At 39.1% G+C, this 72,089-nt stretch overlaps 2 protein-coding genes and 1 long non-coding RNA gene across 7 annotated transcripts; 1 reads left to right on the top strand and 2 right to left on the bottom strand.

Annotated features, from left to right (window-relative positions):
- Positions 1 to 2,609: 2,609 nt before the first annotated feature.
- tspan2a (tetraspanin 2a) lies at positions 2,610 to 21,136 on the bottom strand. The gene is made up of 8 exons (XM_034685734.1): positions 20,900 to 21,136; positions 17,482 to 17,584; positions 6,158 to 6,255; positions 5,262 to 5,336; positions 5,059 to 5,151; positions 4,043 to 4,117; positions 3,786 to 3,869; positions 2,610 to 3,669 (listed from the first exon to the last, which is right to left on the bottom strand). The coding sequence occupies exons 1-8, from the start codon at positions 20,969 to 20,971 to the stop codon at positions 3,604 to 3,606; spliced, it is 666 nt and encodes a 221-aa protein (XP_034541625.1). The 5' UTR covers positions 20,972 to 21,136; the 3' UTR covers positions 2,610 to 3,603.
- Positions 21,137 to 27,766: 6,630 nt separating this feature from the next.
- Positions 27,767 to 44,097, bottom strand: ngfb (nerve growth factor b (beta polypeptide)). 5 transcript variants are annotated; one of them, XM_034689757.1, is made up of 3 exons: positions 43,935 to 44,097; positions 37,837 to 37,984; positions 27,767 to 31,056 (listed from the first exon to the last, which is right to left on the bottom strand). In XM_034689757.1, exon 3 carries the CDS (start codon positions 31,043 to 31,045, stop codon positions 30,437 to 30,439), a length of 609 nt encoding a protein of 202 aa, XP_034545648.1. In that variant the 5' UTR covers positions 31,046 to 31,056; positions 37,837 to 37,984; positions 43,935 to 44,097; the 3' UTR covers positions 27,767 to 30,436. The 5 variants fall into 5 exon arrangements, with proteins under 5 accessions (XP_034545648.1, XP_034545657.1, XP_034545667.1 ...); XM_034689766.1 differs by having other exon boundaries at positions 37,837 to 37,987; XM_034689776.1 differs by having other exon boundaries at positions 43,802 to 44,097.
- On the top strand, positions 43,614 to 54,962 carry LOC117817229. Its single transcript, XR_004632106.1, has 2 exons — positions 43,614 to 44,077; positions 54,421 to 54,962. It is a non-coding gene; the product is annotated as an uncharacterized LOC117817229 (long non-coding RNA).
- Positions 54,963 to 72,089: the final 17,127 nt, after the last annotated feature.

The following is a 72,089-nucleotide window of genomic DNA, read 5'->3' on the forward strand; positions in this document are numbered from 1 at the left end:
TATGGTCTTAACCGAAATAAACCCTTTAATCATTCAATTGTAGCCTCAATTTAAGGGGTGGGCTAAGCAGCTAAAAATAGGAATGTGTTATAGTCTGTTGGTTCTGTTTTTAATTGGGAAGGATTATTATATCTAATCAGCTTCCCTCACTGCTCTTTTGTCTGTAACTTGCAGAGTCTTACTGTCCAGCCGGACACAGAATCACAACTGATCTTGTCTTAACCGAAATGAACCCTTTAATCATCAATTCATCTCAGAACTTCACAGAAGGTAGAGATAGTAAACATCACCCAAGTATGAACTATTAAACATGATTAGTTGTAATTGTATTCTAATTACATCTCTGAAAAAGGTTGTTCAAAAAGATAAATATGGCTCCCTTGTGATCTGTGTAGATTAATCACAAAATAGTTGAGGTACTCAGAACTTTAGAGTCAACGTGGTTATGACAGTAAAGATATTATCCTGGGATGAACACTAAGAAATCTGAGATAAAAATATATAGAAAGAGTTACTAAGCTTAAAGGTTAATTCTTGGCTTTGAAACCGCAGCTTAACTAAAACATCAACACAAGATCTGCTCTGTTTGCAGAGCCTTCAACCACATCCTGTAACCTTCTTGAGCCATAAAGAGGATCCTTCTGTCTGAGCTGGTTGGGGCCTCTCACACAGGATTTTGTCAGGGTGGTGTAACATTGTTTCAGGAACCTTAAACCTGACCTCTGCTGTCTAAATGGTTTTCATGTCACTGCATTGACTGGGTAGATTTTTGGCACTGTGCTGCTGGACTTCACTGGTTTCTGACAACAAACCACACCTCTGAGATAACTCTGACAGGTTTTTATAATAGTTGACTGTAATTTAGGTCAAACTTTTGGTACTGAGGCCTAGAAAGGGAGACAGATTTTCTAGTATAGTCCTAAACTGGTTCAGGACCTATCAACTCAGTAGCTGTGTTTTTGCTACTGAGAAGGTAACTATGACATGTGGGGCACCACAGGGTTTAATTCTTAGGCCACTATTATTCAGTCTTTTATATGCTTTTATTTTAGAAATATGACATGGGTAGATTAGGGAACCAGGAAGAGAAAGCAGGGGATGATGCAGCAAAAGGGCCACAGGTTTGAATCCAACCTGGAGCGCCTGTTTCAAGGATTATAGCCTCTGATTTAGGGGCGTGCAATTTAACTACTAGGCCAAACCAACACCCCAATCATAAGTGGTTAAATGAGAACCTAGTAAACTTTTCAAATTAATCACATTTTGCCACCATGGTCCAGTTTCTCACAAAGCAGATTTGAGAGGTAATAGGTGTGGAATTTGACTAGCGTTTAGCAGAATAGACTGGGTCGAAATGGAAGATAATATTAAAGTATGTTTAAATTTGTTCATTTCATAAATATGTTTTGCTTTTTTTGACTTAGAATCAGGCTTGGACATCTACATGGGAGTTGCTCCCTTTCCTTGGAGGCCGCCATGTTTCTACAGTGGCACAGAACGGACAAACTATACGTGGTGCAAGTTTTTTGTATAAGGCCGAATATTTAAGACGACGACGAAGAAGAGGGAGGATGTTGTTGTTCTACCCGAATGACTTTGTATCGACAGACTTTTTTAATCATGAAAACTTGACAAAAAAGAGGATTTAACTTATTGTGCATGTCAGGGCCTTCTTTTCCCCGACGGCCTGCTTCAATTACAGACAGGAGGAGTTAGCAATATCGCAGAGTATTCCCATTTCTACACGCTGTGCCTTCAAAGAAACATGGTGTTATAAACAACTCCTTAATTTTACATTAAAATTAGTTTCTTTCTCTCTTTTTTTAATCCCAAAGCCCCCTCAATCTTTTAAGGTAGTTAGCCAATAGTTCCCAGGTCAGATCCAAAAGAGGTGAAGCTGGTTTAAGCTTCTGATTATACATGTATTTTATTTTATTTGTTTGATTTGATTGTAACTTTTTTATTTAATTATTCTGAAACTTCTGTTTTTATTTTATTGATTTGATTGTCATGATTTTATTTTGTATTTTATACCTTTCCTTTCCACTTTTACCTATTCCTGTTGTTTTCAGTCTTTCTGTTCTTTTGCAAAGCACTTTAGGCTGCATGCTTGAATTTATGAAAGGTGCCATAAAAATAAAATGAGTGTAGTTCTCTGCTGAACACAGACACAACTTCCTCAATCTGCTCTGACTTTAGTCACTCTGTGAATCAGACATAAACTCTGTGGTTTGGGGTTATGCTTGGTAATTTAGGTCATCTGCATTGTTTCCTTTGCTGCAACCTTCAGAGTAAAATCCTAAAGTAACATTTTCAGTTAATTCACTGTATTTTTTTAACAACGGATGTAATTAGGGTTTTTAAATGTCATTCTGATGTTTCTGTTTGCACTCCAAAGTACCTGTTTGAAATGTGCTGTGTAAATAAGCTGCCCGCCTTGCCCGGAATGACAGCCATTTCAAGTTGATGAGTGTACACGTAGCCCTTATATTGTAGGGCATCTCAGCGACCACAACATTTGCATTCACACTCTACTTCTACCTCTGACACAGGAAGTATGCGTATGATTCAGACACTTATGAGAAGTGAAACAACAAAAATAGGCACACTTGAGAATAAAAGCACCAAACGTTTGTTTTTATTAAGGTTAACAGTTTGACATTAACTATATTATTCTATAATTCACATCTTATTGGCACACCAACAAAATTTACATCCAAAATAATTCACACGAAAAACGCAGGCTAGCTCACTGTTACAGTTCACACATGCTCTCCAGAAGAGCTCGAGACGTCGTGTTACTCGTGACCTTTTCGATGAGTTTGGAGATTCACAGAGAGGCAGTTTATCATCAGACCTTTTCTAACCCTTATCACGCCTACACTTCCTTTGTGTTGTGCTTTAAAGTAGAAATACTCGAGAGTGGTGGCTGGGAGCGAGCAGTCTTTATGTACATATTGAAATCACCAGGAAAATGCAGATAGCACATCAGCTGGAGGCTTATCTGTGTGAATAAATATACAGTAGGCACATAATGGAAACGCACTCTGCAAAGGTAGACTAGTCCTCCAAACATGTAAGCACACAATATGGCGTAAGGCCTATAAATTACATAAAAAGGGAGTGATAAATAACGTTAAGAGCAGGTGCGTAACATAGGTGTCCATATTTACAGCAATACTCCTTGATCACAACATTCCTGTGTCAAAAAAGGCTTCGTGATCGGTGTTGTGTTGGAGTTAGAGTGCAGGAAACAGAGAGGTGTTAAAATGGAGGGATGTAACAGATCTGTATCAAAAAGCAGAGCGGGTGTTACGAACAAGAAAAAAGAGAGAACATTTTCAGCGCTGGTGGAGTCGAGGAGAACAAAACAATCCAGCGTATCGTGTTGGATTTGGACGGATGAAATAATTTGTGGTGTTAAAGGAAATCCCCCCACCAGCTCACTTTGTGACCGTGAGGAATGAAAGTGAAATGTAACTTTGGTGCTTCCCTTCTCTTGCAGATGGGTTGATTATGAAGGGATCGGTGAGGGTGTAGTGGGTTGCCTGGCTTGGGGGAGCGGTTGGTAGAGGACGGGGGTCAACTCATCAACTCACTCTACTATATGACCTCCCTGTTGTTCCTGATGGCACAACAAAGAACCATGCTGAACACCATCCCTATTATCTGAAATGAGACACATTACAGAACCGGTTAGAACATGTATGGCTCTTTGTGACGTAGCGGTTTCATCACAATGAGGAAAAGGTTGAAATCAAATTGAAAGTTGTGTAAATTCTCACCATTACTCCTGCGATTCCAATCCCAATGTATCCGATAACGTACAGCTTGTCATTGAAGAAGTTTTGTATCGCAGTGAGGCAGTTCTAAAACAGCAACAACACATTCATTCTGTTAGCTCTAAGACGTTTCATGATCCTGCTGAGAATCTTTAACAAGAACAAGTTTCATGTAGATGCAGCAACATCTTTAACTCTCTAGACAGCACCACACTGCACCCATGTGGGTACAGCATGTTATAGCAGGTGTGAGGGTTTACCTGAGTGTCCTCAAGAGCGGTCTCTGCACAGAGCACTGTAGATGTTTCTGACACTGATCCTCCACAGCAGTTCAGCTGGAGATGTAAAGAATAAAATAACAGAGGATTAAAAGAGAAACACATGGATGATTTTAATTAGGATTGCAACTGAGTATTAGAGCCAAAATATAAAAGGAAAAAGGGAGATTTTGAGGATAAAGTCACAATTTTCTGAGAATAAATTTTCTACATTTATGATGAATAAAGTCATGGTTTTAGTCTATGGAACATGAGGCATCTTGTGAAGTTAGTATAGATTTCATAATGACTGAGTACCAAATCCTTTAGCACATCAGCAGCACACTGTCATAAGAACCAGGATTCTGAATAGTAAGAGCAGAGATGGCAGGGTAACAGGCAGCCTGTGCACACTTCTGCAACCACTGTTTGTCCTCAGCAATTGAGTTTAGCGTTCCTCATTTCAGTGCAGGCTGCTGGCTGCCCCCCTGATATCCATCTATGTGTTATTTTACATATAAACTAATCATAGCCTGTAATCACGACTTCTTTCTCATACAACTATAAGTTTATTCTTATAAAATTACAACTCTAAAGGTACAGTTTTATCCCTGAAAATGTACAAATGTATTCTAGTAAATTAGCAACTTTTTTTCATGTAAATTTATGATTTTGTTCTCGTATGATTTTAACTTTATCTCAAAATCAATTTTTTTTCCATCCAATCCAATCCACTTTATTTATACAGCACATTTAAAGAAAAACAATTAAGTTTACCAAAGAGTTGCCAATGAACTAAAATTATTTAAAACACAGAAAAAATAAGATACTGTAAAACAATAAAATTCATATATTATAATAAAACAAATGGCACTTTAAAAATAACGAAAAACAATGTAAAAAGTATGAAAGTAAAAGCAAATAAATGAACATAAAAACAGAGACCAGACAACTCTGATGCTGGGTTAAAAGCTTTTTATCCTAATGAAGCTCTAACCCTCCATCGCCAGTAAACTCACAGTTTTATGGTACATGAGAGCGATTGCGGTGGCATTGGCATTAGAGACATCAGAGATGGAGCTGCTGTAAAACTTTTGGACCTCTTCAACGATCTGTAATGTATACAAGACGACAGAAAATCAGTCACTTATCAGGATTTTGTGGTGAATCAGATGGAAATCTTGCAATCTGACAGAAAGAAGTTGTCACTTCAGTGCTGTACCTGTTCCTGGTTTATGAATCCAAACACACCGGCTGCAATCTCTGCTCCAAAGATGACCAGAAGGCAGGCGAAGAACTAAGGATCAGAAAGAAGGTTCTAAACATGAGAAGTTATCTTTCACATTAGTGGAGTTGTCTTCACTGACTAGGGAAGCACAGGTTTATTGATTATATCTTATAACCAAGATTCAAAGTGAATGCGTGACTGGAAGTTTCCTGAATGGATGTTTAAACCTACATCAGACAGAGTACAGGAACCTTTATCTCTGGTCCCGAGACCTTTTCTCACCGCCTGTTCCAGAGGTCAGAACTCAACTAGTGAAAAAGGCGTTTAAGTTGCTGCCCCGTTAACTTGAAAGGAGTCAAAAAGACCTGAAACTTGCTGAGCTATATTGGGTTGCACCAGCTTTGTGTAAGTTCAAACAAAGCCTAGTGTGAACCAAACTTCTTATTTATTATTTAAGGGGTTGCAGCAGCTGAGATAGTTACAACAGGGGCAGAAATAACAGCTTCAATTTTACACTCAGCTCTGAGAAGGTGTAAAGACTGCTAAACACCCGTCATCCTGGTGCTTTAAATAGTGGGATTATTTCGAGGTGAGGAAGAGCAGGGGGTTTCATTAGCTGTATTTCACCAGCAACACATTCTCCATATAGGTTACATCTCTTAGAAATGTATGATGACTTTCATTTGTACTCCTAGTGTCCTTTCCCACATGCCAAGACATTTCTATCAGCTCAATAATGCATCACTATTCCATTAACATGTATTGTAGTTGATGATTTCACCACTCAATGTCACTGTTATTTAACCCCAGCTGTAGATCATTTATCACCTTCTCATAATGCTTTATCATATTTGACCTTTTTGTCACCTGCAGTAAAGGAAAGTACTCACTGATGCTAGGAGACACTGAGACTCTCGTACGGCTCCAAAACATCCGAAGAACCCAACGATCATCATCAGCCCTCCTGCACCAAGGAGGATGTACACCGCTGAGGAGAGAGGAGGGGGACAGAGTCATAATGTGGACTTTTTAAGGAAAAATAAACAATCATGTAATGCTCTTCATAAAGGGGCCTACACCGACAAAAGAGAGCTCAAGTCTCTTTACAGTAATGTCACATGACTGTAGTTCACAGCTCCACCAGAGGGGGCAGCGTAGTCCCACTGGTTTCATGTTTCTTCTCATGTCCCTTGTTATGAAAAGGTCTCTTGTTGAGTTCGACTACAAGCAGAAAAGTGTAGGTGGAAACTCCTCGAGTGGACTGAAGCCTCTGAATCACTTCCCACAATCCTCTCTGATTATCAGCTTCCTCCTTCAGTGCAGATATTTGTGAATTCTAAAGCTTTGGGCTGAGATGAAAGGAGCCCGGACGGCACAAAGAGAATCTCTGACTAACTATTGGCACTTCTTCTTATTTGGATTAAAATAGTCCTCCTGTGTGTCTTTGCCTCCGCTCGGTGTGTCATGAGAACAAATGAGCTGAGCGGTCTGCGCAGGGCCAAACATCCACTAAAAGAGAATTTCCACCGTCACCTGCCATCTGACGAGTGATACAGAAATATCTGCTGCTGTGCCGTCAGACTACAGAGCAGCTTCTGTCCCTAGGCTGTAAGACTCCTCAACTCAACCTGTGAAAAAATAGTAGTTCTTGTGTAACAGGGAGGTGAGACAACCTGTATGTTATCAATCTTCAACATGTCAGATTAGAGCGCGGTTATAAAATGCTCCCTGGGGTTTTGGTCAGCAGACAGTTCTGCAGGAATATGTCTTCAAGATGAGTCACCTTAAACAAGTAGAAATGACTTCGACAATGCAAGATGGGGGATTGCAAGATTATTTTGTTATCTGAATGTTTGGGGTGTCAAGCTGTCAGACAATATCTCTGATGTTTCATTTTACTGCTGTTAGGTCAAAAAAGTTCAACCAAACTCTGAGTGTAAAAGGTTTTAAAAAGTTGCTTTCTTCTTGTTTTTTCTTGCCGTTACAAAAATCTTCCAGTCCTATCATTCTTTATGTCTCATAATTACAATCAGACATCCAAATGAAAGCTAATGAGGATACTGTGGCTCAGGGTATTTGCGTTTGATGGATTAGCATTATATAATCAGCTAAGTTTCCTCATGTGACTCAAAGCTTTGTTCAAATAAGGTTGAACACAAACAGACACCTGTAACAAAATGACGACACTACCTGGCCAGACTACAACACGTGACTTGAGCAAACAAGAGATGACGTGCTTCAGAAACCATTACAGGCCTCTGAAACTGTCATGATGACACACTGAGTTTCTTAAACATACACAGGCGGTTTAGAGCTGCTTATGAAACAGACACAAATTGATAGCGATTAGGGGTGTAACGGTACAATAAAAATAATTGGTTCGGTACATTTTCGGTACAGTAACACCTTAGGGGCCACGTCCACTAATGCTGGTTTGAACTGTATAATAAATGGACGTGGTATCCGTGACGTTGCCCATCTGTTTCTGAAGCGCTGGTTTGAAGCCAATCGTCGGTGGGTGCCACGTTGGAAATGCTGAAGTCAACCTAACTTTGTTCAAGCTACTGTGAGGTAAAGAGGGGGGCTTTGAGTGTCCTTGCCAACAGCTACAGGGCCTGTCAACCAAGTCGACCATGTCCTTATTTGGGCAAAACTTGTAAGTTCAATATCTTCGAAAATTCAAGTTATAAATATATTCACCGCCTGTACGCTGTGTGCTGATAGAGAAATTAGCTATTCAGACCTAAACCGTTTTTTGAACCAGGCTGTAAACATGTTTATTAATGCTGCAAAGATCGTCTTTTTTGAATTGGTGTGTATGTGGTTTCCTGTGTTTCTGTAGCCAGCCTCAAGTGGACGCTCAATGAACTGCAGTTTATAACCATCTGCATGACTTTCATATTTTGAGACCGGAGTTTGCCGCTTGATTCAAACCCAATGTGATCCGTCAGCTGATTATTGTCACAGCACTCTCAGCTGAAAACAGTTACACTTTTGGAACACCGCCGCGCTCATCAATGTCACTTCTTAATCACTGGGCAATCAGAATCAAGAAGGGGCAGGGCTTCTGATATCAACTTTGTCAACAATAATGGCGGAGGCCAGTACGTAGGAGAAAAATTATCACACTAGTTTTTTTCAAGTTACAATTTCCAAGTTTTGAGCTGCTACTAATGCTATGACACAATTTCGATCAATATTCTTTACAGCTTCTTGTTAAAATGTCATTGAATGAAAGCAAGTATGAAGCACAATGAGCATTTTAAAACAGACCAAAAGGTCACTACTTGGGGGAATGGAAGTGCTGCTGGATGACTTTCATAACCTAGCAACAGTAAACGCTGGTGGAGAGCGCTCTGAAATTGAGGTTGTGGGCTCTCCAAGCATAAAAAAACACTGTCTTCGTGGACACGGCCCCTAAAGTAACAGAACTCAACAAATACATTTGATTTTTCTTTATTTTGAACTTAAAGAAGCACATTGTCTAAAGTGCAGCATTGACAGTTCGGGCATGTTGTGGGCCTACTATATTAAAATAAAGGAATAAACAGAGTAAAGCAGGGTATGAAATAAACACAGCCAAGCACCAAATATGGGCAGATGTTCAGCTTGGTGGTTACATTTCAGAGGTCTATCCGCCTCATAATTAAAAGTAACTATGCTGAGTTTTTACTGTGTTTGGTGTAGCTGCTGCTCCTCTCTCTTTTCTTACTCTGCTGCTGTGCACCTTTACAGCTCTATCACTGATGCCTCCATATGATCCACTGAAGCAAACAAACAATCAAACAACACCGATCATTTCAGGGAAGTTATTTTTAAAGCCACATCCGCTGTCGCCGAGGGGATGTCAGGTACAGCAAACAACAAAATACTGAAGAAACAGCCTTTGTTGATATTTTTCACTGCAAAGACTTGCAGTGAGTGATGACATGGACTGTTACAGTCAGCAGGAGAGGATTGTTCTTCAGAAAACAATAATTTGGGAAGTTTAGGAACAAATCAGCAAAGAAATAAGAGGTACTGTTTTGACCACAGGGGGGCGCTAAATCAAGACAAATCACTATTCCTAAAAAGTTTCCAGTCCCCACTCCCAAACTGATGGTGCCAGTGACTGGTGACACCCACTGTCCTTCGGATCTTGACTTTTAAAATGTTTGAAGTGTAGTTTTTGGCTGTTTTCACTGTCACATGCATTGAGCTACAACCTGAATTATCCAGTGAAATCTGCTCAAGCTTTTACTTGCTGTGTGGGCATAATCCTTATCTTTATTTGCAGATGACTATTTTGAGGTTTTCTTAAGTTTGACACTATAACTGTTTAAGATGCCTTTCGTTTATCGCCATGCTATATGTAAGCTTATGAAAGTACATAAAGATAACAATGAATAAATACGTGGATTCGGGATTGATAACAAGTTAAAAAACAAAATAATATATTTCATTCAAGGTTAAAAACATAAATAAATTCATACATACAGTAATGCTCTAACAGATTTGATTCATATAAAAGTAATATGTTCGTGTTTACATTGTGTCAAAGCAAGTCTAAGGCAAGCATAGGACTGATCATGTCCTATGTGTTCGGCTACATCAGTGAAGCTGTGGACAAGCAGACGTCTTCAGTTCATAATGTTTAGCTGTCTGTCAGGATGTATACTGCATATCCATCGAGGACAGAACAGCGTGCAAGCACTGATAGACCAGATGGTCCACACAAAATGAACCCACCTGTGTGCACATGTTGCTGTGTTTCCTGTGCTGCTGTGGATTAACTGTTATTACTGAGGCTTTCGTTAATCCGTCATAATCACCTCTGATTACACATTTTTTATTTGCATGGTTTAAATGAAAGATTATCTTCTATTTTGTAGACATATTTACAATATTGGATATAATATGCAATTTCTATAGTTCAAAGAAATATATTTTTAGTAGGCATACCGTGAACGCCCCCATCAGTGATCAACCCCAACTTTTGGAACCTGCGAAAGGGACGTGTTAACGCATGTTACTTACTGGATGTTAGCATATTAATGAATACACCTGTCCACAAATTCACCATGGTAATCTGTAATCTTCATTCTCAACCCTGGTTATCTCGTGTTGCAAACTCGGTAACCGGCAAGGGAAGGCATTGATCTAAAAAGTATTGGCTGCTGGCCCCTGGTGGCAAATGAAGGTATTGCAGGTGTGCAGCAGGTCATCACAGATAGTGAAGTTTTATTTTTACGTTCAACAGTTCAGTATTTATACTAACTTTGTTGTTTACAGATAATTTCATGTTTGTGAGTACATCACATTAATTTGCACTGTATTCTCTTAAGCGAAAAAAATAAAATACAATATTGGGAAATGCTACATCTTGGTCTCAAACGTTGACAAGATTTGTGTAAGTAGAGGTTTTAAAGGGCCCCAGTATTATTTTTAAAGGGCCCCAGTATTATTTTGGATCTTAAATTTGGTTACACTTTAGAGTTTGAGGCTACCTACTCTACAGTTCATCATGTGTTTGTACTATTAAACAATATATAAGACTCATCTCATGAGTAGTCGTGATTTGGAAGGTTTCAGATCTCTCTCTCTCTCTCTCTCTCTCTCTCTCTCTCTCTCTCTCTCTCTCTACATTACTTCAATGGCCTCATGAATTTTCATGTTGCTGAATCTAAAATAACAAACAGCCTGCCAACACTTTCACTTTTCATGCAGCTGATACTCCTCCAGCTTCAGCTCTTGTTAAAAGTAAACATGAGTATCACATGATGTCATTCTTCTGAGCTCAATATGCTGTTTTTTCACAAACTGATCGTTCAGACTCTGAAGCAGGCTTCATGTTCCTGCAGGGTAAGACTGTAAAACACACGCCATCTGTCCGGTGAAAAAAAGAAAGAAGAGAAATCAAATTTTCAGGGGCCTCGCTTAATTACTGCAGAACGAGACTACATCCCAACCATCCTGGCTCCCTGTTCCCTTCGATGTCATCACCTCCCCCCTCAGCTCCCTGCCGTCACTACTACAGAGCTTCACTGTAACCGAACACCGCGCCCGTCCCAGAGGTCGATGCTAAGGGTCTAATCAGTGACACAGACAGCAACCAGTGCAGCAATTTAATTAATCCACATGGGGAGGAGTGCAAGCTGTTGTTTTGCTGCTGCTGCTGCACAAAGCGGAGGTAAAGATGAGCTCCTGGAAGGGAGGGATGCAATGCTTCAAAGCAGTGTCTGGGTTAGAAATGGAAAATAAAGCAGGAGTGAAAAGCTTTGAGTGTTTATTTAAAGAGTCCACACAGAGATGAAATGATCTGGTGATGTTTTCCATCTCTTAATCATGAACTTTACAGTTTTACTAAAGCACATTAAGCTTCGATCAAGCAGACACCGAGCTGCAAACTACACTTCCTCCTTAATAATGCCGGTAGCAGAAACTACATCTGTTACTGCCTCTTAACTTTCTCCATCGGTCTCTTTTACATGCACATAAAAGCTGTTAACACGACGGCACACAGAGCAACAAAGGTGACAGGATGGAAAGTGATTCATCCGTAGGGAATGCTGCCACTTCTCCTTGTTATGGTTTCATTCGGTTCAGTCCCTCTGCAGCTCGACGTGCATGTAGTCAGCTCCATCGCTCCGCTCAGGAGGCTCTGGATCCTGTTTGTTTTGTTGCTAAGGCCCCTCTGTAAGACTGTCATCGATCCTCTGCAGGATCCCTCACATATTGAGATGAATAGATAACGTTGCGTTCACTAATCTACTGCAGGCTGGTGTTGCCTAACAACAAGAGCTGCTGCAGGGCCGGGCATCACTTGCAGGCAGTGTTTGACTCTTTTTCTTATGCATCAGTGAAAACTAGCTGAAGTACTCGCTGCGGGTTGTCCTATCTTATACAGGGCTTTAATATCACCACCTATTAAGAGGTTTTCAGTGTCTGTTTCTGAGCAGGATTATAGAATTGCTACTGGCATGATGTGAAGCCTGGTGGAAGGATGGACCCTGAGCCAAAGTAAGAACAAATCAAATTGTGGAATGGGGTTGCTGGTTTTGCTTTGTTAGAGCAGGCGTCCCATGTGCAAAGGCTACAGTCCTTGTTTCACTGGGCCCAGCATCAAAACCTGGTCATGACAGTATTTAATGTCTTCTCCCACTCTCATTCTAACCGTCCAATCAAAGCAGGAAAAAGTCCAAAAAATGAATCTTAAAAAAGATTGGTCTGACTTGCGAACAAGAAGTTGCAAATGATCACTGGATCCAACTCAGTCCAACTGTGAAACTTTGCATTTGGATTCTGGCTTGAAGATTAGGCAAGAGATTTTGGACTGGTTTTCAACTGAGTCAAAAATAAGCAATAATAATGGATCTTACCAACAAACAAGTAAAAGCTACTTTGTTGTTTTTAATAATCAGATGTCATGTTTCTGATTTTATTTTAGTCAAAGCTTTAATAATCTACTTTTTCTGACATGTTTTTGGCAAATTTGTGAAAAGTGTGAAAAAAATCAGTTTAGAAGAACAGAAGAAATGCCCGGCTGAAATGATACATCAGCTGAGAAATCACATTTGTCTGACTTGCACCAGCATGGCATTCACACATAGGTTGTGTACATTGGGATGGTATCTTTAGTCTATATCTTTATCAAAAAGAACCGTATTTGCTGCTTAAAGCTGCTGTGAGGAGTTTTTAACTGATTGTGAAACAGACTGCAATTGAAACTTTCTATACTGTCATTTTTAATCCATGAAACTGCTCAGGGTTTAGGTGTCAGACCTGATGACTGACATTAAAAAATCACGAAGAAGTCCACCTGCTTAACCACAATGTCTCCCTCCCACTAGACATCCGTAACATCAACTCTCTTTCAATTTTCAAATCACATCTCAAAACACATCTTTTTAAACTGTCAGGTTCACTCTGATTACACCTCTTCACTGCACTTTATCACATCCTATTCATTTTAATTTTAATTTATTAATTACACTGTATCTTCCCTTGTCGGTTTTATCAGACAAATGTTTCTATTGTTCTTTTTTAAACTCTGCCCTGTATGGTGACCTTGAGTTCTAATAAAGGCACCTTTAAAGAAAATGCATTATTATTACTTAATGTTTTGTCAGTTCACCTTTGCCCAAAGTCAACACAAACCAAAAGTTCCTTACATCAGCTTTAACTGAAATAAAATGTAATTTAAATGATCAAATATAAATATGTAGTTTGGTTAAATGAAGCACAGTAAGATATTTGTGTCTATATACTGGTTAAATGTTAGCATTTGCATGTCAAATAACCTTAACTGCAGAAATGTTATCTCACCTCCAGTCATTTGAATAAAGAGACAGCTGTGATAACATGAAGTGTGTTCTACCTCACTGACATCGTACCTAAAACAGGACTTAATGGAGAAAGATGGCCTTGAGTATTACTGTAGACATAATGTGGGATCATTTTGAAACACTTTGAATTGGAGTTTTAAAGCCAAATACGGATACACGCATCCATTTTCATGCCACTATGAGTAATTGAATGTTGAAGGTTATGTTTGTTTCTGTGTTTACTTGAATATATTTTAACACATTTTCACTTGTAATGTAATGGTCTCAGTGAGTCTTCTTGCTGCTATTCATTGCTGGATAAATAAACGTGCTCCTTGTATTTGCTGAAATGTCTTTAAGTTTTGGTTCTTCTCAATAAGATAATAAGTCTTCAAACTTTGCTTCTTTTACGAGAATCCCCAGCGTGGTTTAGTGTCATGGCTGCTACTAAAGGATTCACCTGCCCCACCCAACCTGCTGCTGCTGGTGTGCTGAGGGAAGGAGGAGGGATGGAGGGAGGAAGGAGGGAGGGAGGGAGGGAGGGAGGGAGGGAGGGAGGGAGGGAGGGGGAGTCAGTTCCATGGAAGCTGAGCAGAGAGCTGATGAAGTGAAGTCACCATTTTAGGTCATGGTCTAAACGGGAGCAACAAGAATAGGCTTCTTTCTTATCATCTGCTCCTACACAGAGCGTGAGAGAGAGAGAGAAAGAGAGACACAGGCAAAGAGAGAGAGAAAGAGAGAGGGGATCTATTGTGTGGAGTCCTGCTGCAAACTGAAGCCTGTTTGTCCTCTCTACTGTACGTTTGAAATCACCTGCTGTGTGTAAAATTCAGATCCCTGCAGAGTACGTCTTCATTCATCTAAAATCTGGATAACATGAGGAACCTCACAACTTCTTCCTGTGCATCATAACCATCACACCACACAGTCTCCACGGGATGGAGCAGCGGATTGGTCGATAAGTTGGCACATTACGAGCATGTCATGATAACTTTCAGGCTTCAACATGTCGGCTGTGTGGAAGTATTCTGACAGGAAAATATGTATCTGTAATGCTTGTGAACTTCAGGTGATGTGAGGAGAAGAAAACATCATGCCTTTAAAGCCACTGTGAGGAGTTTTACACTGGTTATGAAATAGACTGAAATTAATACTGATCCCTTTATATGAACCACAAAACTAAAAGAGGCCATCAGCTTGAAGACTGAGTATTCTTATATTGTTATTTTTAATGTCAGTAAACACCGGGGCAGGGTAGGTGTCAGACGAAGTCAGTAATGGCACACAATTTTAAGAAATGTTCCATGACGAAGGTTTATCATGAGTGATACGATTAATTGTTATAAGACACCTGGATAAGATGTTTAGTCAGAAAACTACTTTCATAGGTAAAGGACAAATCAGCAAAGGGATAAAAGGTAACACTTTGTCTACGGGGGGGCAAAATCAGCACAAAATAAATGTAATGTAATATGCATAGGGAGATCTCGCATGTCATTAGGGCTGCCAAGATTAGTCGACTAGTCGTCGATGATCAAAATCGTCGACGACTTATTTAATAATCGACGTCATCGTTTACTTTTTGAAGCTTTGTTTTTCTCTCGAAACTGCCGCTGTACCCTCTGCTGTCTTGTCTGCCTTTCTGTCCTTGACGCATATGCGCAGTAGTGGTAACTGGGGTCAGCCGTGAAGTCACCGGAAAAGTTATGCCCAAACAGTATCATGGCTTTCCGGCTAAGGAGCTCGAAAGTTTGGGAGCATTTTTCCAAAATAAAAGAGAAGAATGTGCAATGCAAAGAACCATGGTAGTCCATGGTAAAGTCCATGGTAGTACGACGGCGATCTGAAAAGGAAGCACGTCGTGGCTGACTCAATTTCTGACGAAGAGGGACAGCCGCCTCGGTAAGCTAATGGGCTAGTTAGCTGCTAGCATTAACGTCAACAGTGAGCTATTTACTTAACAGCGATGTCGTGTTTGAATAGGAAATGTGATGACGCTAATATTTTATAACGCTACGTTACAGTGCTAAAAAAAAATACGTTCCTCTTCAATGGACAACTTTGTTACCATTGTGCCTCCATTTTATTTTGCATTATCACATAAAAAAATGTCAGAAATGCTGCTACAAGCTGCAAAGTTCATTAAAAACTGAATTATCAAAATAATCGTTTTTGGCAGCCCTACATGTCACACTAGTAGCTGTTTACATCCCCCCTCTGTCAACCCGACTACGGCGTCCAATGTTCTCAACGCTGCCATAGCCAGACTCCACACTGACCACCAGAGTGCACTCTTCCTGATATTAATGCTGTTCGTAATGTGAGAGGTTTATTACATTTAATCTTTAGTATATTTCTTTGTTTTTTCTCTTATTTTATTCTATTATTCCATCATTATTGATGGATTTACGTTCTTCAGTTTTCTTTCTCCTTGTTTAAACACACTATTTGTTTGTTTTTTCTTCCAAAAATGCATTTTAATCCCCAGAAAAATTTCAGCATTTCTCATAATGTCACATTTTATAGCTATAACATCAATCTGTAAACTTGTGGTTTAAGGGACGCTATATTGCAAAGTTTCAGGAGCAGGACCAACCCTAAATTCAAACCTATCCCTCTCCTCCTTTCATTCTCAGATTCCACATCCCGCCCTTCCAGTTCTTTTCTTTTTATTTATTTCTTTCCTTCTATACATTAGGGCTCTTAAGGGGGGTTCCTCGTGCCCGGGAGCTACAGCGGATCACCTAATATGCTTCCCTCTCTCTCAGCATCAGCAGCTTTTCTACATCAAATTCAGAATCACTATTCCAACTAAATCAATAAGTCATTGTCAAGTTACTTCCTGTTGATGGAGAAACATCTTTCAATTCCTGAACAGAAACATGATTTGTGCTGCTTCAGGGCCGTGTTTGAATGTTGTATTTAGGATTTTTGTTCTGTTTGTTTTCAGCCTGAATTTATACATTGACTTATTATGAAAGGATTTATAGACTATAACCTCTCTATAAAACATAAACCAATAAAAAATGAACAATGTGTCCCCATACAACAATTATAAATGTATATCAGACCTCAAGACTCTCTCAAATACAAATAATTAAGGAACAAAAATACCAAAGCATAAGTGTTTTAAAGTTATTTTAAAAAAGAAATGTTCATTAAGGCTCTGCTTCATGTGCATCAGCTGATCCATCAGTAAATATCTAGGCATGTGAAAGTTGATTTTGATTTTTGAGGACATGATCATTTCTCTCTACAACCCATGAACCAAAGTGTTCCCACTGATGCCGCTTTTCAATGACGTCCTCTTTTACTTTCCTTTATCCTGTGACTCATCACTTCCAGATTTATACCTAATCTTACAGGTGAGGATCAAAGCGGTCTCAAACCCATTTGTACTTCATGTTTTGCGGAGGAAGTAGTAATGAAACATTACCGTGCTCTCAGAGTAAAATGAACCGTGAAGCGTTCATTACCGCTCAGTAACACCTGCGGCCTCTGAGAGCTGCTTCACTTAAACTGCTGTTTGGAAATCCCCCAGGAAGCTAACGAGGGTCTGTTAAACGGTTAACACAGAGAGTGCAACATAAAACTGATTTCATGATGAGGCAGGAGCACTGGTACCACATGGTGTTCGCCTTTCTGTTATTACACATAAATTAGATTTGTTTTATGGAAATGTGTCTAATCTGCGGAAAATAACGCATCCTTCAAAACCTCCAATCTGATGCTCGTTGAATCAAGACGCCAATCTTGTTTTCTCTAACTTCTGAAAAGGAAATTAATCTAACACTTAGCATTTTAGTTCTTAACTAGAATTCTATTTTCAACATTTTCCATCCACTGCATGGTCTGTGGATGCAGACTGTGTTGTGATTGGAGGATCAGAGGATGCAGAGACAGGGACGTACCGATGAAGAAGGTGTCCGGTGCTCCATCACCTGTCAGGAGCTCCACCGTCTCCGGGTCAAACCTGAGCCAGAGTCCCACAGCCAGAACCAGCAGGCCTGACAGCTGAGGAGGCAAACCAGATCATCAATATTTACAGTATAATTACACTTCATCAATCAATCGATCTTTATTTACATAGTGCCAAATCACAACAAATGTAATAGTAAGACGCTTTCCAAACAGAGCAGGTCTAGACCGTAGACCCAACATCAAGACAGGATTAGATCCAGTCCCCTCTTACAACCAGGATTCAGTCAGATCTCATCTTAATCCACCATGAGCAGAGCACTTTGCAGCATTTAGCAAATTATAGCGGCAAGAACAAACTTCCTTTAACAGGCAGAAACCTCGAGCAGAACCAGACTCATGTTAGGCAGCTATCTGCTGAGACCGTGTTGGAAAGAGGGATAGGGGTAGATAGAGAGAGAGAGGTAGATAGAGAGGTAGATAGAGAGGTAGATAGAGAGGTAGATAGAGAGGTAGATAGAGAGAGAGAGAGAGAGAGAGAGAGAGAGAGAGAGAGAGAGAGAGAGGGGATAGTGGTTTTAAATCTTTCTGAAACTTGGATGCTGTTTGAGGACTTCACTGATAAGTTCTCAGAGTTTTTGAGAGTTTTCCCAGAGATCTTTCTCTTCTTCTGTTGATTAAGATTCAGCGTGTAGAACCCGTTTCTCTCCGGACAGCAGAGTGTCTCTTAATGCTCACTGTCTGTTTATTCTCACAGAGTTACTGCCAAAAATGTTAATGCTCCACCTCTTGAGCCACTGAAGGTTTCAGACTTGTTTAGACTTTCAAACGGAGAGCTGGATCAGAAGACTGAAGCCAGAAGAACATGCACTACTCTGAAAAGGTTGCCTGTTGTTGAAGTATGCACTCTGGACTGTAATGTTTGATATCAGCTGTGATGTGTTGAAGAGTTTGTAAAACAGTGAGAGGACATCAGGGCTCCCAGGGTGAGCTTTACCAAGAATAAACGGATCGATGACGATAATGGATGAATCAGGTGTCATCCTGAGAAAGGGAATCCTTCTGACCTTCTGGAAACACCTCAATGGCTTTATTTGGTTTAAATTGACAATTTTAGATTCAGATTAAACTCAGATGGCAGCTTTGATACTAAATATGTGCAGGTGTATTATAGGATTATGGTGTCAAAGGTTTTTAACAACAAGAGTTCAGTTTTACACAATAAACTCTTATTTTAAAGGTTTGAAAGCTCAATAAAAAACAACTTTCTCCTTGTTTGCATGCATAAATGATTTGTTATCCTATCATAAATTTGCAGGTGAAGAAAAGTTAAACCAACTTTTTTCTTTTTACAGTAAAATCTATCTAAACTGAGAAAGAAAGATGTAAAGAAAAGTCTTTAAAGTTGAGTAATTTCTTCTCATAAAAGCGAGTGTCACAGAAACATCCGCACACTTTGTATCAGCAGCTTTTGTTTCCACACTCGATAAGAATATCATATCTGAACAGCAGCATCAGCGGTCCAACGTCCCATGGTGCATTTCAGCCACAGGCGGTGCCAGCCTCACAGTGCTGGGTGATGTAACTCTCCCTGTTATTGGCCGTCGGTTTGGCGCCGCACCCCAAAAATGACAGCGTTCTGTCATTACGCCCCTTTTGGCAGCTACCACAACGGCTCTGCTTTCAGTTCCCTAAAACTGTGAACAAAGAGGCCGCTGTCGCTTCGGTGACACAAGAGATCGTCTTACAGAGCACAGTGAGATGATGCAGCCATTAAAACACATATACACTGTATTATTTAGCTGTAAAACACAAGCATCCATTCTTGGCAATTTCAGCAGTCTATTATAGCATTTACAGCTGTAAATGGCCTGATGATTTGGCAAAATTGAGCTGCATCCTGATTAATTATTCAAGTCATTTCTTCATTAAAAGTTTCAAACATGACAGAGTTCTGGGCGCTCTGATGTCAGGATGATGAGCTTTTATCTGTTTCAAGTGACTGTAAATGAATAATTTTAGGGTTTGTGGCTCTTTTTCAGACTAAACCATAAACTGTGACGATCAATCTTTAGCTATAATGTGCGCTTTCATAGTTCTTACATATTTTATTACCAAATAGTCTATAAAGAAGCAGTTTGCAGATGATGAAGTTATGGAAATAGCTTTAAGTTACAGCCTGTTTGTGTCCTGGCTATATCTACTTTAATGAATGATTACAAAACAAGCCACAGCTCTGAACTGATGCTGTATTTACACAAGGGAGCAACCCAAACAATAGATATGCAGATTCTTTGATCTAAAGTTGCAGCAGAAAAAATCAGCCTGGATGCAATGACCCACAAGGGGAAGCAGAACACATCTGCAGGAAAAGATACCTCTGTCCAATCCAGTCTCATTTTCTGTCCCTTGGTCAAACAGGTTGCAGCTGCCCACAACCTGTGTCAAGGGACTACAAGCCACAAGTGAATCCTAACAATGTTCATCAAATATTTATCCCCATCATCTGTACGGGCAGCAACAAGACTGACAAAGTGTCTGTCTGAGGATCATTCACTGCAGAGACAATCCAAAGTGAATCCACAGCAGCCAGAGCCACAGGTAACATTATCAGAGCGGATCTAATACAGCAGAACAGACCAGCACAAACCTCATCCACAATGTACCATAAACAGATTAACCCTATCTGAAAACACACAAACACAACACACACACTCCCAGATGCAGCCTGAAAGTCACAGCACTATGGTAAAACCATGGGAGAGGATCTGAGCAGTGTGTGTGTTGGAAAAGTAGCAGCACACTGCATCTCTGCAGGATGACCACAGTACATTATAAACTCCTGATTAATCACATTAGTGTGAATGTGTGGGAGCCTTACAGGCTCTCATTTGATTTATACATTAATTATTCACATCATCTCATAAATGGAGGACTCTTTGTGGGCTGTGATTTGGTATAATGACTTCCGAGTGGATTTAAATGAACATATTGATGATTGATGGATGCTGTTGTTCTGCATCAGCTAATGGAGATCCTGCTGATTCAATTCACAGAAAAGTAAATGAGGTTTGGTTTGAGGATTTAGGGGAGCAGCTGAGAGTTTGCAGCGAGCTTGAGAATATAAATTACATGCAGGGTTGGCTCTCTCCAGCCGTCCAGTGCACGATGAATCCAGCTTATTTAAAAACATATTTCATCATATAAATAGACAGACCGACAGTCTGCAGTGTGTTGGACATGTAAACAGCACAAGGCGGAGCACTGGCAGGTTTCTGCATACAAAGACGCATTTCAAATGCAGAAAAATCAGCATACACCTGTCAGAATTAAAATCAAATACAGATAACTATGCTAAAACTTCATCATGCAGAATTAGAAATAGATATGAAGCTTTCACAGTGGACTCACCCAGAAGATGAAGTTGAAAACGAAGAGCAGATATTTCACGCATTTCATCCCACCCGTCACCACTTTACTCATGATGCCTCCTTCTTCGTGGCTGATTCTGATCTAAACGCTTTTATTTGTGCAAACTAGCAAATGATCTCCGTGTCTTCCAGCTGGACATCAACCCTGAAATGATGGTGCCCTGCTCCCGATACATCCAAACATGCGCACAACCTGCACGGACATGCTGCACGCGGCCAGGCCCCGCCCATCCAGCGTATGTAGCCTATGCGTGTTCGAGCGCGCTCGCGTGTGTGTGTGTGTGTGTGTGTGTGTGTGTGTGTGATGAGGGCTTTTCCTCATCAGGGACGATCCGGGACCCCTGAGGAAACTGATCCCTCAACAAGGTGCAAACTCAGTGTTCAATATGTCACTGCTTTGTTTTAATATTAAAGGAGTGCTGAGGAGAATCTGCACATAAAGACTCATACCTCCAAGAAATAGACCTTTTTATATGGGGCGCTTTGTAAAGTTGTGCACACCGAAAATTACAGCAACATTTCTGCACATTTAGCTCCAAAACGTCATAAAAATGTAGAATTAATTTTTAAAACTCACTTTTTTATCACATTTAAAATAATACTTGTGATCTTCTTCACATTTAATTTTGTTGTGAAAAATATATATAGTTAAAATCACTGTTAATCCAAATGCTAAATATAAATATAAATGTTAAATATAAATATATGTTAAATCTAAATCTAAATGGTAAACATAAATATAAATATTTAGGATCGCGGAGCAACATTTAGCATTTACATGTCTATTTAATATTTATATTTATATTTAACATTTATATTCAACATTTATATTTATATTTATCTTTAACATTTATATTTATATTTAGCATTTATATTTATATTTCATATTTATATTTATATTTAATATCTAGATTTATATTTATATTTAACATGTATATTTATATTTAGCATTTGGATTAACTTGATATATATTTTTCACAACAAAATTAAATATGAAGGAGATCCCAAATATTCCTCTAAATGTGATTAAAAAAAAGTGATTTTTAAAAATTCACTCTACATTTTTATGACGTTTTGGAGCTAAATGTGGAGAAATGTTGCTGTTATTTTCGGTGTGCTCAACTTTACAAACGGCGCCCCATATTTGTATCCTTGTTTTGTCAAAGCATTTTATTTCTGTGAAATTTGTCAGATTATATAACAGTCTATGTGGGTAGGCGATGAGAAACTGGTGTACAAAAGTGCCATCTGTCTGCAGTCCCTTTTTTCTCCTCCTTTTGAACAGATATAATGAATTCAAACTGTTCAGTATGCAGAGGACGTCCAGACCCCCCACGGGCATCCCACAGGGTCCAGGACTGAGCAATACATTTTTTACTGGATAAAAAAAATCTTCCTCTCCCTCTCACCGCTCATCCCACCATGGCTTAACATTCAGTGGGTTAATCAGCTCAGCTTCCCACTGATTTATCAGCGTTTGTTATGGAAATATAAGGGACCCTGTGTACAGTGTGCACCTGAAACACAGTGACCGGAGATAAGATGACTTCATGGCACAGTTTAAGAGAGCTGAATCTGAGCCTTAGCCTAGTTTGAAGAAAATAGAGACATGAGTGAACAGATGCCAAGATCTCCAGAGGACCTTGATTGATCAGAAAAACTGTACTCCACAAAATAATCAGTTACCAGTAACCGATAAGTCGGTATATTTGTCTGTGTTCGATTTCAAAGCCTTTTCACAATGTCAGTAAAAACTTGAGAAGGGAACAAATGTTTTTTGAAGACCGGATATACCTCTAACTTTTTGTAAGCAGAGACTAGCTAGCACCTCAACCAAGCAAACATGTAAATTACAATAGCTGCAGTTGCATTAACTGGCCACTTGAGACTTGCTTCCAAAGAGAGTAAATCTACTCAAAGCCCCATTTCACTATTATGATGAACTTCATGAACTGTAGGGGAAATTATATTTTTTCACACTGATATCAAACATGCTATTGTAACTACGGTGGCTGGGAAGTGCAATGCAAAAAAGGGAACAAACACCCCAAAACGTGTTCCTCCAAATCACAGCTATGTCTGATTTGGAATTTCAAAATAAATATATATGTTAAATTTCCAATGTTTTTTAGTTTGAAATTCCAAATCAGATATAGCTGTGATTGGGAGGAACGCATTTTAAGGTGTTCTCTTATCAGTCTGAATCATAAGATATAAGTGGAAACAGGGTTGTGAATGTCAAATATATATAATAATTCCACGGTTGTTGCACATTTTCATATTATGTGTCTTTTTTTTGAAAATCGTTGGTACATTCCTTTTCCATCAGAATCTGGCTTTTGTATTTTTGTTTCTGGACTGGTAAAAATGTTCCGTCACTTGTAAAATTTGTCTTCAACTTTGTAAAACTGTTTCATCCTTTGTAAATTTGAATTGCACTTCCCAATCATCGTATGTAACAGAATCTAATTGTTGTAATACTGCTGCAATACCAGGTAGTGCCACAAGGTGGTGGCATTACAGCCGACCACACAACAAATCCCTCCTCCAGTGGCTAAATCCTGCTTACCGTTTTTCACAGTCGCTTTGGTACATCTCTCAGCTCAGAGTTGAAATTCTCAAAACTACTTGTTCAATCTTCACATCATTGCATCACTTGTGCACATCAAAAAAGCAGTTTCTCATTTCTTTAAAGAAGTTGCAAATGGTACATCCATGCAAATGATTACGTACAATTATCTGCTGTTTCCTACATTATCAATGACTTATGTCATGTTGATCAAGATGTATTACAACGGGTCTCTGTTGAATAGTCTCACCCTCCAAAACATTTAGGCATTAGTTAATCGAACAAGTTTTCACATGCAAAATGGTTGAACATGTTGTCAGAATATGTCAGTCATATTTCTGTACATTTGCATCAGACTTTTTTTCTAAATCTGTCCTGAATTGGTAAATTGCTCCCAGGTGAATCTTGACTTTCTCTAACGAAGGCCCAACAGACAGGAACGTCAGGAGGTGTAGGAAGACTGCACTGCACTGCAATTCCTACAGCACTGCATGTACAGTTTCCCTTATGTTCACATTTCTACTTTAGTTTTTTCTTTGTGCTATGCAATGCTGTCTTTTTCTTTCTGTATTGCAATGACATGATCTGTCAACAAATTAAAGTACAAACAGTAAAAGCATAAATGTGAATCTTGTCCAGTCTCTTGCAATCAAATTCCCACGTACACTAAGATGTAACTTAGTAACTTAGCCTAGGCAACACGGTATGACCGCTCATCCCATCAGCCACTGTGGCCGACTCGGATGTGACGCCACATACATACAAGCTGGCCTGTTATTTTTGCAGTTACAGAGGCTGTAAATTACAGTAAGACACCAACAACTTTTTCATCTTTAAATGTGGCTAACATGTAGCTTGTGAGTGTTAGCCTACAGGCCTACTTGTGTCTACATGTAAGTTAACTATCAATTAAGATAAGATAAGATAAGATATTACTTTATTGATCCCCCGGGGGGGAAATTCAGTTGTTACAGCAACCCAGACATAAGTACAATCAAGAAAGAAGTTTCAATAAGTACAAAATAAGTACAAAATAAGTACAAAAAAATGAAATAAAAATAAGTAAAATAAAATAGATAAATAAAGCTAGAGTACAATTTAGATATATACAATGTTACAAATGGAATTTAAATTAAATAGCAGTAATTACAGGCAGTATTAAAAATGTTTCAGTAGTGACAGGTTGACATGGTGTGATTATGGTTGGTAATGACAAATTAAGCAATAAATAGAAAGAATATTTGTATGTAATATGACCATGGGTTGTAGTTAGAATAGTAATGTAATATAACAAAATATAATATAGAAGATAATTATATAATACAGTATATTATACATTATAATGCCAGCAGCAGTCAAGAGAGAGTTCGGGATGGGATGATGGAGTGTGACAGACAGAACAGGGATGTTATGGATCTGTTCATGGGAGGGGGTGTCAGTGGTCAGCAGTCAGCGTGCAGTCTGTTCCACTTCCCCACATAAAGTTAGCTTTACTCATTCCTTTAATTTGTCAGATTACTACTTTTCCAGCTTGATCTCTGTCATATTGCATTTCACAGTGAACACATCTTACATGTTAAACCACATTTGGATTGGCACCACAGTTCCTCTGTGTCTCCTCTGCAGGCTGGAGGAGGTCAACACGGGTTCACTCCCTCTGACAGTCCGGCTTCTCATGTTTGTGCCTCTTTTGTTTGCTGCTCTGAGGTGGGAAGAGAAACAGCGACACCCTGTTTGTGTGCCAGGGTATCTGTGAGGATCAGTGGATCATGAGACTCATCGCACAGCTGCCCTCCTACCTACTCCACTTATCACATGACGAGTCCAACTCAACAAGGAGTGAAGGGATTCTTTCATGACGGATGGATGGACAGACACACTGATAGATAGATAGATAGATAGATAGATAGATAGATAGATAGATAGATAGATAGATAGATAGATAGATAGATAGATAGATAGATAGATAGATAGATAGATAGATAGATAGTCCTCACCCTCGTCATCCTCCCCACCCTCCTCTCTGTGCTTGATATGTAAATCTGGTGCAATAATGTAACCTGATCTAACCTATGGTGCCACTGTGACTCATCCCGATGATTCATGTGACACCAGAGGTGTAAAGACACATGATGTAGTTAAACCACAATTTAATAACACTTTTATGTGTACGGATTATTATTAGATAGGCTAATTAATCAGAGATAATTGGCTAAGTGCTTTTTAAATATAAAAAAAGAAACAGTGTTAAAATAATTATTTCACCAAACATGAAATACAGAGTCTGTCTCTGATTTAGAAATAACAGATTTTTTTTCTATGTCTGGAAAGTGTTAACATAACAAAAAAATACTGGATCACAGATTGTCATCTAGAGGTGTTAACATGTTTAAAAAGTGATGCAGGACTGGATGTGATTCCTCAATGTCTACATCTAGTGGACAAACTGAGAAGTGCAACTCCACTCAGTCGGCTGGGTTTTGTTCACACTTTGTATGGAGGATGTTGCTTTTAAATAATTTCTGAAAATTACGATTTCGTCTTATTGTTGTTTTTTTGTGTATTAAAAATAATTAAAGTATATAAATAAAACATATTTATATATATAAAGATGTAGATGACGCTTTTTCTAATCCATCAGAGGCATCTGTGTACCTTCAAGTGATAACATTGCTGCTGTTGTTTCAAACTTTTTTCCCTATAAATAACTCAGTGAATTCATGTTTTTTACACTCCTCACATTAACAACTGATTGAAATAAATAGTAAAACATCAAAATAATTTTGCTAAATATTATTACTGTTATTATTATTAGTAGTAGTAGTAGTATTTGTATTGTTCTGGTATGATAATAATAATAATTGTTTTAACAACATTTATTTAGAATTGTATTTATTTATTTTTGTTGTGCTTATCTGATGTTTTTACCTTCAACTGATGTTTAATTTTGCTTTCCCCTTTTTCTTATTTTATCAATTTCACTGTGTTGATGTTTTTTCATTTTTAAGTATTTTTTATGATTATGTCTTTCATTATTTTACCCATTTCTGTTGTTTTCTGTCTCTCTGTTAGTCTGTAAAGCACTTTGGGCTGCATGCTTGAAAGTATGAAAGGTGATATATTTAAAGATTAGTTGAGTTGTTCAAGTAGTACTAGTAGTAGCCAAATGAATTGTATGACTAGTAGCATTAGACTTGACTTTTACATGAAGAGAGTTGTGTTCTGTACGAGCAAACTAAACCTACACTTTTAATGTTTTATTAACTTGTATAAATATGTACCTATATGTTCATTTATCTCTATACTTTTTAAATTGTTTTGAAATCATTTAAATTCTGACTTTCATGTCAAATGAATGCTGTTCCTTTACATGATGTTTGGAAAACGTTAATATAAATAATCTAAGTTAAGATTATATGAACTTGTTTGAAGTTGATTATGTCTATGTAAACTCCCTGTCCACATTTTTTTCTATTCACACAAAATTGAGCTCAGTGTAATGCGTTTCTAGAAATAATTAAATTAATTTTATCATGAGGTATAAAGTCAGTGATGCAGTTACCTCTGTATTTCAATTTGTGGTCATACAAGATGAAGTCCTGCTTGTGGCCACTAGAGGGCAGTGCTTCATTTACAATTTGAGGCAGCGCTGTGGCGTTTCCTGAGTCTGAGGTAAACATCCAGCAGTAAACTAAACAAGGTATCTCTAACAAACAGTATTTACAGTTGGCAGGTAGACAGCTCAGATGGAAACACTCACTTTAAAGTCAGGTTTTCCAGGAACATGATCTCAGCTGCCTCTTTGTCTCTGTTTCAACTTTACCTCTGAGCCCTCTGAACTCACATCAGACATCTTAAATGTCAGCTGTGATACAAAAATGAGCTTTAAAGAATATCATCACTTCCCTGAGGTGCAGATAAGTAGGTGTTGGAGAGCAGTGATGATACTAATTCAAAAACAAAGAGAGAGACAGCTATGATAGCATTAGGCAGAGTTAGCATGAGAAACTGGTGTGCGTGTGCAATCTTATTTATGTTTATGCCCGTTTCATCTTGTTGCATCCTCCTGCTCTCTGTAGAATAGAGAGCAGGAGGAAAATTCAAAGCAAAGCCAAAATACCAAGTTACTGGCAGTAAAATGAAGCCATATGGGATCTCTGCTCATTTTTCCATTCAGGCCAAAAAACGGAATTTCTTTCATGTCGAGGAGTTAGTGTTTGCTGAGAAACAGCAGGCTTACAATACAGGCAATTCATCTTCATAAAACAAACACACACATCATGTATGTAAGTGTTTAATAAATAACAATATCAACAACAACATTGAACAAAAGTTTGCTTATATCAGACCTGGGTCAAACTGTATTTCAGTCTACTCAGAGAGAGCTGTGCTGAAGGAGAATATAATGGAGGAGAGGGAGACACGATCATTTACAGGACTGTGTCGTGGTGCTGAAATTCTCGGGGGTTGATGTTCTGCTTAGCCGCAGTTTAAGGTTTAAGATTAGTGAATACCATTACATGTGTTCAAAAGTCGAGACAGGTGGCTGTCTAACATGAGTCTGGTTCTGCTCAAGGTTTCTGTCTGTTAAAGGAAGTTTGTCCTTGCCACTGTAACTTGCTAAATGCTGCGAAGTGCTCTGCTCATGGTGGATTAAGATGAGATCAGACTGAGTCCTGTCTGTAAGATGGGACTGGATCTTATCCTGACTTGATGATAATATAACATTGAGTAGAGAATGAGCAAGCATTTCTTGTGATTTGGGGTTTATCATATCAGAGGCTTTAATTTGATCAGCTCCAGAGGCTGAGGTGAGGTTAAACATTATGTGGAATTATAAAACACACGTTTTGGGTTCCAGTGTAATTTTTAATCACTCAGCAGTGAAGCAGAAGATAGTCTGACAGCTGAATTTTATTTTCACCCAAGAACAAGTTTCAGGGGTGCCAAGGCAATAGTTCTTGTTGCAGTGGTCATCGGTTTGACTCCTTTGCTGCATATTTTCCACCTCCCTCTGCTCCCTACATTTCCTGTCTCTCTTAAGCTGTCCAAAGACAAAATGCTTCAAAATATAGCTTAAAAACATTAATAGTCTGAATCAGCTGGGACTTTGTGAGCAGTTTCATCATTTTGTACTTTTGTCTCCTCTGATTGTCCTTCGGCTAAGCATACAGCGGCCACACCTTCTCAGTTTCAGGCTCCTGTTTGCGGGACAAGCTGCTTCCTCTCATCAGATGTACCAACTCAATGCTCTTCTTCAAAGCCCTTCTTAACGTGCACCTTCAATCTTACAGCGCTTTAAACATGTGTTTTAAAATGATGAGCCGTATCCATTGTGATCACGTTTCTCTGTGATCATCACAATCTGTGTTTTATTCTGCCTCTGTGGGTGAAGCATTTCAGTCAGCTCTTGTTTTTGATGTGCATTTGACTTGACTGGTTTGGTTTAGATTCACAGGAACCAGGCCCCAATGTCTACAGATAATATCCTGTTAGAGATACCAAACAAATCTACAGAAACAACAAAGTGATTATTTTAGCATTTTCTTGCAATTAATTCCTCATCGAAAGGGATGTCTGACTACTCAAACAGATCTTACACTTTGTTGAGGCTCTGTGGCATGCTTTATCATTGTACAACATGTCTTTGGTCATTATGAATAATTTGTCAGCCAAAGCAATATTTATAATTTAGAATAAGGTGAGTGTCTATTTAAATATCTGACAAGAAACAACTTCATGTTATTTTAATTTTTTGTGTCCTTAAGGGGGGAAACAGAAGTTTAAAGCTGCCTTTGATTTTAACCCGCCCGGTGCAGGGGTGATCACATGGTTAGAGAGTGAAATCAGTTTAAAAATATAAAATACAACTGTCCTTCAAAACCAATTGAAGACACTTTGGATGATGTGTGCAGAGTTAAAGATGCTGTTTGCACCCAGCATCAGACTACAAGTGGTGAGCCTGAACTACAGGAGGGAACGCATATCAACGCAGGCTGAGATCTGATCACTCGGTCCACCTATAGAGGTGGTCTGGGGGGCATTTGTCTACATTGGTCTAGTAATGTACACTCATGTGTGCTTGGCCACATTAACAAACTTCTCAGAACCACTTATTTGCCTATCACATAGAGTTAGAGACCACCAGGTTCACTTTTAAAATTTCTGTGCTGTGTCTCGTGAATATATTTTAGTTTTATATATTTAGTTTTCTGCAGTTTGTGCATTAAAGTGAGGTGTTCAGAAAAATACAGGATGTACGATGTCTGTATTTATTCACTGAGGAAGACTTAAGACTTCTTTAATGCTGCGCAGTTATGAGACATAATATGGATCTATGTGCTGATGCTATGGCGGCCGCTCTCTGGCAAAACAGAGCTTGCACAACCACTTACCTAACGACTCATTATCCTGTGCGCACAAGTTACTCACTTGTATGCACAAGATAAAAATCATCACCTTCGTGGGACTTCAGGGGCTTCATACCATCTGATGCTGACTATAGTGACATCACTCCAGACGGTTCAGTAATCAATTTGAGCTCCGTCTGGATCCACAAAGGCCAAACAACTTTCTTCACTCCTGCAGCAGCACTCCTCAGGACATGTAAACACTTTCTGATGGAGTTCCCCTTTAAAGTCTAATTATCAGATGAATGAAAGACAAGATAATAAAAGACTACGTGCTCAAGTTAAAACTACAATCATGTTGAAACTTCCTGTGAGCTCAACCTGTTATAAACTGATACATGATGAGTGACACGGCAACAAGCCCTGAATGTTCTGTCCTCTGTGCTGCAGAGACGGTTTGACCCAGGCCTGGTGTTTATACATGCAGTCCTGATACTTTTTCATATACCAATAATTTACTTTGTGCAGAGGGTGATGAGTATGTCTGAGTTTGTACTGAGTGTGTGACTCTGTGTGTGTGTGATGTGTATTACAGTCTTCACTGCCGCCATGACTTGCGGCTCAGCACACACACACAGGCCACGTTGATGCGTATGAGTCTCCAGGCCACCAGGTTCTTATGGGAGGTCAGCGCTCGGACAAAAGTGTGTGAGTTGGTGCAGTACGAGTTCCAATGTTTGGCATCGATCCCCAAACAGCCAGAGCTGCCGGAGCGCGCGCTGTAACACGTCGTCTCAAAGAAATACTGCTTCTTGTTGACGTTGTTGATGTTCACGTTCGGCAGCACAGTCACCTCGTGGCCTAAGATATCTGTTGCTGTGGTTTTGTTGCCCACCCACACGCTGATGCTCTCGCACACAGAGTAAATCCCTCTGTGCTGGGGCTGCCCTGCACGCCTGCGGGTCCTTCTGCCGTGACCTTGTGACCCTGCCGCCGGTTCTGCATCAGGAGGCTGTTCGCTGAAGAGCACCCGGGGGGAGAGGTGGCGGCGCTTGGTGAAGAGTTTAGGGTCCACGGTAGGGATGGTGTTTGTGTTCTTGCCATGATCCTGCTGCTGGGTCGATGTGGCTGCACAAGAGTCTCCTCCGATGGCGGCCACAGCCCGGGCACTGAAGAGGAGGAGCAGGACCAGCATGGACGACCTCATGGGCACACAACCTGGAGGAGTAAAAAAACAGAAAAACTCTTCTTTCATGTGTTTCTGGCAGAGTTTCAAGGTCTGGGCACATGGCTGCATGCCTGATATGATCGGGAGGAGTAGCAGAAACAAATTTAATTAAGACTATCTGATTAATTTAGATTTTAAGCTGCAAATAGCTGCAAGGTGGACATTTTATTTAATCTCATTCCAATATAGTTTAAGAAGCTTTCTTTCAGGGTGAGTATACTCCTTATTTATCTTCGTAGTGTCAAGGTACAACATGTTGAGCAGTGATACTATCCTAACCCGAGAGGATGCATGCTGCAGAGGGGAAAATACACCTCATCTCACTCTGTACTAAAAGCTCATGTGTTCTGTTTTAACAGTTTTTCAAGTGCAGAAAATAGAAAATTACATCTGACGTGGTTAGTTTGCAGGAGATGTACTCATATTTCATGCAACTTCAACTTCCTATGAGATCACAGACACTAAAATCAAAGTGTGTTTGTGTCAGATATGATGAAAGGACAGATAATTTGGAAAAAAAAAAAGCATTTTAAAGACTGATAGTCTAATAATCATGAAGGAATCAAGAGGCAAGATAGTAAAGAGATGCAGTACTTGACAGACTCAGCAGAGGGCAACACAGCCCCTGATTTTATATTTTAAGTAGAAACAGGATGTGGTTGACAGATGACTCATACTGAAAAAGATTTATATTAAAACTTACAGTCCAATAACATCTATAGGAGGCAATAAAATGTATGTAATATGTGCAGCTGTCTTAAATGTTATCAAAATAAGCAGGGTAAGAGAGATGTGGCTGACTCAGACCACATGTTGCAGATGCTAAATTATTTCTCAATCTTTTATTTGACAGATGATTTGACAGTCCAATACTATTTTAAAACATAAAATCTAACCCATATGAAATCTTCATGCTATGGTTTTCATCAGTTTTTTTTGGCTGGATGCTTGTTTCTTTTATGACATATTCATTGTTAGAGTATAAAAAATGTGGAAACCTGCGGTGTTGTAGCCAGTGCACAAGCGCAAAAAACTACAGTTCCTCAGGTGTCCACTTGAGGCAGCGAAAGCCAGAGCTAAAAAAATTGTGCGGAAAATCAACATGTTAACAGCTGGTACAAAAACAGTTTGGTCTGAATAGCTGATTTCATTCCACTTACACACTGTACATAAGGTGAACAATGGCTGTTTTCGAAATGGCCAACAATACTAGCAGTACGTACTGATTTGGCTAAAATTCAGTATGTAGTATTTAGTATGTGAACAAGAGCAAAATCTGCAGTATTCCAAAACTACCTGGATGTTGTACCCACAATGCTAAGCGCTAATATTCTCCTTTTTTCCCCGTATATGACGGGGGTTACTCAGTTTGTTGTTGCTGTGAAAATTATTAAATTCCATGTAAACCACTTCTTAACTTTTAAAAGTAATAAGTGATGCTAAAGAAGCAGTTTCGCTATCAGCTTGGCCTTGTTTACTTTTGCTTTCTAAAACCGGAAATCCAGTAACGCCTGACCCAGCATACTGCAGAACAGATCCAACAGGACAGTCTTCCGCTTCACGGAAATGTGGCTGCATCATTCCCGACCACAACGTCTCAATTGACGGCTTCCAGACTGTCCGGGCAGACCGGGATAGCACCGAGAGCACTGTGGGCCCCCGACCAATGTCCAACGTTCTCAACACTGCCATAGCAAGACTCCAGACAGACCACCAAATGCCCTCTTCCTGATCTCCGGGGACTTCAACCATGTATTTATTTTCTACATGGCTTATTCTTCAATTGTATAACATATTGTGTTTAGAGCAACTGTAATGACTTGAATCCCCCCCGGGATAAATAAAGTATTTCCGATTCCGATTCTGATGTAGCAGGCGGTTTCAAAAACAGCTTAAGTATTTGTCAACCAGGAGCTCTACTCAAGGCCCACCTCTTTCCTGTTTCTAGGTTGACTGAAAATTAGATTGAGTCAGTATTTCCAATACAGTCGCCTCTTCAGAAACCAATGTGTGACATCATTAATACTTTGTGCATAGAGTTAGAAATGTCATTTGTATGATTTTATGGATGAATATTTGAACCTTAAGCTTCAGTATCCGTCAAAAGTCCTCCTCTTGATTTCAAAGATTTAAGATGAGCTCCTCTGAGCAAACTCGGCTTTACATGATCCTCAAACTGAATTCACCGTCATGGAAAAGGAATCCACGTGTTGTCGCCTGGTGAGAGTACAAATCTCCAGAAACACAGCTGAATCCTCTCTGTGACACGTCAAACAAATGAACGTATCTTGTCATCTATCTGCGGAGAAAGAAACTGTTGTGACATTCGATCACTTTGATATCGCTCGATGCCAAACACCAACAACACAACATCTATCTGCAGAGGCTGGCACACGCTGACAGGCTGCGTACTGTATTTAACGCAGTGCAGCAGGCGTGTTACCACCTGCGAGTCCTCAGCTCTGTCAGGTAGCTTTATTATACACTGTGATGGCCTCAGGTAGCAGGGGAGATGCTCGTGGATCAAACTGTTGGCACAACAAATCAACAGTGAAATCACAGCCTGTACAAGAGAGCATTTAGTGTGAGTCATCATGACAACAATAAAAAAACTTGTGAGGTCTGTCCAACTCGGATTAGTCTCTCCACACATCTCACTCCTCTGCTCTCACTCTTTCTTTGTATGGTGAAACATTTAACACTAAAATAATCATTACTACACCAGTTTCAGAATAATGGGTAGAATAATAAGTATAAACAAATGAGAGAACCGCACTGAACAAGCTTGTTCTCTCTTCTTTTACATTTTGTGCCAGTTTGTTTTGCTTAAGGACACACAGGAAGGCTGTTGTGCGGCAGGAAGCGAGACATCCAGAGATTTAAAAAAAAAAGGTCTCAAACAAAGATGACGAAGAGAGAAAATAAGTGCTAATGAGCGCAGCACCTCCCCTGTGACAACATCTCTATTGCAACAGAAAGTAAAAGGTTTTTAATTAAGAGAAACAAAACAAAAGCTGCATTAGTCATGTTGTACTGTGACACCTTAATGGACTCTTATTGAAAGTTATGGGTCATGCTTCTTCTGTTTTTCATTAATGTTTGCTGTTTGCACTTGTTGATGAGCACTAGGACAAAAGGCTTACTGGGAAAGGACAGTTGTTTGTGTTTGTATATTTGTTTGCAATATTTAGTGATTAAGTGGAACAAAATAAGAGCCAGTCCTCCATGTGTTGGTGTGTGTGTCATGCGGCCAGTATCAGTGAATTGAATGTTCTAAATTTCTACAGTTAATAAAAGATACACAAATAAAACATTGATTCTCACAACTTGACACTTCAGTGTGTCACACAAACAAAGTGCCTCTCTGCACCACCATGCTCCTGTTCAATTATCAGTAGCTTTGGTGTGTGGTGTAAAGAAGCCATCAGGCCCTCATTGAAGGACTCTACTGTGAAGGCAATACACAATAAGAGCTCATACGCTTCAGAGGACGTGTACTACCGGTCAAAAGTTTGGACACACCTTCTCATTCAATGGTTTTGATTTATTCTAATTATTTTTAACATTGTAGATTAATACTGAAGACAACAAAACTATGAAATAATCTGGTTTTGCCATAATATGGATTACAACAGTAGTCAAATAGGGCTATCCATTGTGTACTAACCCCATCTCTGAACAGCACAACTGATGGTCTCAAACACATTAAGAAGGCAAGTCATTCTACAAATAAACTCTTGACAAGGCTCACGTTAATTAGAAGCCATTCCTGGGGGACCACTTCATGAAGCAGACTGAGAGAATACCAGAGAGTGTGCAAAGCTGTCATGAAGGAAAAAGGGGGGCTACTTTATAGAATCTAAAATATAAAACATATTCTGGTTTGTTTAACACTTTTTTGTTAATTCAATAATTCCATATATGTTCTTTCATAGTTTTGATGTCTTTGGTATTAATCTACAGTGTTTCAAATCATTAAAATAAATACAAACACTTGAATGAGGAGGTGTTTGTAAACCTTTGACTGGGAGTGTATGTTAATGAGAGCGGACTCAAGTCCAGACTTTCCTCCCTGTTCCAGTCTGCTTTTTGTTTCAAAGATGGAACGTTTCCTGTTATTTAATCCAGTTTTAGTTTTGTATATGATATGAATATTTTAGATGTTAATTGCTTTGTGTCCTAATTGATACCCTGGAGAAAGTCTGGATGAAAAAGAAGCTTTTTGAAAACGTTTCTTAAAAATATCACATAATTAAAGATACATTTTTTTATATAAAAGGACAAAAATAGAACTCCTACAGCCTTATTTCTTTTATTCTGATCCAAATCAGAATTTATGAAAATATGACCTTGAATTATTCAACATTTCGTCCAATGCAAGTTTCCAATAAATTAATATTGCTCTTTTTTTATAAGGAAGCCATTGTGTAATGATCAATCAATCATCAAACTCAGTGTTAGATTGACTGATCAATATGATGCTGCTTTGGGTCATTGGTGTATTTCACTTTTTTTTAAAGTTATATTTTCGTGCATTTTCGCATTTATTGATTGGACAGCTGAAGAGATACAGGAAATGTAGGGAGCAGAGAGTGGGGGAAGACATGCAGCAAATGGCCATAGCCAGGAATCGAACCTGTAACTGCTGCAATGAGAGCTACTTAGACCGCTAGGCCACCGGACCAAAAATCTGTTCTTCAATAGTGTCCTGACCAAGACAGGCAGCGGCATGGTAAACAATGAGCAGCCATAAATACAAACATACCCATGAATCATGATGCATGACTACTTCACATTAAAGAGGGGACCTCAGTGCAAAAACACGCTCAGCATCAGCTGGTTTTTGCTGCTGCGCCCTCGGTTGAAAATAGTTCAACTTTTGGAACATGGCTGTACTCATCAGTGTCACCTCTTGATCACTGACCAATCAAAATCAAGTAGGGGCATGACTTCTGATATCTACTTTGTCAACAGCAATGGCAATGGTGGCAGTCTGCTGCTAATGCTGAGACAACTCCAGTTTCTTGTTGAAATGTCATTGAATGAAGGTAAACATGAAGCATAAAGCAGGGTTCCCACTCTTTTCAGAGATCATTTTCAGGACATTTTCAGTGAAGTTTTGAACTCTCTCAAAGATTAAAACATTTTTAAACTGTCTTCCTGCATGGCAATGTCTATTGTAATCAGCAATGTCAACAACTTGAAGTTTCTGTGCAACTGTGTCGCTCTTTTTGTTCCGTTTGTTTTCACTATCGGAAGTTTGCACCCCTACTAGCTACAGTACGGTCATTTATCTCTAAGTCTGCAGAGAAAGTTGTGAGGCACAGACCCCCAAGCTCTCTGTCCGACTCCGCTGGTCACTCTTTAACTTAATTATGGGACTCTTTGAATCAAAAGAGCACTTCACAAGATTAATTTATCATAAAATATAAACAATATACCCCCATTTTCTGTGAATGCATGATTATGACCAAGTAAGGGAGAAAAGAAGTGAAAAAAGTCCCACAGCTCAACCGGTCTGTGTCGCTGTCTTTTCCAGCACAGCGTGCACTCGGCTTTCAATGAATGTGGATGTGTTTTTTTAATCGTGTCAGGTTGCACGCAGTCATGTTGGAATCATTTTCCAGGACAATACGTGATTTTCAAGTACATTTTATTTTTTCTCCCGTTTTCCAGTACTGGAAAACTGGTCAACTGTTTTCAAGGTTTTCCAGGTTTTCCAGGACACGTGGGAACCCTGATAAAGAGCAATGTACAACAAACAGTCACTACGACAGGAAGCTGAAGTGCCGTGGGACAAATTGTGTAATCTACAGTAAACAGTAAACATTGGCGAGAATTGCTCCGGAATGAAGGTTGTGGGCGCTCATTTTCAGGCTTAATACTGTCGCTCTGATATCTCTGTTGTAATTTTTTACAGCAAAAAAAAAAAGGGTTAATTTATCTCAGATGAGTGCTTCTGTCAAAAACACTTCATTTTAGCTAATGTCTACAGCCCACTTTCTTTTGATTGACCAACTCTCCAGGAGCCTCCTCCACTGCTGCCATGCTACAATGTCACTTCTATTGAGTTAACTAGTGTGTTTCTGAGATTGAAAAAACAAATTGTGAAACATGGCCATATGTTCTGGATCATGAATCTGACCCGGACAGTCTGAAAAAGGACCAAAACAAATAGGACGTTTCTGTTTTTTTAAGTGTCACTCTTACTATGCCCCTTTAAGGAAATTCACCAATTAGTAATGTCACAAATTGAACAAACCTCATGTCCTCTTGCATTACTCTCATGTGACTTTTTAACAAGCTGTTCAGAGCAGACTACAGTCTCATTCTGAGGTTACTTCTACACATGTTGGCCTCACAGTTTGAACTCTGGCCTTGTTTAGTACTGAAATCCAACATTTAAACTAAATGTTTATTTTCTAAGTATGAAAAACAATAGTACCACTTCTTTAAAAAACAATAAATAAAACAGAAAATATTTGACGATCACAATCCAGAATATATCAGACAGAACATCCACAGCGTGACATGTCTGCCTCCAACATCACTTCACAAACACCCAATGAGACCAGTTCTTTGAGATATAGGTATTTTGGTGATTCATTAAAAGTTAAGAGAGCTGAAAACTTAAACACTTTATCATTAATCTGAATCTTTATCTCTGTTCAGTTCACCTTCGGGATAGATGGTGAGTTCCTGTCTGATGTAATGTATGGCAATGTAAGTCTTTCTTTTAGCGCATGGCTTTCATTTAGACACATGTGTACCTTTTCAGTCTCTCCACGTGAACTGTAGCACCTCGGCTCCTTCTAGCGGACGTGATTAGAGCTCTGTGTGGTCTGGGCTCCTGCCATCAGGCCCGGCTGTGGCCCCCATCCAGCACCCCTCTGCCCTGCTCTGCCTCCGCTCCGTATCCTGCTGAGAGACAAGCAGAGAAAGTGTCTCACCCGGCTCGTAAAGCGGCTGTAAACACATTCTTTGAGAGGCCGATACTGGAAGAGAGAGTTAATGTGTTATTCCCAGATCCAAACATACTGAACATACCGACATAAGGCAGCAGACCTGCAGAATGTAGGTTATCTACGGTGGAAACTCTGTGAGGCTTCAACACTCCTGTATCATTAAAGACAGATATACCACAAGACGTTTCTAGTTTAACGATTATTTAGGAAAAAGGCGAAACCAGATCATCCAGGAATTCTGTGTATGACGCTTCGTAAACACACCAGAGGAGTCAGAATATGTGACATACCTCATAACATTTTTAATATCAGGATATCGCAGTTCATCATCTACTTTGTCTCTGTATCACATTTCCCTGTGTGATTTCCTCCCATGATTCTCTTTTGTGTTGTGATAAAACACAGCAGCTATCTGAGCAAGATAATCCATCACCGTAAAACAGGAGGCGTGATTGTGTTTTGTCATTTGTTTCATCGTTCTGTCACCGCGCTCTAGTGTACTTAAGATTCAGAAAGTGTGTTATGGTACACCTCACTTAGTGTCAATCACCTGACATCCACACAGAAACAACGGCTTCGAAAGCTAAGGTATCTCTGCAGGTAGTGACAACACAGCCGTGCTGAAGAAATCAAAGAAGTCAGTCAGTAGGTCATGGCACACTCGTAAAAAAGGAAAGGAACGTCATTTAGACATAAATAGAAGTAACTGGACAGTAAATCTACATGACACCAGTGCACTCCTGTAAAGAATCTGCACTGGCACAGGAAGTGTTTCTTCTTTATGGCATCTCAACAACGGAGGTCTCTGGCTGTCAGCAGCTTTAAACCTGGGACCTTTTTAAATGCAGGATGGGCTGTTTAACAAACAAATTGCTGCTCTGTCTTTGTTCTGCAATCCTTCTCTGCCACAGACACACATTCAACCTGAATAATCTTGATTCTTCTACAGAATATAAAGCAATAAACTACTCAACTATGACAAGAACCGGATAATAACCAGACTGGTGATGCTGTCCATCTTGATGAAAGGCCATTCGTACTTTACATCCCAGATTTATTTTTGAGTGATTTAAAGGATGATGTAGTTCAACCAAGCAGCAACCTCTGGCCGCGAGAATTGAAGCCAATGCGAAAGTGTTAAAAACTGCAGTTCTTCGAGTGTCTGCTTGAGGCTGGCTCCGAAAGTACCAGAAACCACATACACACCAATTGAAAAAAGACGACCTTTACAGCAGAAATAAACATGCTTACAGCCTGGTACAAAAAAAAAGTGTAGTCTGGATAGCTCATTTCTCAATCGGCACACACAGTACGGGGGTGAATTTTTTCATAACGCGGCATATTTGGAGATATTAAGATTACGAGTTTTCCATTATAAGAGGCACAGCTGACTTGATTGACAGGCGGGAACACTGTAGCTGTTGGCGAGCCTCCTCTTAACGTCACACTCGCTCGACAGGAGTTGAGTTTTTCCAATATGGCTCCCACTGACGATCGGCCTCAAAAAAATGGGTGAAGTCATGTGAAGTCCATTATTTACACAGTCTATGAGTTCAACACAGATCCAATCATAGTTGGCATAAAAACATGGACAGCACAACAAATACACTGAGTTTGTAGCTTTTGCTAACGTATAAAGAGTCTTACAAAATTGCATGAAAACAAAATCTACTACACTCTCCTGCCAGGAGTTTTAGTTGTCGTTATGGAGATTGTTTTGTTGATAATCAACACCAGAAGCTTTTTGAGGTCATCACTCCTGGAGGAAAGTCTTAAAAGTGTGATGGATGAAATTATAACAACCTCTGTGCATGCACGTCAACCAATCAGACTCTCCCCACTCAGTGAAGTGTTTGAAAGCTGAGTGAAGCATGTAAATGAGCTTGAACAGGCTCCGCTTACTGCCAGGGGCAGAGGCAGACTTTTGGGACTGACTTTTGCAGGGTTGGCATGAAGAAACTGTGTGCACTCACACAAATGAATCTTATTTGTTTACCCCTTCTATCTCGTTGACTCATATTTACTTTGGCTACTAAGGTGCAAGTAAACTCTGTGAGATGGAATGTTAGAATAATGGTTGGCACTGCTGCTTCATAGTAGAAAGGTTAAGGGTTCCAGTCCAAGCCAGGGCTCTCCTGTTTTGGAGTGAAAGTGTTTTGGCTTTCTCTAAATGTTGACCTAGATTTTGCATGTTTGATATGAAAACGAAGCAAAACTAAACAAGTCAGTACCGCAAGGTGGCATGCTTGTGTGTTGGGTAGTTCTTCCACCACTCAACAGAAGGGTTTAAAGTGTCAGTCTAAGCCAGGGCTTTCCCAAATGGAGCTTGAGTGATACAGTTTTTCTCTAACTGGAGTTTGAACCCTTGTTTTAAACACCAAGACTGAATTGGAAAGTAGATAAATCCCTAAACCCTAAAGTTTGAAATCCTCCCGCTGCACAGAAATCTACGACTTTAAACTATCAGACTAAAATGGAAATTCTAAGAATCCCAATGAGTGTGCAATGCTCATGGGGATCCTAGTGGGGTGGTTAGCACTGCTGCCTAACAATAAACTGGGTCAGGGCTCAAACCCAGTCTAGGGCCTTTCTGTGCTGGATTGTGAGCCTCAATTTTGCTCTATGAGAAAATCAGTTGGCAAGTGGCATCTGTTTGGTGGTGCATTGGTGCAGTAGTCCACACTGTGGCCTCACATTCAGCTGTTTGAGGGTTCACATCCAGACTGGGGCCTTTCAGTCTAAAACTATAGTGTTCCAGCTTTCTTTCACTGGAACGTAGTTCCTGATTTTGAGCAAAAAGGATGAACTAAAGTTAAAGGCAGCACTAACAGGTGGCATGGGTGTGTGGTGGTACGGTCTGCCACCTTTGAGTGAAATGAGCTGGATTGATTTCCCAGACCGGGGAAGTCATTGTCAGATGGCATTAACATGATTTACTCACACTGTAGTCTGAGCTTTCATTTGAAATAACCCGCTGTTGGCCTATCGGTCTAAGCGCGCCCCATATACAGAGGCTATAGTCCTCATCGCAGCGGTTGCAGGTTCGACTCCCGACCTCCACCATGTGCCCCACTCTCTACTCCCTGCATCCCCTGTCCCTCTCCAGCTTTCCTATCCAATAAAGGAAAAAATGCCAAAACAAAATTTAAAATAACACAATGAAATGCTTAAATTAAGACCTAAAAAGGTCTGTGCTGCCAGGCTACTCTGTGTTGTGATGGATATGGCTGCTGCCTTTAAATGAAATGGCTCTGTGTTCAAATCCCAATATGGGCTTTCAGTTTGAGATGGAAATTAAACACTTTCCTCACACTGTTGTTGTGAGCTGTGCTTTTGATCGACTGTATCCAAACAGTGGAATGAAAAGACCTACAAAAGCAAGCACTGCCAAGCAGCCCTGTGGTGTGGTGGTTCGGGTTGATGCCTTTGAATGAATGGCTCTGGGTTCAAACCCAGTGCAGGTAGAGTACAAGGTTGAGGCAGGGACAGTGGAAGGAGGAGGCAGGGGAAGGAAGAAAAGGAATAGACAGTAAGAGAAACACCTACAACCCGGTGTGTTCTGAATACTCTAATGAAAGTAATCGGATTACATTTAATCTGAATACTCTGGGAAAAATAATCTGGTGACGTGATCTAAAACCATGGTGAAGATAATCTAATTGAATTTAATCTGATAACACATGTATAAGTAATCTGAAAACCTGAAATCTGACTACTCTAATGGTGTGTAAATTATGAGCTACCAATATTTGTGCTTTTAACTTCTCCTACTTGAACTCTGCTCAACAGCAACATTATTATTATTCAATTTAACAAAAGCAGCAATCTTGTTAATAAAAAATGAATGTCAGTTATTTCCAGGGTCTAATTTTGGCCCTCGGCACACAGCTGCACTTTAACATCTATGCTCGATGGTTAAGAGACATGCTGTCAGCAGTCTGGTCCCGCGGTGAGAGGAGAATAGCAACATTCATTCAAGCTACTAGGTGGGCTACAAATATGCACAAAACACTGCTGTACAACATTAGTGTGCACTGGGCCATCTCACATTTAACTACTCATTGAGCCTTGAAGCAGATGGGCTGCAGCAGCACACGACCACCTGATGACTAAGGGATAGAAATATGCTGCTCCGTCAGATAACAGAGAGGGATGGTGAAACAGTGAAGGAAGTGCTACTTTTTGGCACGCCTTTAAAGCCTCCCTGTATATTGATATTCAGATTCTCACTTTCTACACCAAACTCAATAAAACTAGGATGATGTTGAACAGGATATTTGCTCCACGACATGCCAACTATAACACTGCAGGGATAAGTATGAACAAGATCCAGGTGGAAAACTGGGACACGCCAGGTTGTCCTGGGGTCATTCTAACCCCTTTGATGAGAAAGAAAATTAAGAGAATCGAAATGCAATTTGTGTTCTGTAAACATCAGACAAAATAGCCTATTGTATCTCAATTCACTTTAAAATTAACATCAATGTATGCCAATGTGCAAAGGGTGTATTCTTTTACAGTTTTTCAGACACCTTTTAACTCTTTCCATACCAGTTACCTGTATCAGAAACATAAAACTGCTCCATAGATTTCACTAATAAAAAAGCAAATAGGCCACAACAATTTCAAATTACCTTTACCTGCTAAACCATCAAGGTTGTAGCCTTAAGATGATGTATTGATGTACTAATATGTAGTATTATCTATAATTGTAGTGCAGTAATATTATAAATTTTTTTTACAGGGCCTTAGCTTAGAAAATAATTATTCTATTTAATATACATTGAGTAGGGCAACATTTTGCTGTTGTGGGCTACTTTGGTACTTTTACTAAGATTAAGTTTGAATTTAGGAAATCTACTCTAAACTGAGTATTTCTATGGGGTTGTGCTATCACCTTTTATTGAAGGAAAGTATTTGTCCACTATTGTCTATGGTTTCTCAACTCAACTCAACTCAACTCAACTTAACTTTATTTATATAGCACCTTTCATACGTAAATCCATGCAGCCCTAAGTGCTTCACAGAATAAAAGTGGGACAGAAAACAACAGCAATGGTAAAATTATAAAAGGCATGATTATAAATAAAATATTAAAAATGAATAAAATCAACACAGTAAAATTAATAAAATAAGTAACAGTGGAAAGAAAAGTTAAAAATAAGGTAGCATTAACAATATCAGATGAATACAAGAAATAAATAGATAAATAAATACATTTTAAAGCAGTGATTAAAATAATAATGATTAAAATAATAAAAAATAATAATGCCCTCCAGGGCTAAAAATAAATTACTCCAAATTAAAAGCTGGATTAGAAAGGTAAGTCTTAAGCTTACTTTTTAGTTTACTGTAGTCATGTTCTGTAGTTCTTTTTATTTATTTATTTTTTAGTTCTTTTTATTTTTATTTTCTGTAGTTCTCTTTTAAAAACATTTTTTCTTTACCTCACTTTAGTTCTGCTTTTTAAAAATTATTATTATTGAACATTTACATTTTCTCTAGTTATCTGGATTAGCTACAGGTTTAATTTGCATCAGGCTGCTAAGGGTCATGGGAGTTGTAGTTATCAGAACTTGTTTTAACCGGCAGGACAGAAACAAAATCAGGATTTTTAGCCAACGAAGTCGAAATACGTGACTTTAAAAAGCAGTTATGTAAACATTCAGAAGAAAACTATCCTGCGGGTCGGACTTCCTGGAGAAAATTTAAAATGTACTGTGTTACAGCAGCTTTTCACAGTTCAAAACAAGCTTCCTCTTGAACGCACCTTCTCTAACGTGGCGGTTTATTTAAACAGCACCTGTCCCGTCCACACGTTTGATTCATAGACTGTATAAAATAGGTTTGATTGCTAGCAGCTAACCATAGACTGTAACGCAACACGTCATTACCCACTTCACCTGGCAACAGCTGGAATATTCTGGGATGGATTGTCTCCGACGTCTTCCAACGTCGCTTCCAGCTGCAGTGGCTTCTTATGGACATGATGACCAGCTAATGGCGCGAGCGTGAGGGTATCTGCTTCATGTCAACAAGTTTGCCAGTAAGTTTGCTTCTTGTATGCTTCCGGTTTCTGAATGTTTTGGCTTTGGCTGTGTTGGTTGGTGTTTTTGTGCTCTGAAGTGAACAAGTTATGATCTACTTCCAAACTGTTACATTGCTATGTTGATAATTCCCTAGGGGATGCTGTATAATGCTGTATGCTGTTTATTTAAGTCAAAATAATGCTGTATTTAACAGTCTTGTTGTGTCAGTAGCTTTGTGATATTTAAGAAATTAGTCTGGGGGAGACATTGCTGCTAAAACAGGCTAATTAAGTAGTTAAACAATGTTAGGGAGTCACAGTATTCACAGCTGAGTGGGCTATAGTGCTAATTTATGGGCTGATCTGGCTTGGCAGTATTTTCTATCTTTAGCCCATCAGAATTAATATTAAGCCATACTTAGATATAGAAAATATCTTCAGTTTCTTTTTTCTCATTTCATTGTTTTTTTCTGCAGCCCCGCATTATCACCTGTGTCTCAGCTTGCTGTTATGTGTCATTGGTTTTGCAACATTTTTCCTCTACTTTGATATAATCTTCTGCAATTGTTGCATGGAACTGGTGAAAAGATGCTTTCATAATGAACATTTTGAACATTAGCAGGGAAAACAGGTGCACTTGTAATGCTGTCCCATTTGATGTGCATGCTTAACATCAGTTCTGAAGCTTGAAACCTAACTGGAAGCAGCCATGATTGACATGTTGCTTTCGTTGCTATAACATGTCAAATGGTCTGTCTTGGTTTAAAATAAATCAAATGTATTCATCTGAGGTTATTGTACAAAGTGTGGTCGATGATGTCTGGGTCTGGCCCTGTACAAAGAAGGTGCTCACTAAACGCTGTTATCTCCTCTCATAGTGTGAATCGGATATTTCTGAATGAATCTAGGTGCAAAACCTGTGCAGACAATTTGTGTTTTCCTGCTACGCATCATAACAACCACACATCATATGTCAGTCACATGCTTTACTGCTGGAAAATATGTCTGTTTATCAAGCGGCCAACTAGTTGACTGACAGAAAATTATTCAGCTATTTCCTTTACAAGCTAATGCCAGACATTTCCTGCATATCAAATGTGAAGATCTCTGCTTTCTGTGACGGTGAACTAAATGTCCTTTGGTTTTGGACTGTTGGTTTGGCCAGAAAAGTATGAATATGTCTTTTTTTTACATTTTTGGAAATGTAACAGAATTTTCCTCTTTAGTTTTCAGATATTTGTTGACCACAATGGCAGATCATTGCAAAATACACAATTGCCATTACTTGCGGCTTTATTTTGCAGTATTGTGGTCCTATTGAAGTCTGTACTGCTCTACTGTGCTGCTTTAATTTCTTTCTTTCTGCTGCACGCTCATGTGAAAACTCGGCTATGACACTGCTGCTGTTCCAAAGCTTTTCCTCCAACATCCACTACCCTGTGAGTTTTCCCACAGGGAACATTTTTGATAATGTACATTGTACATTTGAATAACATTTTTTACCTGGCACTGATGTTCCTGACTACAATAAGTTCCCTCAGTGTTCTCTTCATATATATCTGCTCTTCTTTCTTTACTGTTTTAACACATTTAAAAAAAAAAAATGTTGCACCCCAACAAATTTTACATTTACACAAATGATCCCAAGTGTATTTTGAGGTTGCTCAGATAACATTTTGGGAGCATATGTGACCAAAATGGTTGCAGTTTTAAGTCCTGCCCCAAGTCATGAAGTTTGTTATTTTCAGGACCCTAATCTAAAGCCTGGTTTATTCTGCGTCGATTCGTCGGCGTAGCCTGCACCATAGATCTGTGTAGCTCCCATACCTGCGCAGAACCCTACGCATATAGCTGACACGCACCTCCTTTAAAATGCAAATACGCGTTGAATTGATGCGCAAGCCCTGTGAATGGACCACTCGGTGGCATTATATTTCCCTAATTTACAGCACTGCCGGGCCACACATCGGCTGTGCATTTCATCTCCTCTCTTTTCTTCCTTGCAATCATGTCTGTATGATAAACAGCAACATGTTTCAGCTGTAAATTAACATAAGACGCTCTGAATCGCTTTGAAAAAGTAAACAATGGGGGTAGCGGGCCAGGAAACATACGACCTGACTATCAGAGAGACCACACTGCCCTCAGGTGTTTCGGGGGAGTATTGCTGTGCATCACGGACAGATCGATGCAGAAGTATGTAGTGCTCATGTCCGCATCGACCACTGCTGCGTAGGGTCAACGCAGAAGTACAAACCAGCCTAAAGCTGTGGAGACCTTGGAGCTGAACACAAACTATCAGCTTTATACCTCCAATAAGTGTATTTTTATTTTCATTCAAAGTTGTTTGACCCATTGTTTCTGAAGCTCAGTTGGTGCATGCATGCAGTGAAGGCAGACAAAACAGTTGTTCTCTTGTCGCTGTAAATGAAATAAATCAGCACACCAATCCGTTACGTGGTCCGTTAGCCCTGAAAGGAGAGGCCACCCACAACCACTGACCTACAACTCATTAGCTCTAATGGAGTCAGTTAAATGAACCCTGTCCGGGATGACTGACAAGCTGCCTGTGCCGGCTCATAATCCAGCCTACAGACCCCGAACTATCTACCTCCCTCTGAAAACCATGGCAGTGGTTCATTCTTATGGTAAAAGTCACACAGGCTGCTTTCTGGTAACCTGATCCGGCTTCAGGGCTGCATCTCATTCAGAGGGGAAGGGAGGTGCAGGTGACTTTATCTGAAAGCCACCAATGGGCTTTGAATGACATGCGGCTCATTACACTGCTGTGGTCATTCGTGCAAATCTGAAGCTTTGCTTTGTGCTGAATTGAATCCCTCGTACGATCAGGTCCAGTGCCACAGTCACAGTAAAACTTCAGGACTCAAATTTAAACATGAATTCTACAATGTGAATATGGATGCTGGTGAATTTACAATATTCACTTTTTTTTTTTACCTTTTGTCTTTCTTCTCTTTCCCCTTTCCTTTCTTCAGTAACTGCCTCACCATGGTGTCTGGTTCCAAATAACACACTAACATTGAACAAAGGGACTTGACTCCCTGTGCTGCCTAGCTACATTTTTAAACATGTAAACTTTAGATATTCAAAAAAAACCAAACATGTACAATAGCTTTACGGTATTTTTTTTTTTTTAGGTCATCAGGAGAATATCTTAAGAACTGCAATCATAACCTTTATTATACATTTTTTAAAATAAAATGATAATTCGATTCGATTCATCTACTTTATTGATCTCCCATTGGGGGAAATTATTTTGTTCCAGCAGTTTACAACAAGTGACAGGTGAATACAACAATTGTAACATAGTTAAAAATAAAACAAGATAAAGGTAAAAATAAAATAGAGTAAAATTTGGGAAATTTACCAAAACCAAAAGTTGCAGAAGATAATTTGATATTTAATTAATGCATGTTTTGCAGTAGAGAAAGAATAAGAAACCTAGTATGTGAACCTGAAAGAAATCTCAATACAACATTTTGCTTTTGTTGCCTCCTTTTTCAATCTCAGGTTGAATATTAATCCTGTTTATGTAATATACATTTGACTGAGTAATGCACTTTACAACCCAAATTAATGCTTAAACAGTGAGTTTAGTTCCGATGTCATTAATTAAAAAAGACATTTAAAAAGTTGAACTCTGCATAGATTCTTGTTTCAGAATTCATTGGTTCTACGTCATTGTGTCCTTTCCATTATCTTGTATACAGTCCTGAATTCTAGTTTAACATTAAAGGTACTATTCGTAGAAATTAATATTAAACGGTTATCCAGTTGTATGTTATATTTCCTGAGCTGCTCACATCTTAATTGAAGGATGAGAATCTGTTAAGTAGACATGCATCTGATTTCATGATTACGCTGGTGAGCATTCACCGGCAGGAAGCTGCAGAAATGACAGAGCATAAACACCTCTTAACTCAACCTGTTTACAGTCAAAGGTATAAAGTGCATAATTTTGTTTCTATAGCAAACGGAAAGATAAATTCCTGCCTAAGGTGTCTTTCAGAAGTACAATGGAGAGAAGACGGGAAGATAAAGTGTCACAACGATATGAAGGAATAAAAACACGGAGAGGCCCTGAAAAAGTTGCACATAGCTCGCAGCTACGCTTTGCTTTACTATGAAATAAAGGAAGAGTTTAATACGGCTACTGACAACTGTTCCTCATTACTGAAACACTTCTTGACTGAAGTCCAGCACAAAAAGGTGAATAATAGTTCAGCTCTCATTCATACTCCCATTAGAGGAATGTTGTTCTCTTAGAACTTGGATCTTACATCAGCCGCCGCTCAGTGGATTCTGTTTGACAAAGATCTTTGCACACCCACCCACACCAGCACACAACAGCACACGGCACAGAGGCAACAGGTGAGAGCTGGCAGTGAGATTAAGACTCTGAGGCACAATGGGAGGAAGTTGTGTGGAAGGTAAACCGCAGGAAGGTCTGTCTGTCTGTCTGTCTCTCTGTCTGTCTGTCTGTCTGTCTGTGAGATCTCCTTTTATAATTTTTCTTTCCCTCCAGAAATTGATTCTTATATCTGAATTGAAGCATGGACCCATGTACTGTTTTTAAACAAGTTAATAAGTATGTAGGTAAGTATGTAAGTAAGTGTATTGCTGTGTCACCTTTAGAAGAGCATAGTCACAAAGTGCTTCACAAAATATCAATATAAAAACAACAGTGGCGTCTGTTGATGCGTCCTCTGGTTACTATGAAAGTGGTGTAACATTCAGTCCTAACAGCTACAGGGTGCACTGCATGCATGTCAATCAAGTCAGCCATGCCCTTATTTGGGCACAACTCGTAAGTTTAATATTTTAAAAAATAACGAGTTATAAAAAAAATTGCAATGCTGCACAGTGTGCCAAGAGAGAAATTAGCTATTTAAACCTAAACAATTTTTTGAACCAGGCTGTAAACATGTTTATATCTGCTGTAAAGATCGTCTTTTTTGAATGGGTGTGAATGTGGTTTTTGGTGTTTCTGCAGCAAGCATCAAGTGGACACTCGATGAACTGCAGGTTTTAGCCAAGCGGCAACCTCCAGAATTTAAGCCAATGCAGAAGAGGTAAAAACTGCGTCTTCTCGAGTGTCCACTTGAGGCTGGCTCCACAAACACAAATTAAAAAAAGCCGATCTTTCCAGCAGAAATAAACACGTTTACAGCCTGCTTCAAAAAGAGTGTATTCTGGATAGCTCATTTCTCAATCGGCACACACTTTATGGGGGTAATTTTTTTTTTTTTATAACTTGGCAATTTCGAAGACATTAAGATTACGAGTTTTCCATTACAAGAGGCACAGCTGATATGACTGACTGACCTGAACACTGTAGCTGTTGGTTAGGACAGTGGTTTTCAAAGTGGGGGCTGCCAGGGGGCGCTAGGGGGGCCTCAGAAAATTGGAGGAAAGGGAAAAAATAGAATCTACTTATTTTTATTATTATTATTATTAATATTATTATTATTATTATTATTATTATTATTATTATTTATTTACAACCCTTTCGTTAATAATTTTCTATGCTAAACAAATGTAATAATAATTGAAAAGTGAATAAAAGTAAGAAAATACATTCTAAAGGTTGATGTTTCTTTACATATTTTGAAGCATTGTCTGTGGGTTTGCAAAGGGAGTCCCTGGCCAGAAGCTAATGCTGTTTGGGGGGCCTTGGCATGTTAAAGTTTGGGAACCCCTGGGTTAGGAGGCTCAAAGCCCGCCTCTTTTACTCACACTTGCTCGACAGCAGTTAGGTTGAGTTCAGCATTTCCAATATGGTTTCCGCCAACAGTTGGCTTCAAAGCAATGTTACAATGTTACAATGTCATTTAGCAGACACTTTTATCCAAAGCGACGTACATATGAGAACAAGAACAACACAAGCAAAGATCTAGACAAGAGGAAACAAGATCTGTACGGGTAACAAAGTGCTTCAAGTCCATTTGGGTGCAGGTACTGCCAAGCAGTGTAAAGGCAGCGCTTCATAAACAGATGGGTGATGTCACGGATACTACCTCCATTATTTATACTGTCTATAGTTTTAGCATTTCCGCATGGGCCTTCAATATTAAGACCGGATGTTGCGGCTTGGTTTTAACCTAAACTGTGATCTATTTTGAAACCCAGTCAATTTTGGTTCCCAAAGCTAACCAAACTGAAACTGATTGATAACATTCATCTCTTATTAATGACTGTATCATATCCAGACTTATGAAATGCTAAATATCTCTCAGCAAGCTATATTTCAAAAGTCTACATCTTGTGTATTTCTGGGATTGTGAGTGAGGATTCGTTGATTTCATCCTGGAGAAACTGAGAACTGAGTGAAAGTAGGACTGCGTGACTGACAGACAGCAGCTTTGGTTAAGGATGTGGTCAATAAAGCAATAAAGTCAGTTATGATCCATTTTGACAGATATCTCCTCCTCAGTATTGTGATGGATTATCTTCAGTGTCACCTTCACAACAGGGTGTCAGAGCGAGCTGATTCATGTTTATTTTCTTCAATCAGAATGAATAAAGACCTCATTACTGAGATGAAAGCATGAAGTGTTTTGAAGCCAATATTTCAATGCTACTATGGATACAACCACAAACCACAACAACATGATGTAACACAATAAACCTGTTGTAATAAGATATTTCTCACATGTGCTAATAGCTTACACATGGACGCTGATGGCTGGCTTAAAAAAAATGTGAGCATTGAACATTTAGCGTTCAAGGACTCACGTGCAACACATTTGAGATTACACTTAAAGGATTTCAGCTTTTGCTTCAACTTGCCTCAGCTTGTCCAAGAGTCGCATGGAGGTGAGATGTCTTATTTTTTCTTTTGGCAACTAGTCAAAGGAAACCCGTTAAGCATAATAGCACATAATTTCCCATTTTTCCTTGACTGCTGTCCTGTTGCATCTAGTTGAGGCAATTTTCTGTCTGACTGTTATCTGACAACTATGTGGGAAACGGTTTTCCAACAAAATATGACCTTTGATTTTGAAACAGGGCCTCTGCTGGCAGTCGGTTGTGATTCAAGGCAGATGTGTGAAAGTCTGCCTGGCGCAAATCGGGTCCAAACCGGGACCAAACTGAGTCAAACCAAAGAGGAGATCAGGGACGCCCAATCTGTGAGGAAACTCAAAGACTAGACTTTTAATTTTGAAGCTTTTAGTGATGCAAGAGTCAGAAACTTCACATATACAACAGAGAGGAGAGAGTTTTATTGCAACATCTGGATGACAATTGTTTGTTTCCTGCAACAGGATACACAATCTGTAGAATTATATCACATCTTTGAGATTTAGTGTTTACAAGCCAAGTGTTTCCCAAAAGAGGACTTTGGACACACTTCCTGTTGACCGCTAGGATTACACTCGCTCTCCACACACGCTACAAGATCTATTGAACTCTAAAGGCCGCAAAGATAAGTGAAAACAGCAAGAGAAAGAATGCGTCATAAAGTGCTCAACATCTTTCTTTACACTACGCAAACCTGAAAACACGAAACACAATCACTGACTGTGACAGAGACAACCACGCGAGGATGGTTAACGGCAGATTTAACTGGGACAGTTTCATTACTCACTGATGCCTGTGTTTGGTCGCTGTGTGCTGAGGAAACACAGCCGACCCCAGTCTCCATATACACCGTAACCAAACACAGCAGAGAAACAGGCCCAGCTCGGGTGCTCTAAATGACTTAAATACACACTTACAACAGCGGCTCAGGGGGTCAGTATATGTGATGTTCTCTGTTTTCATCATCTGGTGGCACTCGTTCAAAAACAAGCGGAAGTTTAGCTGGGGAAGTTTAGCTGGGGAAGTTTGAGATCAAACCTTGGCAGCGCTCCGTCTCCTGAGATGAACTCTATATAATCATTCAAGTGTACTTGTGAATTAACTCTGGCTCAGTTCAGAGTTGAGCTTAAAAGCAGCCCCTGAAATGTGGCTGCACCAGACTCTACTGATGATAATGATGTTTGCTTTTAAAGATTACAGCCAGTTTAATAATTGGACGACATAATGGCGGCAGATTCCAGATCAGATACGGCTTTCAACACTTGGACAGAGAGGCTGCTTCGATTTCTCTGAAGGAAATGATTTGGCCAGACCTTTTTATATCCTCCAGTGTCCAGACATGGTCTGTGTTGACTCTTTTACTGTCGTATTAAAAATTTCTTGCGTTTTTTTAAATATGAGTACCAGTCATATTTTCGACATTTCAGGAATTCTGCTGGAAAAACACTGAAGACACGTTAGTCTCTTCCTTGCTTTTTGCACTTTAATTTGAAGCCGTGACAGTCTGTCCTCACAGGAGGGTGCCAATTTAAACTGCTTCAGATTGCATGTTCCTTTTTTTGTTATCCTGAAAACAGGATTCACAATATATTGAATTGTGGTTTGTTGTGTTTGCGGTGGCTCTTCTTTGTGTAGTGTCCCTCATGCTTGAATTCGTTATAACAAATGAAAAGCAGAAGTCAGGGGCCAAAGAGGCTCATAGTCCATTTTTATAAAATGTACCACATATATTTGATCAGAGGTATTATTATTCAAGTCTGCTATCCTTCAATTCATTCCTAAAACAGGAGATGGATAATATGTAGATTTAGACTCTTGGTTTCATAAGGGCAGTCAGTGCAGAGCTGCATTTGACTTGCACTCTTGCTAAAGTCCAATAAAGAGACACTTTAGTGGAAGTCTAATTGTTTACAACAACATCAAAAACGTATCTGGCTCCTGAGCTATATTTTACATAAGTCAGGTATTTCAAATGATTTTATTGGCTTGAATGCTATTTTAACCTTTTGAATGTCCATTTTTATAAATGATTGTCCTGTTGGAGCCATATGTATCCATGTATTGTATGCAGAATGTTTGTTGTTGTTGTAGTTCCTTGTTGACACAGCAGGTGGCAGGTGTACTATGGTGTTTATAGGAAGGTATAAGTGGAGGAAGAAGAAATTACTGGCAGGTGAGCTGCGTATCGGGGAAAGCCATTTTTTGACCTTCTCTTTGAGCCTGTTGATTATCATGTGAGTTATAAATGATTGTAAATGCAAGTAGATCAACAGAGGCTGTATTGTTAAATGTTTATAAATAAATCCATTTAATTAATTAATTAATTCATTCATTACGCTAAGCTAAACGAAGACGATGCGTGAACTGGATGAGTATCGGTATAGCAGCCCTCAGTGGCTTATAGGTTTATTTATTTTGGTGAAATCAAATCACTACAGTCCCATTTAGAAAAATAATTGGATGTTAAATTAGTGGCTACCTGTGGTCAACAGATCTTCACTACAGTGACTTGTCAACCAGGATAGAGGTATTGCATCAGGTATCACATTTAACGCTCAATTTTCTGGTCCAAAAAAGAAAAAAACAGGTGGAAGTCCACAACCAGATGTAGTCACAGTAACTGCCATGATGGTCTGAGACTCTGATTTTAAGACAACCAAGACTTTGCCATTGCCGGCCTGACTCTCCGGAACTCCATCCCTCCAAACATTCTTGACCCTGACTCAATCTACTCATTTTAAAAATTAACTCAAAACTTAACTTTTCAAAGTAGTCTATAACACATGACTTCAAATTCAAAATTCAAATTCAAAAAACTGTATTTGTCCCCGGGGGGCAATTTAAGGCATGTATGAGCAGCATTGAATACAAAAACAGACACTTAATTAATTACTCCTTCCCTATCTCTGATCTGTCTTACTGTGTCTTATACCTATATTTTTTGACTTTCTATGTCAAACCTGTTTGAGTGTTAAGAAAAGCACTATATCCTACCAATTATAATTATTATCAAAAAGTCTCTTTGAAGACCAAATGTTGATCTTATAAAATAACAATTTTAAATAAAAATAACGATAAATTGAGTTAAACAAGGTATGTTGTCTTTTTAACACATTTTACAAGTAATCATGATTTCAATACTTTTTAAAATGAAATCATCAAATTGAAAGGGGAACTAAAAATTGCACATCTCCACATGACGCACTCATGTAATCAGTAGTTGAATACCTGCGGGCTGTCAGATGGATGAGGGTTCTAGTGATGGGCATAACTTTGATCAGTTTTCAGTCACATACGCTACTTAAACATGCATAGGATGATCTTTTTGTGCTGAACTTAACATTCACTTGATGAGATTTGGGGGTTGAAGGTTAAGATCAGTGTGACATCACATCCACTCAACACTTGTGAAAGGGGTATCTCAAAAACACCTGATGTGAGTTTGACCTCATATTCTTTATATCTGTCCTTCTATTCAAGCAAGAGAACAACAACACGTGAATGATTGGTGGATGATCTCTGTTTGCTTGATCCCTCAGATCCCCGTCTGTCTGAAGAACGGTCAACGGACAACAACAGAGCCTCCAACAACAGACCTAAGACATAGTGGGAAACATATGGATGGATACAAACTGCAACCCGATTGGTTGGTGGATGCATACAACTTTAAGGTGGAATCTAGTTAAGACATGCTTCTAATTGACAAGTGTTGGCTGCGTCTTGAACGTAGTGTTGTTTGTTGTGTAGCTGCTCGCAGTACAGACAGTCTGAAGTCAGTCTGAATCTTCACTATGTTTTACCACCTTGTGGAAAATCAAATTGCGTCCTCTTTTGGCTTTTGTTTTGAGCGTTTCTTTGACACTTTGTGGCGAACTCTGTCCAAATTGATTATTTTAAAGGATTTAGTTCGCTAAGCTTATGATTATATCTTAACTATCACGACCATTCAAACAGCATCTCACATTACCCTAGACATCCTTTGCGGCTCTCTTTTCGCTGCAGCTATTGTTTTCTGTCGCTGAAATTTCCCTCATTATGGTTGCACCTTCTCCAAATAAATTCACCCCTGCTGTTATATGAAGCGCCATAGAAGTGTTGTTGTGTACTTTAAAATGCATACGTGGTGCAGTCCTGTTCCAAGAAAGTGGGGCTGTTTGTATCCTGTCACTTTTAGTGGTTGTCTGGGCTTCTGCCTTATTTGTGTTTATAGCCTCTAATCAAACAGAAGTTTCTGTTTAAACAATTAGCCTATAATCTGAAATTGTGATGACTCAGGTTGATTACAAGTTACATAAAAGTTCTTTAAGAGTACAGATGTGGACGTTGGAGTAGCCAGTTTGTCTAAACAAGTCAACATTAAAGATATTTAATTGAAAACATGTTCTTACATTTTCAAATTAAATCAGATATTTACATTTTCCAACCATGTTTCTCTTCTCAGAATGGTGTTAACGTAGAGTTGGCGGTGCCTTAAAGAGCAGAAGTGATGAGGGGATGCATGGGTTTAAAGGGTCGAGTTGTAGTTGGCCTGCTGGACAAGGAGAGTGAGTCACAGTTCACATACTTGGTGTGTGGCCTTATTGCAGCTCACACTCTGAAGATGATGAGGTACTCCTGCTTGCACTTCAGAAGAGAAGAGTGGAAGAAAAGCTCAATCACAGGCACAGGCTTGTTTTATCTCTGCTGCAAGATTTTTTTTTTTATCCGCCATTGAAATCTGCCGACTTCTGTCGTAACTTCTGAATTTGGACCAGTGGCCTACATCCATGTCCACTGTGATCAGAGAGAGGTTAAGTGTATATTGTTGTACATTAACAGTTTTTAATGCTAACAGACATGTGCTCTTCATGGTATGTTTTTCTTTCCATGTTTTGTAAGTGGGTACCATGTTCCTTGAACTGTGCCTGAAGCTAAAAGAGATGATGGGACATGTCTGTGTGGAAGGATAGATGCTGATGCAATTATATATGAAGGGTGTCTAATCTAGCCTGATACTGGTGACGGGATTAACACAGGCTTCGTCCTGCTCTTTTTTTTTTTTCTTTTTTTAGAAAGGGTGGGGGGGCTGCAGGAGAAGAAGAATGAAGCATGAAACCCAAACAGCATTAATTTCTAAGAAGATTGATTCAGATAAATCAAGAACTCATACCTTCTGTTGTGATTGCTCCAGGTTTTTATTTTATGTTAGGCCTCTTGTTGAAATTTGGCATCACGTTAGGTCGTCTTCAAACTTTTTCATTCATTCATCATGCAACTACTTGTTCACTGTACTTCTCAGCAGCTAACCATAAATGTGTCAGGGAGAAGGGGTGTGCCTTCCTCAGTTTGGCTCCTGTGATTTTCCAGGAAATACTGTTATTGAGACATTATATACCATAACAAAACTGTGCTGGATGGCAACCCAAAATGTTTTGTGATTTGCTTCATTTTGCCATGCTTACTTCATAAAAACGTGAGCATAACTTTGGTGAGCGTTTGAATAATCAGAATAATACATTATATTTATAACGCACTTACATTTAGAGCAAATCTCAAAGTGGTCATTTAAAAGACAGGTCATTTAAACAGCAAAGGTAAAAACGAGGTATGGGCAATGATTTTCGAATATTCTAAAATTTGTTCAAAAGCATTTTTAGGGGACGACGATTATTTGAATAAATGCCAATGATTATCGAATAGTATTTTGGCTTGAAATGCCCATCCCTAGTAAAAACAGGGTAAAAAAAAAAAAAGACAATAAGAACTAATATAAATAATTAAAATTCTAAACAAGTCTGGGGATCTGGGAAATAATGGAACCTTTTGAAGGGTTAAAACACGAAAAGCTGCAGGTTGATATTAGATAGGCAACACTTTTTTTTGCCAACAGGTATTTGGTGGGGGTGGCACAAAATATTGATAAGACAATACATATCATCCCTGTGTGATACAACTTTTGATAGCCAAGAACTGAATATGGATATGTCCATTGAAAATTTCAGGGCTTTAAACCTAGCCTTGTTGTATCTATAGACTGTATTAATGGACGTAGTATCTGGAACGTCACCCATCTGTTTATGAAGCACTGTTTTGAGGCCAATCTGGATATCTATCCATATCCTGACATGTCTGACTTTCCTGCTTCCAAACTTTTCATTATACATTTAGAATGAGACCAATGTAAAGAAACTGCTGATCAAGCTCCGAGTATGTCCTGCTGGCAAGGAGTGTGAGAAGAGACTTTAGATGCGTATAACAGGTGCAAGTTGTGGATAATAAAACATAAGAGACTTCACTGTTAGTATGTAAAAAAAAAAAAAAAGCTGAAGTTTGGAATTGATGGATACTAGCAGCTGTTAAAAAGGTTGAGGCAGATGTCTAACGTGAGTCTAGTCCTGCTCGAGCTTTCTGCCTGTTAAAGAAAGTTTTTCCTTGCTGCTGTAACTTGCTAAATGCTGCAAAGCGCTCTGCTCATGGTGGATTAGGATGAGATCAGACTGAGTCCTGTCTGTAAAATGGAACTGGATCTTACCCTGTCTTGATGTTGGGTCTTTAATATAACATAGAGTATGGTCTAGACCTGCTCTGTTTGTAAAAGCATCTTGAGATAATGTTTGTTGTGATTTTGCGCGATATAAATAAAGTTTGATTGAAAAGGACTGAAGTGAGGGGTGCTGTGGGCCTAACAGTCAAAGCGCCCCACATACCGATGCTATAGTCCTCACCGCAGAGGTTGCTGGTTCGACTCCCGGCTACGATCATTTGCTGCATAGCTTCCCCCTCTCTCTACTCCCCATGTTTCTTGTCTCTCTTCAGCTGTCCTATCCATGAAGGAAAAAATACCCCAAAATATAACTTAAAAAAAGAAAGAAAGAAAAAAAAAAAGACAAATGTGTTTTTGCTCAAATTCCAAAACCATATTCCCTTTGTGTTTGTCAGTTCACTGTAAATCTTGCATGGTAAGGCGAGACCTCATTACATCAGAACGAAGCAAAACAAAGCTGAAGATAAACAATCAGCCGCCCAGAATGCATCTGTATACTTATCATGACTAGTCTCTTCTATAATGGACACCTTCCACCACCTTTGCCCTGATAGTTGAGGGAAAGGTGTCAATGAGGGATGGAGGCATGCAGAAGCCTGGTTCCACCCTGGTTCTACTCAGATGGACCATACCGCATCTGTAACCTGTAATAATCTGAGTCTGCCAGACTTTTCCTCTGCCACCTGGGGAACAGATTGTTCAGCTCTGATGTACATACCAGAGGAGACGGAAAATGACGTACCGGAGAAAACTCCTCAGCCTAAACGCCATCGTATGGAGCGTCATATCAAATAAAAACAATTTACTCACAAATATGATAAAAATGTTCGAATGGAGCCAAGAAGGAGAGTCAGATCTGGGTTGGCCGAGAACTGGCAGCCAGGCACACTTTCCACAGGAGAATGTCCCTCATGATGAAGATTCTGAAAGAAAGCTGCAATATTTGGCCGGTCGATGACTATTGTTAAGCCACGTATGGTTGACTGTACGAATTTATTATTTGTTTTTTTCATTTCTAACTGGATAAATATGCTGAAAGGAAGAGTTGATTAATTGTTAGCTGACGGGTGTTTACTTGTAGAAGAACTTTAGATTTCCCTGGGGTTGATTCCCCTTAAGGGTTCTCTTGTTTCAGTGATGCTTTTCTACTTTTCATTTGATCCCTGAAAATGAATTATAGTGTTAACTGTTCGTTGGACCAAAAACTGTTTGAATGTTTCAAGTCTGTTACAGGGAACCTGTGGTGGACAGTTTCCTTTGTCGGACAATTTTCTTTTGTATTTTTCTGCAGCAATTTGGCAGACAGTCTCCTGAAGGTTTCATCTCAGGATTTAGGTTGAGATTATTATATTAAAAAACTCTTTAAGCTGCCGTTTTAAGCTCATTAAAAGTTGCCAAGACAAATAATGCAAACAAATGCACATTAGGCCAAGCCTGGACGATAATTCAATAACGATAATTATCGCGATATAATTTTGTGTGGTAAAGGAAGCGCACGGAGACAACTTCTGCTGTGCAAACACGTAGTACAACTGAACACTGAATAACCGTGATGCATTCACTTCACCTGTAACTCTTGGTAAACTTAAAAGGAAGAGTGCACAACTCAAAACAATACTCTACTAAACTGATATACAGTATACAGTTGGATATATATTTTTTGTTAATCTAAATCAAATTATGCAAATAACTTCAACCTGAGAAAAAAAAATCTACAAACTAAAAACTTCATAAAAATGTCATCTTACACAAAAAGACCTGCTTCCTGTTAGCACTGTCAGAAATTATGAATTCTAGAAGCGTATAAGAGAACTGACTCTAGAAACAAGCTAACAAACTTTCTAGTTTCTTCAAATTTGACCCAGGAGCAAAAATCTGACTTTAAATTTAAATGATATAAAGATTTGATATTCATCCTGATAATTATCGATATCGGCTGATATGAAACATTTATTGTGGTAACATCATTTTCAATATTGCCAAGCTCTACAACAGGCATACAACACTCTGTGTGAAGTCAGACAATGCACCGCAGGAGGCTGTATACAGTGTTTTTAAAGGAATCCCATTGAGTGATAATAACATCGTCAGCCTTATTTAGAGGATCAATAAAACCCACTGGACGGAGTTAACCGCTCAGTTTGCAAACTATTGAAGTTTCAGGGAGAAATGTCAGCTGAGGACGAGCACCTTCAAACATCCTTTAACTATCACCTTAGCCTGAGCGCTTCAGACATACTGCACTTAATTGCTATATGTTCCAAAATTCAACATATCATAGTGAAAACACACAGAATCATGCATGTAGGCACATGTGACTCAGGGGGAAGCCCTGGTGCATAAATCAAACGTGTAGTAAAGTGTACAGCTGATAGAAAAAATCTGATTTCCAAAATTCCCATGCTTAGCATACTTGACATAATGTTCTGGATATCATGTTTCTCATCTGGCCCCACACAAAAGTTTGGCTTTTAGAGGTTTTTTATTGAATTTATTTGTGTTGACTGTGTTTAGAAATCGAGGCCTTATGGAAGACACACAGTCGAACAGTTTATAAGTTTGAGTCTCTGTAGTGAAGCTTTGTTGGACACATTTTTATTTTTCCTTCATTTAAATGCAAACAAAAACAAATTATTGAACATCAGAAAATACACAAGGAAGAGTCATGTAGGGTTCACTCTCTTTCAGCTGCCAGTAGTGCAAGTTTAACCGCAACTGCCAAACTGTGTGCTCAAGTTCCCTCTGAAGGCAGCATCAACCTCTCAGATCGGGGACCGCTGCTTCAAAGATGACTCAAAACACTGGATGACAAAGTCTGTGGCTCATTGCAGAGAGAAAACTTTCCTTGATTTAAATCTTCTGTGGATGTGGATGAATATTCAGACACTTTTGGCCTCTCAAAGAAGCAGTTATATGCAGGAGGACTGAAGCTGAATGTATTTCCTCCCTTCCTTTGACAAAAGAACTTTTATTAAAGCATCCTGAGCAACATCCTACCTTTAGCCCACCCCCCACTGTTTTCATCACTCTCTTTGTCATCGTAAACCGGCCTCTTTTGTCTGAGTGCAGAGAAGCCTTCCTATTGATGGTGCAGTATTTTTCATGTCAGGTGATAACAGCCATATGGTTTAGTTTATCAATGAGTGTTATGTTCCAACGTTTACTATGTGGCTTAGACCGCTCACTGTCTGCAAACTCTCAAAATCCTTTAAAGAAATATAACAACACTCATGTTTCCTGGCTGGGATGTGTGTGCTTTTCTTTAAACAGATCAGTGTTCAAACTGAAGAGAGGGAATTCATCTGTTGGGATAAGTGTACAAAATAAAAAATAAAAGTCTGAGTTCCTGTTCCAAAATGACACATATAAAGCACCTTTTTATCAAACGAGCACAGCCAGTCTTCTCGACTGTAATCACCTACTATTATGTCAAGAATGCAATAATTTGTTTTAACTCTGTGGCACACATAATTTGAGAGAACTACCCTGCAGCGAGTTTCTTGTTGCCAACTCGACATGCCGTACAAATACAAAAAAACCTCTGCAGGAATGCTTTGAGAATATAAGCTAGCCCAGGGAAACGAGTGCAGGTCTGATGGGTGCTATTGTAACCTGATGAGCCCTGAGGCCAAGCTTCAACAGTTTCTGAGGGGATGGAGGAGATGATCACCTCACCGCTGTGGCTGATCTTACACGCAAAACCCATAATTATCCGAAGTAAAACCATGCAAGATGTAATAAAACCAGCAGAAACCGAAAGTGTTAAAAATGTGAAAGTACTGAATTTGAAAGTTAACGTCTACAACAGTTTGGTTCTTGACAACTTATGTGTTTTTATCTGCAAGTCTAAAACCTATACATTTCCTCTTACACATTAGTTTTCTTTTTGCAATGTAAACCACGTCCCTCTGTGTTTTTTCCTTTGCATTTTAAACACTCACTCAGTTTAGTGTAACTCAGAGTCATGCAGTGTTTAAGAGTTAAAACAGTCCTCTACCTCTGCACAAGCCCTCTCTTTTCTCCACTGACGTAAGTCTCCCGAGAATCAGTGATAAATATTCCACTCTGCGTCCAAATCCACAAGATGCCAGGGAGGAGGAAAACAAATTCTTTGTAAATTATCCCCAAACAGTCCTTTCTGAGTCTTGCACTTGTTTGAAAACTGTACAGAAAATAAGTGAGGAGCGTCCCAGTGGCTGCAGACGGTGCAGAGAGGGGAGTGCTGCAGGTCCTAGTGCCTGTCCGCCTCAACAAGTCTAAAACAAGAGCTGATAACTCCCGAGGTTACACCTTAAAGTACAGTTCATGTTTATAACAGCTTCAGTTATGTTGCATTTCCTTTAATCGTTATATTAGAAAAGATAGTTGTTCAAACAAGAGTTAGAGAAAATAAATACTGTTCTATAAAAATGCTCAACCAGCCTCTGCCACATTTTTCTTTGTGTTTTAAAAGATTCCATTACAGTACATTATGCAATATTTAACTATGCCATAATCTATCCATTCATTCTATTATTAGATTAATTTATATAATAAACTAACTTTGTGTATGTTCACAAATGACTGTCAAAGCCCTGTTTTCTTTATACACACAGTGGCTTAGCTGTATCTTATCTTTTGACAATGTTTATTAACAGCACGTGTTGTAAAGATATAACGATATTTTGGTAAATAACACAAACTGTGATTTGAAATTGGTAAATGAAATTGTCCCCTTATTAATTATTTTATAAACTTTGTTTATTAGAACTTTTTTGACAGTTGTGTTGAACACTTGTAATTAGCAGTGTCATATAAAAATAATAAGACAATAAATCCTTAAATAATAACAAGGAAATAAAATAAATTAATAAACTAAAAATAAAATGAATTAAAAAAAATCTTAATGATAATAATTATCATTATATCATTATTTATTGTATTATTAGGAACAAATGTAATACCTTTTGTAATCCTTTTAGTTTATGTATTTATCCAATTTTTGGTTTGAATTAAACGTATGTGAGCCTAAGTCGTTATTGCTAATTAGCATGATATTAGCATTCTAACTCTTAACCAAGTTAGTAAACATTGTTGAAATTGTACCAACACAATAAAAATTTGCTGAAATTGGCATTCAACCAAAAGCACAACAGAGCACAAAGCTCTGCGAGTACGGCTGTAGACTCTTGACTCTTCTTTGTCCTGTATATCCCCTACTCATTTAAATAGTGTTCTTTTTACCTCACAGTCTTCTGGATATTACAATGCTAGCAATTGTGTCATAGTTATGCTCACAAATTATGTCATGCGCACCTTGAACACTGTTTAGAGCAAGCAGCAACCTCCAACTGCGAGAATTGAAGCCAATGCGGAAGTTGTAAAAACTGCAGTTTCTCGAGTGTCCACTTGAGGCTGGCTCCTGAAGTACCGGAAACCACATACACACCAATTAAAAAAAGCTGACCTGTAGAGATAAAATAAACATGTTTACTGCCTGGTACAAAAAACAAGTGTAGTCTGGATAGCTCATTTCTCAATTGGCACACACTGTACGGGGGGTGAATTTTTTCATAACGCTACAATTTCGAAGATATTAAGATTACGAGTTCTCCATTATGAGAGGCACAGCTGATTTGATTGACAGGCAGGAACACTGTAGCTGTTGGCTGGGAGGCTCAAAGCCCGCTTCTTTACCTCACACTAGCTCGATAGCAGTTAGGTTGAGTTTCCAATATGGCTCCGGCCGACGATTGGCTTCAGAAACAGATGGGTGACGTCACGGATACTACATCCATTATTTAAACACTCTATGGTTTATAGTTATCCATTCAAATAGAAGTGTTTTTTCTATTTTCTCCGCAGTTTTAGTTTGTTATACAAAAATAGTTAGTGGTATCCTTACATTTTTAACAGTACAGAGAATCTCTTTCACAAGAGTTGAAATTAATTTCATGGATTTAGTCAATTTTATTTCCAAGCTGTTCTTCTCTCTGCAGTGTTCAAAACCCAAACACCTTAAACTGAACTGAACCTTATCAAATTCTCTGGAAGCTCCACATCTGGCCTAAATACGTCTCTTCTGCAAATAAAGTAGTCTGGTTGTGGTGTTACATGTTAAAACCCCCCCCCAAAAAACAGGGTTAAAAAAACATATTGTTTTCTGTCTCTTTGAAATTTCCCCTGAGTGTTTTTATTCCAAATAATTAGCCTGAATTGATTTGAGTCTTTTTCCATTTAAAAACAGCAGCAGATGTTTCACAGAGACAGATGTTTATGAGATCACCACTTCAAGCATTAATTCTACAGACAAGGACTCCAGTGATTTTTCATTACAAAAATATTTATTTGGCTGATGCTAAAGTCAGTGACAGTGAATCCCTGTACTCTACTCCCTGTCACTCTACAATGTTTACTAACATTCAGGATCTACTTCAGGTATTCAGGTTTCCCCAAATTGGTGAAATTGTTCAACTTTTTTTCTACTTATGTAATTGTCAACACCATCCTGAACAAAGATAGAGTTACAGAGTCTGTTTAGTGTTTGTAGCACTGAGAGTGAATAGTGCTAATGTTTCAGGAAGAGATTTGAGCTGGAAGGTGAGACAGGATAAACTAATCCAGGTGTGGAAAAAGTACATATGCATGTTTCTCTCTCTCTCTCTCTCTCTCTGTGTGTGTGTGTGTGTGTGTGTGTGTGTGTGTGTGTGTGTGTGTGTGTGTGTGTGTGTGTGTGTGTGTGTGTGTGTGTGTGTGTGTGTGTGTGTGTGTGTGTGTGTGTGTGTGTGTGTGTGTGTGTGTGTGTGTGTGTGTTTCATATGGATCTGTGTGTCCATTCTCTATCATCTCAAACACAAGGTCACCAGAAAGTTTTTTTTTCACCCTTTCCTTATAAATTAGATAATGGTTGATATATTTTTTTAAAGTAAGCCCTTCAGTGTGTTTGTATTTATGTCACCACCAGTGTTTCACATCTGGATCCTAACAAGAGCACATGGAAGCAAATTACACAAGGATTGCACTCATGGCTTTGATTATTGCTCTGAACTCTCCATGGTACAGCTGGTATTTTTAAAAGTGGTCACGGCCATGTTTTAAGAAGCTGCCTTCTAGTTTTCAGCTGGTTCGACACGACATGATGAATTAAGCTGGATGTGCCATCCATGAGGAATAGTTACAGTTGTCTGGAGATCAGAGACAAGTTAGTGTTGGATGTTTCCTTCTTTGGCACTGCAGGGCTTTGGGGATTTGAAACCTGGCCTCCCACTCATCTCCTGTAAAACTGGTTTGCAGAAGCTCATTTGGCCACTCAGACTGGACCAGACTCCTCTGCTGTTCATCACACACTTTGGACATCTTAAGACATGGCCGGGAATTAATGTAACATGTTTGGGAATATCTGAGGCGGAAACATAAGTCACACAGGATTGTTTTTGGAGACAGATAGCTTTTGTTTCCAGGCTTCAGATGTGAACTTGAAGCCCACAGTCACTTTTTATACTCAACCTGATAGAGGTCTGGTGGAAAAGACAGGATGGGTCATTTTAATGTTTGTTTTGGTATGGTTGCATCTTGTGTAAACACAAAAGGGTGTTGAAATTAAATTTTGGCAGCATACAGCCGGCCCTCCGTGGGAAACTGTGTCTCATTAATGATCCTTTTATATTCCAGTAACTGTGCTGTTGCCTGGAGGTCAGACTGAAGATACACAGTGCGTTCAAACTTTGTTTTTATTATCAATGAAATGTGAGCTTACAGATCTGTTCCTAAATAACTTGAAGCAGACCAGTCGTGCAATGGAACAATGTTTTATAGGAGAGGGTAAGTTATTCAGTATGTTCACATATGTGGCGAATGTTTATGGTAGCTCCAAAGAGGAACTGAAGGAGGATGTCTTGCAAAAAGGAAGTGATCCTTCTCTTGTAGGGAAGTAAAGATATCTCGCAAGACAATCAGTGAGACGAAAAATTAAGACCACCGTGCTAATACATTGAACACTTTTTACTGTTAATCATTCTTTTAGCTGATTTCCTTTACGACTGTAACTTTATAATCTAAAGGAAGAACATTGTGTGTCCTTTCAAAATAAAAGCATATTTGAAAGTAAAACAAAGAAATAAAGTAACCCAGGTGTAAGACAGTAAAAGTGGGAAATAAAAATATTAGGGTTGGGACACGATTTTCGAGTGTTCAAATTTTTGTTCACTTACTAAAATTCGAAGTCTTACTGTGAATATTTTTTAATTTTAAAGTACAATTTTTAATCATTTTCGGTGCCTGGTTATGATACCGTATTCATGCCAGACGGTGGCTATAGAGTGTCTTAAAGCTGTTTGCTAACCGCATTAAGTAACAGAAGAAGAAGAATGCTAACTGCATAAATAGCAAAAGAAGAAGAAAACGATATTCTCCATTCCTGAATCTCACACTACTACACACACATATCCAGAGACTGAGCATGGCCGTAAAATGTAAACATACATGCCACGCCGCATCACAGAAACGCAGACATAAAAATCAAGACAGACGTTGCCAGTGCCCGTCCTGAATCTATTCGAATAATCGTTGAATAGATGCCAATGATTATCGAAGAAGAAAAATGCTGACTGCAGTTAATTTGAAAACGAGAAGAAAACATTAGCGACAGTCACAGCGATTTTTGCCGTTTCTGAATCTCACACGTATTTCCAGAGACTGAGCACGGCTGTAAAATGTAAACATACACGCAATGCCAAGTCACAGAAACACTGACATAAAGATCAAGACAGCTGCTCCTGGTTAATGCGACTGCCACACAAACGGGCCGTTAACGGGACAGGTGTGTGAATGTGTGTGTGATTATTCGAATAATCACAGAATAGATGCCGATGATTATCAAATAGTTTTTTGGCTTGAAATGCCCATCCCTAAAAAATATCACAGATAACAATTTTATGGGACAATATACTCTCTAAAGCTTGAACATGGAATTGGTAACTTTCACTCTCGACAAAAAATACGAAAAATTGTGTCATGGATTGTATCCTGTTGCTGCATGCCTTGTCTCTTGTCAACATTTGTATAGTAAAATCGAAATAGAGAATATAAAATACACAAAGTGAGAAAACATAGATTTAAAAACTACTGGTCCCTTTCCATTAAAAAAAAGAATAAGTATCTTACCTGGTGTGATTTGATTTAAGAGACCTTAAAACAGTTCCATTTCAATTTCCCTCTGAAGTAGCAACATTTTCTCACTACCATCAAATGAAACGTAACAAAACAAATGTTGCAACCTGGTAAGTTTACCTAAGCTTCTGTGAGACATATGCAATGTCCAGTTCGATTTGAAAAATAAGACTGTCAAGTCAGCAATGATCAATAAATACCATCTTATTACATTTTCAATAGTCAATTACAATTTAAGTTAATTCAACATGCTTTTAAAATGTTGGAGTAGGCAAAGGATGGAAAAACACTTGGCAGATTAAGACAATGAAACTATTTGAAGAAAGGATAATGGTTTTGGTTAATTCACCAACATGCTCACCTAGTCACATAACTTAAGTACACACCATAGCAAACTACTGGATTTGGACTTATTATTTGTGATCTTTAAAAACAGCAAAGTTCTACTTTATTGGGAATGTTCAGTTATTACATGCATCAACAAACCAAATCCACTGAATGAAAATAATTTTCCTGTCAGACCCCTCCTCCCCCCTGACCCCCACCCCAAACAAACTGTCGCTCTCTTAAAACTACACACTGTATTTGAAGGCTTGGCTATGAGACAGGCTGGAAGTAGATGCAACAACACGCCTCATGCCTTCACAATGACTCTTTTTGATAGACAGGCTCATGTTACAGAAATTAAAACCAGAACTGGAATAAGAAATAAAAACGTGCAGTATTAAAACCCATCCCCTTCCAAACCAAGACTGAGGTGTTGCTTGTCACAATCTGAACTACCACTGACATGAATGGTATGTCAGAGACGACCACAGATCCGTCCCTGTTGTAAGGGAACACTGTAACTTGGTTCTTCTGTAGACTGAAGATGTGAGCGCCGCTGTAAAGATCCACATCTGGCCTTCATCAGCCACATCAACTCAGATCCAGCGTTTGAAGAGACAGCTGACTTCGTGGAACTGAGCAGGAAGTAAGGGCTTAATCTTGATTCTATGAAACATTCAGATCTGATTAGCAGAAAGACACAGCAGAGCTGGATGCGGAGCAGTTTATCTTTCTCAGTTACATTTACCTCTGCAGGTCAGCAGTAGTTATGCTACCCATCAGTTAGGATGCTAACTAGAAAACATGCATACTCCCGTTATCAGATAAGCAGATTATATGGAGCTTTAATCTCCTTTTGGATGATAACAAAACTATATTACACACAAAATAGCTACCATTAACCCTGACAAGTGGAGGCTCTAAAAAATTGGAATTTAACTTAATAATCTGTTTACCTGCCTCCTTAAATGACCTGAAAATGGTTGATAACCTGAAATGGTAAATGTTAAACCTGAAATGGTAAATGTTAAACCTGAAATGGTAAATGTTAAACCTGAAATATTAAAGTTGAAATGTTTTTTTTTTTTTTTTTTAAAGTTATGTTATTGGGCTTTTTGCCTTTATTTGATAGGACAGCTGAAGAGAGACAGGAAACGGGGGGAGAGAGCTGGCAAAGACATGCAGGAAATGTTTGCGGCCTGGAATCGAACCAGCGACCCATGCGATGAGGACTATAGCCTCAGCAAGTGGGGTGCTTAGACCGCTAGGCCACGAGCCCTTAAGTTGTAATATTAAATGGACTTGTACTTATGTAGCGCTTTTCTAGTCTAGTCAAAGCACTTTTACACACTACTCGTCACATTCACCCATTCATACTCATTCACTCACTTATTCGTAGATGTAATATATGGACGCACTCACTGCCCCTGATCAATACATCTGGTAATGAGCGATAAAGTTGTTAAAATGTGGCACCGTCGGTCTGGTCCTATCACTAGGCATCCCAGCATGCATTGCGCAGCAAAGCAGTTGTTTGCTACTTGAAGCGCCTTCTTCTGGGTAAAATACTGTGACACAACAAAACACCATCGGAGGTAGTCCACATTTTATTTTGAAAAAAGGGTATGAAAATGTGTCCCATACTCCACATTTTATGGATAGTTTTTATTCTTATATTATCATCTTAAATTGGGACCTCCTCCAAGGAGTATTAATTGTATATATTTTTAAACCATAGCTTCTTCCACACTTTGTTTACCTTTCTTTGGAGCTGGCAGCAGTTTTACTTTTTCTTTGTCGATGCCTGTTACAGCTGGAGGAAGTACATTGCACATTGCACTACAGCATTGTTAACAAAATAAAATAACAAATTGTTTAAAAAAGATATATTTTGGGTCATTTTTGACTCCACTTGATAGGACAGCTGAAGAAAGACGGGAACTGTGGGGAGCAGAGAGCTGGGGACAGACGTGCAGGAAATGGTCGAGGCCCGGTAGTCAAACCTGTGACTCCTGTGATGACCATGGGGCTTGCACCCAAACCACTTGGACAACGGTGCCCGAAAATGAGAAATATTAGTTTAAAAAAAAATTAAAGAAATCATGCGTATCATTATGGCACTCCCAAAGAAGGTGCTAAGACTAGACCTCAACGCAGTTACATTAATCCTATTGGAAATTAGCAAGTGCACGGTTGTTTACATGAGCTGTGGGAACTCTAGCTTTCAGAATTTTATCAGTGCTGCACAAGTAGAACATTGCAGCACTTTATTAGGCACTTACCTTGTGATTACTCTCTATTAGCACCCTTGCACTCAGTGTTGCCAGTGCTCTGTTCAAGTGTGAAACTTTCCCTGATGGAAGTAAATATAGAAATATTTGACTTTAGCTGAATTAAAGTCAGGGGTCGTCTTAACATGATTATATTTGAATAAAATTCAATTTTTTTTAAGTATCAGACCCACCTCGATATCAGTGTGCATGTATGATAGTTGGGTGGTTAACTCTTGACCTTAATCTGATTCAATTCACTCTTGAAAGTTTTTTTTTTCTTTTAGTAAGCTCTTTCTCATATTATCTCAAACTTATTGAGCACCTGACTTGAAGTAGAGATCTGAAGGATCTGTGCTCAGACCACCAGCCAAAACCAGGCATGTGACCTCTGACCTCCAGTCCACACAGCCTAGATTAGCCCAAGGCCACTAGGCAGATATTCTTTCAGGGAACGGCTCCCCTACTCTGAGGGACAATAGTCGTGTTGTCTTTGTCGTAGAGGAACATTTCTGCACTGGACTCAGTTTCTTATATAACGGAAACATTTCAACAATTTCACTACATTTCTGTGATGTCATGTTGGTTAAGTTTTAACCTTTAAGAGTGTTTTTTATCCCTCAGCAGTATTCCTCTGAATCCTTCTTTGTTTTTGATAAATGTAGGCTTTCTATGTTTCAGTAGTGACACCAGCTCCCGAGCAGCTGATTTGTTCAGACCCCACTTTACTTCCTATACAGCCATGTCTGTTCCTGTTACATGACATGATTTTCAGCACATCTGTGTTTACAGCTGCGTGATGATGATCGAGGGATCTATTCTCTCTGGTTAGTGTTTGTTTACAGAGGGTGCTGTGTGTGTATTTGTGTATGTCTGTGTTTGGTGGAAGGTTGTGTCGCTCTGTGAGGACAGACCGCTGACAGATGAGATCTCATTTACTACAGTTGTCAGATGGATGTTGTACTGATGGTTCAAAGTGTCACATCAGGACAGTGCATCACTTCCATCATAAAACATAAACGATTGGTGTCAGCTTAGATTTTCTTCAGTTTTGATAATCTCCTGTTATGTCTTGTAAGAAGCACTTTGTTTCCACCCGTCCTTATCCAAAGATTACCGTTTATTTTTGGCTATTATCCTGGTTTGGAGGACGCTGGTTTCAGTATATTTTGACAGAAAGTAAAAATAATACCGTAGAGCTTTTAAAGCTGGAAAGCAATGGGCGATTCATAACAGCTTAACTCGGAGTATGTTTCAAATCAAAATATTGATACATCAGGCCATTCATATTTTTCATATTAGCACAAGTTGCCATGCGACAAACAGTAAGTTTCATTGTTTTAACAACACTCCTGACTCATAACTTGGAAGGACAGAAATATGGTTAAAAATAGGTAGATAGACTGATCGATTACATAACATTAGCATTACATAAGTCATAAGGTGTATCTTCTTTTTTTTATTTTTTTATAAAAGTTATATTTTTGTGCTTTTTGGCCTTTATTGATAGGACAGCAGAAGAGAGACAGGAAATATGGAGAGTAGAGAGTGGGGGAAGACATGCAGTGAATGATTGACCGGTCGGGAGTCGCCGACCTCAGCGACGAGGACTAGCCTTTACACGTGGGGCGTTTATAGGCCACCAACCATAAGATGTATCTTCTGACTGAATCTGTGTGATGTAAATTTTCATTTCTCCCGCACTTCTCTGTTTGTAGTTTCAGACGTCTACATGCCGATCCAGACATGGCTGTTTTAGAGTAAAGGTTTTTCAACAAAATACAAAAGAGACCCTTTATTGTGAAGAGTTTGTGAGAAACTAAAACATTAATCATTGAATTATCTGACTTTTAGCGGAGCTACAATTACATCAAGAGTTAAAGTATTTACACTATTAACATTACTTCAACCATGAATCACAGCTACTGCATGCTTTGTTCAATCGTTTTGAACTCAAGAAAACCACGTCATCAGTTCAAACACAGCTTCAAGCAGGTAGACACGTCGTAACTGAGACACAGATTTCTGCTTACCTGATTGCTGTGCCACAATTCACTTTCTTTGCAAACACTGACACCTACATTGACACGAGGAGGAGGTGGTGGCTCTGCTCTAAAGTGTCAGAGTGTAAGAGAGTAGACAGAAATTGAATCTGTGTTGTCAGTCACTTTCTTATGCTGCTTTCTTTTACTTGCCACGTGGCTGCGACTGCGTCGAGGGTAGTCAATCTTGGTCATGTGTTCACTAAAACCAAAACGTGTGTGTACAAAAACCAAAAAGCATTTTTAAACCAGTGTTAATGGGATATTCCAGTTTTTTTAAAGTGGAGTTGTATGAGTTTTATGTCATTGTTAATTGTACCACAACGGATGCTGCTCAGCTCAGCCCTTTTAATGATAAACTCCAGGGAGGACCGGCACTGCAGGCAGAAGAGCATGTCTGTGTTGCGGCCGCAAATAGTCCAAAAATGAATGGGCTTTCTGGTGACAAAGTAAAGTGCTGAAAAAATCCCCAGTAGAGCATTGGATCGGAGTGTTTCAAAATTAGCTTTATTACATTGCAGAACCAGCCCCATCTGCAGAAACTGTAGCCTAGCTTGCCTGCTGTTTCTCCCTTGAGTTGCTCATGACAGCAGCCATGCCGAGCGGCATCCATTGTGGCTGCTACATTACTAGTGACATAAAACTCATTCAACCCCACTTCAACAAAATTGAAATATCCCTTTAAGTGTACAGCAAAATCTATGCCGTGGCAGAAACTGACCGGTACACCAGCAAGGAGACGATCAGTCTATGATGTGGAAAATGGTTAACATTTAACTATGTGAAGAATCGTGGGATTTGTAGCTAACAGGCTGCAGATTGAATCGGTCTCTGTGCTTTAAAGTCCTGTGAGTTGAGCGATGTAAAAACCCTGGCACTGAGATCAGGATCTTCATCAG

Source organism: Notolabrus celidotus, chromosome 1 (genome assembly GCF_009762535.1).
Source record: "Notolabrus celidotus isolate fNotCel1 chromosome 1, fNotCel1.pri, whole genome shotgun sequence".
Lineage (NCBI taxonomy): Eukaryota > Metazoa > Chordata > Actinopteri > Labriformes > Labridae > Notolabrus > Notolabrus celidotus.

Bases quoted from the DNA above. Each gene is read 5' to 3' on its own strand.
- tspan2a (XM_034685734.1), bottom strand. From the start codon at position 20,971: ATGAGTAAAGTGGTGACGGGTGGGATGAAATGCGTGAAATATCTGCTC. The intron at 4,118-5,058 runs GTGAGTTTACTG...TTACATCTCCAG, and splicing joins CTCTCATGTACCATAAAACT to CTGAACTGCTGTGGAGGATC. The intron at 3,870-4,042 runs GTAAACCCTCAC...TTGCTGTTTTAG, and splicing joins CCGCTCTTGAGGACACTCAG to AACTGCCTCACTGCGATACA.
- ngfb (XM_034689757.1), bottom strand. From the start codon at position 31,045: ATGAGGTCGTCCATGCTGGTCCTGCTCCTCCTCTTCAGTGCCCGGGCT.